A 72,089-nucleotide genomic window follows, 5' to 3' on the forward strand; every position below is an offset into this window, starting at 1 on the left:
ACTGAAAGAGGCAGGGCCAAATTCCATATGCATCTTTTAACACAAGTACACCTTAATGTTAAGAGTATCTATACAAGGCGAAATGAGCTATCAAATGAAACATTTCTCACACAATTTTTTAAAATTCATATCAAAAGTACCCATGTCACATGATATTATTAAATAAACCCCTAGCAGCTCAATTCACCTTACATATCCCAAAAAATATAGAAAAAAGTTGCAAGGAAGCAAGATTAACTTAGATAATTATATGCCAAAGAATAAATTTAGTATTTCAAACAATTGAACAAAAGATGAATATGTTCTACCAGTTTGGTTTCAACTCAAGTGAATAGTACCGATAGTGATCATTCAATCTGTCAAAGTCATCATCCAATCCGGCAAGAATACAATTGCAAGAATCTGTTACAATTTCCCATTTTCCATTACCAGGATTCTTGACCTCGATGTCTTTTCGGTCAGACATTTTCTTTGCCATCACACTTATCATGGGCTTAAACAAGTCGCAACAGTATTTATGACTAAATAACTTGCGACTATGTAGGGTCACGTATTTGGGATGGCAAATCATAATAAGTGCATCGAATAATGACACTTTCCGTTGAAAGTGTTCACGTAAATGTGTATCATATGATAAGTCTTCATCATCTGTATCATATGATAAGTCTTCATGATGTGTATCTGTATCATATGATAAGTGTTGCACGTTTTTAGATGGAATTGGGAAGCTTTTTTCACGATCCTCATTATCAGTGTTTGGCGACAGCTCACGACAAGTATATCTTATTTCGATATTAAACTTACTTGATAAATCAAATAATTCTCTCATCGTAAGGTAGAAAGAATGATCAACATGATCCGACAATTGTAGTTTAAGCTTAATATATTCAGGAGCATTACTAGATGGAAATAGGAGTCTAGGTATTGTTTGTGTTGGAAACTAAACTTGATTGTGGGCTATTTGTTTTGGATTTGGGCTTGCAAGTATACAAATATTTTGGATCAAGATTATAACCCATTATGTAGAAACTTCTTGTAATATGTAGTAGTGAAAGTGTGTAGAATGTGTGTAGAATAATCTTGTAAAATATCTAAGTCTAGAATTATCATGAGAATACTTAGGAAATATCTAGATATTAGATGATGAAGTATTCTAGACTAGTCCATGGTGTAGTATAAATAGATGGATTCACCTCTCATTTGTAATCAAGCAACAAAGCAATTCAATAAGCAAATCAAGTAATAAACAAAGCCTTCAAGATCAATCAAACTTCTAAATCATCAATCATTTCTTCCACAAATAATATACATAACCTCCTATTTCTAACAAATTGGTATCAAGAGCTTGGTTCGACAAGATGATGGCCAACAATGTCCTCACATTTCCTCACAAAGGATAATTATGATCGATGGAGCATCCAAATGAAGACCTTCCTAGGTGGACAAGACTTATGGGAGATTGTGGAGGAAGGCTATGAGGAACCTGCAGAAAAAGGTCCTCTCGGCAAGGAGAAAAAATTAATGAAGACGAACGATCAAAAGGCTCTTTCCATCATCCAACAAAGTGTAGATGATGGAGCTTTTGAGAAAATTGCAAGTGCAACCACCGCCAAGAAAGCATGGGAGATCTTGGAGAATTCTCACAAGGGAGTTGAAAAGGTGAAAAAGGTTCGACTACAAACACTACGAGGTGAGTTCGAATCCTTAAATAAGAAAGACTCATAATCAATTTCCGATTATTTTACAAGAGTCTTGGCGATTGTCAATCAATTAAAGAGGAATGGTGAAACTCTAAGTGATGTAAGAGTCATTGAGAAGATTCTTAGATCATTAGATTCAAAATTCAACTATATAGTCGTAGCCATCGAAGAATCTAAAGATCTAGAATCAATGACTATCGATGAACTCATGGGTTCACTACAAGCCCATGAAGAGAGGTTCAATAAGAATAATAATGAGCCAATAAGCTATGAAGACGCAACAAAAAGCCAAAAGTGGAAATGTGCTATGGACGAAGAGATTCAAGCAATCGAGAAGAATAATACGTGGGATCTTGCCACACTACTAAAGGGACATAAGGTTATTGGTGTAAAATGGGTGTACAAGGCCAAGAAGAATTCCAAAGGTGAAGTTGAAAGATATAAGGCAAGGTTGGTGGCGAAGGGATATAGTCAACGAGCCGGCATAGACTATGACGAGGTATTTGCTCCCGTTGCTCGTCTAGAAACTATAAGATTGATAATCTCACTTGCGGCTCAACATAATTGGAAGATTTATCAAATGGATGTCAAATCTGCGTTCCTTAATGGCCACTTAGAAGAAGAAGTCTATATAGAACAACCTTTGGGATACATCGTGAAAGGCCAAGAGAATAAGGTGCTAAAATTGAAAAAGGCCTTATACGGGTTGAAGCAAGTGCCTCGGGCATGGAATAGCAGGATAGACAAGTATTTCTAGCAGAATGACTTTACGAAATGCCCCCATGAGCATGCCCTCTACACCAAAGTTAGCAATGATGGAGATGTTATGATTGTGTGCCTATACGTGGATGACTTGATATTCACCGGTAGTAATCCCAAAATGTTTGAGGAGTTCAAGAAAGCAATGGTTCGGGAGTTCGAGATGACCGACATTGGACTTATGGCTTACTATCTTGGGATCGAGGTAAAACAAAAGAAATAAGGAATATTCATATCCCAAGAAGGTTATGCGAATGAGGTGCTCAAGAAGTTTAAGATGAATGACTGCAAGTCAATGAATACACCGGTGGATTGCAATCTCAAATTGTCAAAAGATGATGAAGGATACTTGGTGGACCCAACACAATACAAGAGTTTGGTTGGAAGTCTGAGGTACCTAACCTGCACGAGGCCAGATATTCTCTACGGAGTTGGACTAGTAAGTCGATACATGGAAGCACCTACAATAAATCACTTGAAGGCGGCCAAGAGGATACTTCGCTACATCAAAGGTACGATTGACTATGGCCTGTTTTATTCGCCTTCTGAGCACTTCAAGCTAGTTGGATACAGTGATAGTGATTGGGCTAGAGACATAGATGATCGTAAGAGTACGAGTGGTTTCGTGTTCTATATGGGAGATACGGCGTTCACATGGAGCTCGAAGAAGCAACCCATTGTGACTCTGTCAACGTGTGAAGCCGAGTTTGTAGCAGCAACATCGTGCACCTGTCATGCAATATGGCTCAGGAAGTTACTAAATGAGCTTAAGTTTTTTCAAAAGGAAGCTACGGAGATATATGTGGATAACAAGTCTGCGATTGCTCTAGCAAAGAATCCAGTCTTCCATGATCGAAGCAAGCACATCGATACGAAATACCATTTCATCAGGGAGTGTGTTACAAATAAAGAGGTGCAGATAAAGTACACGAAGTCTTTCGACCAAGTTGCTGATATTTTCACAAAGCCTCTAAAACACGAGACTTTTCAGAGATTACGGAATATGCTCGGAGTGAAGAAATCAAGTTTAAGGGGGGCTGTTGGAAACTAAACTTGATTGTGGGCTATTTGTTTTGGATTTGGGCTTGCAAGTATACAAATATTTTGGATCAAGATTATAGCCCATTATGTAGAAACTTCTTGTAATATGTAGTAGTGAAAGTGTGTAGAATGTGTGTAGAATAATCTTGTAAAATATCTAAGTCTAGAATTATCATGAGAATACTTAGGAAATATCTAGATATTAGATGATGAAGTATTCTAGACTAGTCCATGGTGTAGTATAAATAGATGGATTCACCTCTCATTTGTAATCAAGCAACAAAGCAATTCAATAAGCAAATCAAGTAATAAACAAAGCCTTCAAGATCAATCAAACTTCTAAATCATCAATCATTTCTTCCACAAATAATATACATAACCTCCTATTTCTAACAGTTTGGCCATTGTAACTAAAATTATTTAACTTTAATTTGGAGAGTAAACTTGTAAGTCAATCCGCTTGCTTTCACGAATTTCTAGGGCCAGTTTTTTCAACGAAAACCTTGTAAAATCCAACCTTTTCAGAGGCCAATCCTGTATTGTAAGCTTCAAAATCTTGAGAAAAGGAAATTTCGATTCGATCATCTCAAGAAACGCAACGTCTATGATGACACCACGTAATGATAATTCAGTCACGTTTGTTAACGATTGCATGTTGAAACTTATAAATTTATGTTGAAATCCGTTATAGTAAGTAAACAAGCGAAGACCAGGGACATCATCAACTATCAAAATATCATCATGATCTGTCGAGTATATCTCGAGTTCTTGAAGATAACGAAGATTTCTAACCTTGTAAGTCTTCAAAAAGCAATATGAAAGTGTTATTTTCTCAAGTAATAAACAAGTAGTGATTAATCTATCAAGTACCTCTTTACTTATCTTCACACAATCCAACTCGAGTATTCTTAGAGATACACAGTTGATCACAGGATTGGGACTCATTGAAGCATATGACAACCAAATAGTAGAAGAAGAAGAATGATATCTTAATAACAATGTACGTAAGTTTTCACCAGATAATATCCCATCCGGAAACATAAATAACCTACCACACAGTTGAGTTACATAGCATATTTGGAGCGAAAGCTGTTTGAGACAACTTTGGGCAGCTACAGTTCGAATCCATTTTTTAGCAAGAGAAGCCGCCTTGATATGTAGTTTCAGATCAAAACTTTCAATTGGTGTGTTGTCTTTGACATAATTAGAAATGGTGCGATTCATAAACATCATGTATTCACTTTGTTTTAGTTTATTAGAAAACTGCGAGGGTTTATGAAACCTGAGATGAGGGGTGGCAGACCAAGCGTATAACCACGACTTGGACAACACACATGTGCGAGCGGCATCTTTTACCGGCAACAACGATTGTATGAGGGGAATCAGATCGACCGGGACATCGTCCAATTGCGATATTTTCTGCAATTTCTTCTCCATACGGCAAAAATTAAAGCGAAATTATATTAGGTGTACCAAACCCTGATTTTCCCTGTTTTAAGTAATTGATCTTTTGGAGGGGTTATCGCTAATGAGGGACCATAATAAACTTTATACGTTTAATAACTGATATATGTGGGCTATCAGCCCACTTTATTTAAATTTTATTTTTTATAAGAAAAGGCCCAACTTGTTAGCTGCTTTCACTCTAATTTAGTCAAAGATTATGCATTATAGTTGTATTTTGGATTGGACGTTTGACTACTTTTTGAGCCAATATCTTAAAGTATTGCTCTCGTGGTAATGTAAGAGTTACAGTTGAATCGAGTTAGTGGTCGGGTTCTAGGGATTTTTCTAGATTCAGGTTATGTATTTGAGTTCATCTTTCTTTTGTGATCCCGTGCAAAAAGAATGGTAGGACGTTAGCGAATACAAAAGTTTTGAAACAACCTTGGGGAAATGTTAGTTGCGCTTTGTTTACCATTTTTTTCGAGAGACAAAATTTTATTAGAGGTTCGTTTTGTTGGTTTATTTTGGCTAGTAGAAGATATGTTTATCCCACATTGGTGGGAGGAAGATGTGAGGGGTGAGTGACTTGGTTATATAAGAGGGCTAAGTCTTCATTCCAAATCGCACCAATCAATACACTTTAAGTATTTGATTATTTCTTTCTTTCTTACCCTTGTTTGAGAGTTGTATTAGTTAAATATTTTGGAGAGTGTAGTTGGCTTAAGAGAGTCGTCTATATCATTGTAACAATTTGTGATATAGTGTATTTCTCTCTTTGGGGGCCGGTGGTTTTTCTCCTGTTTTGGAGTTTCCACGTTAAATCTTGTGTTGTGTATTGTTCTTATTTCTTTACTATTATTGTTGGGCTGGGTGGTGGGAATTAGTGAGACCGTAATTTCCCAACAACTGGTATCAGAGCGTCAGGTTTGACGGGGGTCTCGGTTATAGGAGTCGGAGTATGCTCTGTGGTTGCCACGGGAGTGGATCGTCCACATCAGAAACGAGTTCTATTGATCGTATAGAGTATCTGGTTAGACAATATTTTTTTTGATTCGTAGTAATAGTTGGATTTGTTAGTGGCGAGTTGTGGATTTCTGATTTAAAGGGTCCTGGCTACCTGCTACATCTTTTGGCTATTCGAAACGTGAGCAAAATCAGAGAAAGTGTTGTTTATAGGATACGGATACGATGTCGAAGTTCAGTCCAATGAGGTTTGATGTAGAAAAATTTGATGGGAGGATCAATTTTGGCTTATGGCAGGTTCAAGTCAAGGATGTGTTGATTCAATCCGGTTTACACAAGGCGTTGAAAGGTAAACCCACATTTGTTTCTGGCAGTGATTCTAGCAGTAAGTTCGATGAAGAAGAATGGGATGATATGGATTTGAGGGCAGCAAGTGCGATTCGTTTGTGTCTTGCAAAGAACGTGCTTGCAAATGTGCACGGGTTATCAACGGCAAATGAGCTTTGGGTTAAACTAGAGCAGTTGTACCAGGGCAAGTGAAATGTCCCGTTCTTATTGATTAAAAACGTTCCATATTAATTGATTTCGTTGCGAGGTTTTGACCTCTATATGAGACGTTTTTCAAAGACTGCATTCATTTTAAAACAAACCATAACCTTTATTTCATCAATAAAGGTTTTAAAAAGCTTTACGTAGATTATCAAATAATGATAATCTAAAATATCCTGTTTACACACGACCATTACATAATGGTTTACAATACAAATATGTTACAACAAAATAAGTTTCTTGAATGCAGTTTTTACACAATATCATACAAGCATGGACTCCAAATCTCGTCCTGATTTAAGTATGCGACAGCGGAAGCTCTTAATAATCACCTGAGAATAAACATGCTTAAAACGTCAACAAAAATGTTGGTGAGTTATAGGTTTAACCTATATATATCAAATCATAATAATAGACCACAAGATTTCATATTTCAATACACATCCCATACATAGAGATAAAAATCATTCATATGGTGAACACCTGGTAACCGACATTAACAAGATGCATATATATAAGAATATCCCCATCATTCCGGGACACCCTTCGGATATGATATAAATTTCGAAGTACTAAAGCATCTGGTACTTTGGATGGGGTTTGTTAGGCCCAATAGATCTATCTTTAGGATTCGCGTCAATTAGGGTGTCTGTTCCCTAATTCTTAGATTACCAGACTTAATAAAAAGGGGCATATTCGATTTCGATAATTCAACCATAGAATGTAGTTTCACGTACTTGTGTCTATTTTGTAAATCATTTATAAAACCTGCATGTATTCTCATCCCAAAAATATTAGATTTTAAAAGTGGGACTATAACTCACTTTCATAGATTTTTACTTCATCGGGAAGTAAGACCTGACCACTGGTTGATTCACGAACCTATAACAATATATACATATATATCAAAGTATGTTTAAAATATATTTACAACACTTTTAATATATTTTGATGTTTTAAGTTTATTAAGTCAGCTGTCCTCGTTAGTAACCTACAACTAGTTGTCCACAGTTAGATGTACAGAAATAAATCGATAAATATTATCTTGAATCAATCCACGACCCAGTGTATACGTATCTCAGTATTGATCACAACTCAAACTATATATATTTTGGAATCAACCTCAACCCTGTATAGCTAACTCCAACATTCACATATAGAGTGTCTATGGTTGTTCCGAAATATATATAGATGTGTCGACATGATAGGTTGAAACATTGTATACGTGTCTATGGTATCTCAAGATTACATAATATACAATACAAGTTGATTAAGTTATGGTTGGAATAGATTTGTTACCAATTTTCACGTAGCTAAAATGAGAAAAATTATTCAATCTTGTTTTACCCATAACTTCTTCATTTTAAATCCGTTTTGAGTGAATCAAATTGCTATGGTTTCATATTGAACTCTATTTTATGAATCTAAACAGAAAAAGTATAGGTTTATTGTCGGAAAAATAAGTTACAAGTCATTTTTGTAAAGGTAGTCATTTCAGTCGAAAGAACGACGTCTAGATGACCATTTTAGAAAACAAACTTCCACTTTGAGTTTAACCATAATTTTTGGATATAGTTTCATGTTCATAATAAAAATCATTTTCTCAGAATAACAACTTTTAAATCAAAGTTTATCATAGTTTTTAATTAACTAACCCAAAACAGCCCGCGGTGTTACTGCGACGGCGTAAATCCGGTTTTACGGTGTTTTTCGTGTTTCCAGGTTTTAAATCATTAAGTTAGCATATCATATAGATATAGAACATGTGTGTAGTTAATTTTAAAAGTCAAGTTAGAAGGATTAACTTTTGTTTACGAACAAGTTTAGAATTAACTAAACTATGTTCTAGTGATTACGAGTTTAAACCTTCGAATAAGATAGTTTTATATATATGAATTGAATGATGTTATGAACATCATTACTACCTCAAGTTTAGTAGGTAAACCTACTGGAAGTTACAAGAAATGATCTAGCTTCAAAGGATCTTGGATGGCTTGAAAGTTCTTGAAGTAGGATCATGACACAAAAACAAGTTCAAGTAAGATTTTTACTCGAATTAAGATAGTTTATAGTTATAGAAATTGAATCAAAGTTTGAATATGAATATTACCTTGAATAAGAAAGATAACCTACTGTATATAACAAAGGTTTCTTGATCTTAGATGATTACTTGGAATGGATTAGAAAGCTTGGAAGTAAATTAGTAAACTTGAAGGGATTTTTGAAGTGTTCTTGAAGTGTTCTTCCTATGATGATTATAGCTTGATTCTTGAAGTGATTTTTAATGAAGATGATGATTAACTACTGGAAAAATACGTTCATAATAGTGTGTGTATGTGTTGAGAGAGAATTAGAAAGAGAATTGGAAGTGAAATGGAGTGAATGATGAGTGGTAATTGGTGAGTGGTGAGTGGGGTTAAAAGGAGTTCTAGTTAGTTGACTAGCTCATGGTAGAAGTTAAAATTGATTAGTCATACATGACATAATCAAGAGTGGAATTCCATGCTAGTTCCTATTGGTATATACTCATAGTAAGTACATTTTGAAGCTGTGTATAATACGGGTAAGAATACGACTAGAATTTTTGATGAAAGAAAAGAATGGAAAAGTAATTGTAACTATTTTCGTTAAGTATGAGTGTTTTGATATATGTCTTGAAGTCTTCTAAAAGTATTTTAATACATCTAAATACACTACATGTATATACATTTTAACTGAGTCGTTAAGTCATCGTTAGTCGTTACATGTAAGTGTTGTTTTGAAACCTTTAAGTTAACGATCTCAATTAATGTTGTTAACCCATTGTTTATTATATCTAATGAGATGTTAAATTATTATATTATCATGATATTATGATATATTAATATATCTTAATATGATATATATACATTTAAATGTCGTTACAACGATAATCGTTACATATATGTCTCGTTACGAAATCCTTAAGTTAGTAGTCTTGTTTATATGTATATAACTCATTGTTAATATACTTATGGAGATACTTACTTATCATAATCTCATGTTAACTATATGTATATCCATATATATATCGTCATGTCATTTTTACAAGTTTTAACGTTCGTGAATCGCCGGTCAACTTGGGTGGTCAATTGTCTATATGAAACATATTTCAATTAATCAAGTCTTAACAAGTTTGATTGCTTAACATGTTGGAAACATTTAATCATGTAAATATCAATCTCAATTAATATATATAAACATGGAAAAGTTCGGGTCACTACAGTACCTACCCGTTAAATAAATTTCGTCCTGAAATTTTAAGCTGTTGAAGGTGTTGACGAATCTTCTGGAAATAGATGCGGGTATTTCTTCTTCATCTGATCTTCACGCTCCCAGGTGAACTCGGGTCCTCTACGAGCATTCCATCGAACCTTAACAATTGGTATCTTGTTTTGCTTAAGTCTTTTAACCTCACGATCCATTATTTCCACGGGTTCTTCGATGAATTGGAGTTTTTTGTTGATTTGGATTTCATCTAACGGAATAGTGAGATCTTCTTTAGCAAAATATTTCTTCAAATTCGAGACGTGGAAAGTGTTATGTACAGCCGCGAGTTGTTGAGGTAACTCAAGTCGGTAAGCTACTGGTCCGACACGATCAATAATCTTGAATGGTCCAATATACCTTGGATTTAATTTCCCTCGTTTACCAAATCGAACAACGCCTTTCCAAGGTGCAACTTTAAGCATGACCATCTCTCCAATTTCAAATTCTATATCTTTTCTTTTAATGTCAGCGTAGCTCTTTTGTCGACTTTGGGCGGTTTTCAACCGTTGTTGAATTTGGATGATCTTCTCGGTAGTTTCTTGTATAATCTCCGGACCCGTAATCTGTCTATCCCCTACTTCACTCCAACAAATCGGAGACCTGCACTTTCTACCATAAAGTGCTTCAAACGGCGCCATCTCAATGCTTGAATGGTAGTTGTTGTTGTAGGAAAATTCTGCTAATGGTAGATGTCTATCCCAACTGTTTCTGAAATCAATAACACATGCTCGTAGCATGTCTTCAAGCGTTTGTATCGTCCTTTCGCTCTGCCCATCAGTTTGTGGATGATAGGCAGTACTCATGTCTAGACGAGTTCCTAATACTTGCTGTAATGTCTGCCAGAATCTTGAAATAAATCTGCCATCCCTATCAGAGATAATAGAGATTGGTATTCCATGTCTGGAGACGACTTCCTTCAAATACAGTCGTGCTAACTTCTCCATCTTGTCATCTTCTCTTATTGGCAGGAAATGTGCTGATTTGGTGAGACGATCAACTATTACCCAAATAGTATCAAAACCACTTGCAGTCCTTGGCAATTTAGTGATGAAATCCATGGTAATGTTTTCCCATTTCCATTCCGGGATTTCGGGTTGTTGAAGTAGACCTGATGGTTTCTGATGCTCAGCTTTGACCTTAGAACACGTCAAACATTCTCCTACGCATTTAGCAACATCGGCTTTCATACCCGGCCACCAAAAATGTTTCTTGAGATCCTTGTACATCTTCCCCGTTCCAGGATGTATTGAGTATCTGGTTTTATGAGCTTCTCTAAGTACCATTTCTCTCATATCTCCAAATTTTGGTACCCAAATCCTTTCAGCCCTATACCGGGTTCCGTCTTCCAGAATATTAAGATGCTTCTCCGATCCTTTGGGTATTTCATCCTTTAAATTTCCCTCTTTTAAAACTCCTTGTTGCGCCTCCTTTATTTGAGTAGTAAGGTTATTATGAATCATTATATTCATAGATTTTACTCGAATGGGTTCTCTGTCCTTCCTGCTCAAGGCATCGGCTACCACATTTGCCTTCCCCGGGTGGTAACGAATCTCAAAGTCGTAATCATTCAATAATTCAATCCACCTACGCTGCCTCATATTCAGTTATTTCTGATTAAATATGTGTTGAAGACTTTTGTGGTCGGTATATATAATACTTTTGACCCCATATAAGTAGTGCCTCCAAGTCTTTAATGCAAAAAAAACCGCGCCTAATTCCAAATCATGCGTCGTATAATTTTGTTCGTGAATCTTCAATTGTCTAGACGCATAAGCAATCACCTTCGTTCGTTGCATTAATACACAACCGAGACCTTGCTTTGATGCGTCACAATAAATCACAAAATCATCATTCCCTTCAGGCAATGACAATATAGGTGCCGTAGTTAGCTTTTTCTTCAACAACTGAAACGCTTTCTCTTGTTTATCATTCCATTCAAATTTCTTCCCTTTATGCGTTAATGCAGTCAAGGGTTTTGCTATTCTGGAAAAGTCTTGGATGAACCTTCTGTAGTAACCAGCTAGTCCTAAAAACTGGGTTATGTGTTTCGGAGTTTTCGGAGTTTCCCACTTTTCAACAGTTTCTATCTTTGCCGGATCCACCTTAATACCTTCTTTGTTCACTATGTGACCGAGGAATTGAACTTCTTCCAACCAAAATGCACACTTTGAAAACTTAGCGTACAATTCTTCCTTCCTCAATACTTCTAACACCTTTCTCAAATGTTCACCGTGTTCTTGGTCATTCTTTGAGTAAATAAGTATGTCATCAATGAAAACAATGACAAACTTGTCAAGGTATGGTCCACACACTCGGTTCATAAGGTCCATGAACACAGCTGGTGCATTAGTTAAACCAAACGACATGACCATAAACTTGTAATGACTGTAACGTGTTCTGAAAGCAGTCTTTGGAATATCATCTTCTTTCACCCGCATTTGATGATACCCGGAACGTAAGTCAATCTTTGAATAAACAGACGAGCCTTGTAGTTGATCAAATAAGTCGTCGATTCTTGGTAGTGGGTAGCGGTTCTTGATGGTAAGTTTGTTCAACTCTCGGTAGTCGATACACAACCTGAATGTACCATCTTTCTTCTTGACAAACAAAACAGGAGCTCCCCACGGTGATGTGCTTGGTCGAATGAAACCACGCTCTAAAAGTTCTTGTAATTAGCTTTGCAGTTCTTTCATCTCGCTGGGTGCGAGTCTGTAAGGAGCACGAGCTATTGGTGCAGCTCCTGGTACAAGATCTATTTGAAATTCAACGGATCGCTGTGGGGGTAATCCTGGTAATTCTTTCGGAAATACATCGGGAAATTCTTTTGCAATGGGAACATCATTGATGCTCTTTTCTTCAGTTTGTACTTTCTCGACGTGTGCTAGAACAGCATAGCAACCTTTTCTTATTAGTTTTTGTGCCTTCAAATTACTAATAATATGTAGCTTCGTGTTGCCCTTTTCTCCGTACACCATTAAGGGTTTTCCTTTTTATCGTATAATGCGAATTGCATTTTTGTAACAAACAATCTCTGCTTTCACTTCTTTTAACCAGTCCATACCGATTATCACATCAAAACTCCCTAACTCTACTGGTATCAAATCAATCTTAAATGTTTTGCTAACCAGTTTAATTTCTCGATTCCGACATATATTATCTGCTGAAATTAATTTACCATTTGCTAATTCGAGTAAAAATTTACTATCCAAAGGCGTCAATGGACAACTTAATTTAGCACAAAAATCTCTACTCATATAGCTTCTATCCACACCCGAATCAAATAAAACGTAAGCAGATTTATTGTCAATAAGAAACGTACCCGTAACAAGCTCCAGGTCTTCCTGTGCCTCTGCCGCATTAATATTGAAAACTCTTCTGCGGCCTTGTCCATTCGTGTTCTCCTGGTTCGGGCAATTTCTAATAATGTGGCCCGGTTTTCCACATTTATAACAAACTACATTGGCATAACTTGCTCTGACACTACTTGCTCCGCCATTACTCGTTCTGACACCATTTGTTCCTTTCGTTCTATTAATCCCTGGTCCGTAGACCTCACACTTCGCCGCGCTATGACCATTTCTTTTACACTTGTTGCAAAATTTGGTGCAGAACCCCGAGTGATACTTTTCACACCTTTGGCATAGCTGCTTCTGATTGTTGTTGTTGTTGCGGTTATTATTGTTGTTGGGATGATTGTTGTAGTTGCTGTTGTTGTTGTTATTGTTGTTGTTGGGCCGTTTGTTGTAATTGCGATTGATTTTGCGATTGTTGGGATAATTGTTGCGATTATTGTTGTAATTGCTGTTGTTGTTGTATTGGTGATTCTTATCACCGTTTTCCTCCCACTTTCTTTTGACTTGCTTCACATTGGCCTCTTCAGCAGTCTGTTCTTTAATTCTTTCTTCAATCTGGTTCACTAGTTTGTGAGCCATTCTACATGCCTGTTGTATGGAGGCGGGCTCGTGTGAACTTATATCTTCTTGGATTCTTTCCGGTAATCCTTTCACAAACGCGTCGATCTTCTCTTCCTCATCTTCGAATGCTCCCGGACAAAATAGGCACAATTCTGTGAATCGTCTTTCGTACGTAGTAATATCAAATCCTTGGGTTCGTAACCCTCTAAGTTCTGTCATGAGCTTATTGACCTCGGTTCTGGGACGGTACTTCTCGTTCATTAAGTGCTTGAATGCTGACCACGGTAGTGCGTACGCATCATCTTGTCCCACTTGCTCTAGATAGGTATTCCACCATGTTAACGCAGAACCTGTGAAAGTATGCGTAGCGTACTTCACTTTGTCCTCTTCAGTACACTTACTTATGGCAAACACCGATTCGACCTTCTCGGTCCACCGTTTCAATCCGATCGGTCCTTCGGTTCCATCAAATTCCAAAGGTTTGCAGGCAGTGAATTCTTTGTAGGTGCATCCTACACGATTTCCTGTACTGCCAGATCCAAGGTTATTGTTGGTATGTAGCGCAGCCTGTACTGCGGCTATGTTTGAAGCTAGAAAAGTACGGAATTCCTCTTCATTCGTATTCACGGTGTGTCGAGTAGTCGGTGCCATTTCCTTCAAAATAGTCAAATGGAACAAGTTAATCATACAGAATATTAAGAGTAGTTAATAGTATTTCGTAGCATAATATGAACTCATTTATAAAAGCTTTTTCTTCATATTAGCATTTTATAAGTTTAAATTCGGGTAGTACCTACCCGTTAAGTTCATACTTAGTAGCTAATATACAATTCAACTACTACAATTCTATATGAAAAACTGATTGTAATAATATTTCGCGTTCAAACTTTTATACAATATTTTACAAACTTACAATACCGCTTATTTTACATAAAGCATGAAATATAGCACACAATAACTTTGATACAAGATAGTTGTGAAGATAATTCTAGCTAGTACACAAGTCATTCAGCAAAGGCAATAAAGACACGTAATTCATACGTCTAGAAACAAGTCATGCATTCTGGTTTTACTAGGACTACTTCCCATCCTTGGTCTTGTGGAACATAACCATTATGGCCGTTGATAAGACAGCGTGTTGTAACGTCGTCAAAGGGACGAGGGTTATGTAATGACCAACAGTCTCGTAATAACCTAAAAACCTCATTTCTTACCCCAATTATCGACTCCGTCACTTGTGGGAACGTTTTGTTTAATAGTTGTAGCCCGATGTTCTTGTTCTCACTTTGGTGAGAAGCGAACATTACTAACCCGTAAGCATAACATGCTTCTTTATGTTGCATGTTAGCCGCTTTTTCTAAATCACGAAGTCCTATATTCGGATATACTGAGTCAAAATAATTTCTTAACCCGTTGCGTAAAATAGCATTTGGGTTCCCCGCAATATATGCGTCAAAGTAAACACATCGTAACTTATGGATTTCCCAATGTGATATCCCCCATCTTTCGAACGAAAGCCTTTTATAAACCAAGGCATTCTTGGAACGTTCTTCGAATGTCTTACAAACTGATCTCGCCCTAAATAATTGTGCCGAGGAATTCTGACCGACTCTAGACAAGATTTCATCAATCATGTCTCCGGGTAGGTCTCTTAAAATATTGGGTTGTCTATCCATTTTGTGTTTTTATACTGTAAAATAGACAAGAGTTAGATTCATAAAAAAAAAATACTTATTAATACAAGCAATTTTTACATATATCATAAAGCATAAGCACACTATATTACATATATTACACCACACGAATACAACTATCTTATTCAGACTCGCTCATTTCTTCTTGTTCGGTTTTGGTTCGTTTTGCCAAGTTTCTAGGGATATATGATGTTCCCCTAATACGAGCCGTCGTTGTCCACATTGGTTTAGAAAAACCTGGTGGTTTAGAGGTTCCCGGGTCATTGTTACAACTTAAGGACTTCGGGGGTTGACGATACATATAAAGTTCATCGGGGTTGGAATTAGATTTCTCTATTTTTATGCCCTTTCCCTTATTATTTTCTTTTGCCTTTTTAAATTCAGTTGGGGTAATTTCTATAACATCATCGGAATTCTCGTCGGAATCCGATTCATCGGAGAATTGGTAATCCTCCCAATATTTTGCTTCCTTGGCGGAAACACCATTGACCATAATTAACCTTGGTCGGTTGGTTGAGGATTCTCTTTTACTTAACCGTTTTATTATTTCCCCCACCGGTTCTATTTCTTCTTCCGGTTCCGATTCTTCTTCCGGTTCCGATTCTTCTTCCGGTTCCGACTCTTCTTCCGGTTCCTCTTCGGGAACTTGTGAATCAGTCCACGAATCATTCCAATTTACATTTGACTCTTCATTATTATTAGGTGAGTCAATGGAACTTGTTCTAGAGGTAGACATCTATCACATAATATCAAACACGTTAAGAGATTAATATATCACATAATATTCATATGTTAAAAATATATAGTTTCCAACAAAAATGTTAAGCAATCATTTTTAAAGAAAACACGGTCGAAGTCCAGACTCACTAATGCATCCTAACAAACTCGACAAGACACACTAATGCAAATTTTCTGGTTCTCTAAGACCAACGCTCTGATACCAACTGAAATGTCCCGTTCTTATTGATTAAAAACGTTCCATATTAATTGATTTCGTTGCGAGGTTTTGACCTCTATATTAGACGTTTTTCAAAGACTGCATTCATTTTAAAACAAACCATAACCTTTATTTCATCAATAAAGGTTTTAAAAAGCTTTACGTAGATTATCAAATAATGATAATCTAAAATATCCTGTTTACACACGACCATTACATAATGGTTTACAATACAAATATGTTACAACAAAATAAGTTTCTTGAATGCAGTTTTTACACAATATCATACAAGCATGGACTCCAAATCTCGTCCTTATTTAAGTATGCGACAGCGGAAGCTCTTAATAATCACCTGAGAATAAACATGCTTAAAACGTCAACAAAAATGTTGGTGAGTTATAGGTTTAACCTATATATATCAAATCATAATAATAGACCACAAGATTTCATATTTCAATACACATCCCATACATAGAGATAAAAATCATTCATATGGTGAACACCTGGTAACCGACATTAACAAGATGCATATATATAAGAATATCCCCATCATTCCGGGACACCCTTCGGATATGATATAAATTTTGAAGTACTAAAGCATCCGGTACTTTGGATGGGGTTTGTTAGGCCTAATAGATCTATCTTTAGGATTCGCGTCAATTAGGGTGTCTGTTCCCTAATTCTTAGATTACCAGACTTAATAAAAAGGGGCATATTCGATTTCGATAATTCAACCATAGAATGTAGTTTCACGTACTTGTGTCTATTTTGTAAATCATTTATAAAACCTGCATGTATTCTCATCCCAAAAATATTAGATTTTAAAAGTGGGACTATAACTCACTTTCACAGATTTTTACTTCGTCGGGAAGTAAGACTTGGCCACTGGTTGATTCACGAACCTATAACAATATATACATATATATCAAAGTATGTTTAAAATATATTTACAACACTTTTAATATATTTTGATGTTTTAAGTTTATTAAGTCAGCTGTCCTCGTTAGTAACCTACAACTAGTTGTCCACAGTTAGATGTACAGAAATAAATCGATAAATATTATCTTGAATCAATCCACGACCCAGTGTATACGTATCTCAGTATTGATCACAACTCAAACTATATATATTTTGGAATCAACCTCAACCCTGTATAACTAACTCCAACATTCACATATAGAGTGTCTATGGTTGTTCCGAAATATATATAGATGTGTCGACATGATAGGTCGAAACATTGTATACGTGTCTATGGTATCTCAAGATTACATAATATACAATACAAGTTGATTAAGTTATGGTTGGAATAGATTTGTTACCAATTTTCACGTAGCTAAAATGAGAAAAATTATTCAATCTTGTTTTACCCATAACTTCTTCATTTTAAATCCGTTTTGAGTGAATCAAATTGCTATGGTTTTATATTGAACTCTATTTTATGAATCTAAACAGAAAAAGTATAGGTTTATAGTCGGAAAAATAAGTTACAAGTCATTTTTGTAAAGGTAGTCATTTCAGTCGAAAGAACGACGTCTAGATGACCATTTTAGAAAACATACTTCCACTTTGAGTTTAACCATAATTTTTGGATATAGTTTCATGTTCATAATAAAAATCATTTTCTCAGAATAACAACTTTTAAATCAAATTTTATCATAGTTTTTAATTAACTAACCCAAAACAGCCCGCGGTGTTACTACGACGGTGTAAATCCGGTTTTACGGTGTTTTTCGTGTTTCCAGGTTTTAAATCATTAAGTTAGCATATCATATAGATATAGAACATGTGTGTAGTTAATTTTAAAAGTCAATTTAGAAGGATTAACTTTTGTTTGCGAACAAGTTTAGAATTAACTAAACTATGTTCTAGTGATTACGAGTTTAAACCTTCGAATAAGATAGTTTTATATATATGAATTGAATGATGTTATGAACATCATTACTACCTCAAGTTTAGTAGGTAAACCTACTGGAAGTGACAAGAAATGATCTAGCTTCAAAGGATCTTGGATGGCTTGAAAGTTCTTGAAGTAGGATCATGACACAAAAACAAGTTCAAGTAAGATTTTTACTCGAATTAAGATAGTTTATAGTTATAGAAATTGAATCAAAGTTTGAATATGAATATTACCTTGAATAAGAAAGATAACCTACTGTATATAACAAAGGTTTCTTGATCTTAGATGATTACTTGGAATGGATTAGAAAGCTTGGAAGTAAATTAGTAAACTTGAAGGGATTTTTGAAGTGTTCTTGAAGTGTTCTTCCTATGATGATTATAGCTTGATTCTTGAAGTGATTTTTTATGAAGATGATGATTAACTACTGGAAAAATACGTTCATAATAGTGTGTGTGTGTTGAGAGAGAATTAGAAAGAGAATTGGAAGTGAAATGGAGTGAATGATGAGTGGTAATTGGTGAGTGGTGAGTGGGGTTAAAAGGAGTTCTAGTTAGTTGACTAGCTCATGGTAGAAGTTAAAATTGATTAGTCATACATGACATAATCAAGAGTGGAATCCCATGCTAGTTCCTATTGGTATATACTCATAGTAAGTACGTTTTGAAGCTGTGTATAATACGGGTAAGAATACGACTAGAATTCTTGATGAAAGAAAAGAATGGAAAAGTAACTATAACTATTTTCGTTAAGTATGAGTGTTTTGATATATGTCTTGAAGTCTTCCAAAAGTATTTTAATACATCTAAATACACTACATGTATATACATTTTAACTGAGTTGTTAAGTCATCGTTAGTCGTTACATGTAAGTGTTGTTTTGAAACCTTTAAGTTAACGATCTCAATTAATGTTGTTAACCCATTGTTTATTATATCTAATGAGATGTTAAATTATTATATTATCATGATATTATGATATATTAATATATCTTAATATGATATATTTACATTTAAATGTCGTTACAACGATAATCGTTACATATATGTCTCGTTTCGAAATCCTTAAGTTAGTAGTCTTGTTTATATGTATATAACTCATTGTTAATATACTTATGGAGATACTTACTTATCGTAATCTCATGTTAACTATATGTATATCCATATATATATCGTCATGTCATTTTTACAAGTTTTAACGTTCGTGAATCGCCGGTCAACTTGGGTGGTCAATTGTCTATATGAAACATATTTCAATTAATCAAGTCTTAACAAGTTTGATTGCTTAACATGTTGGAAACATTTAATCATGTAAATATCAATCTCAATTAATATATATAAACATGGAAAAGTTCGGGTCACTACAGCAAGGGCATCTCAAATCGGTTGTGTCTTAAAGAACAATTTCATACTCTGCGTATGGATGGGGGTTCAAAGATTTCAGATCATCTAAGTATTCTTAACGGTATTGTTTCGGAACTGGAGGCTATTGGAGTTAAAACGGATGATGAAGATAAAGATTTGAGGTTGATATTATCTTTATCATCGTCCTATGAGCACATGAAACCTATTCTAATGTACGAGAAAGAAACGTTGAAGTTTGAAGATGTTACTAGCAAGCTCCTATCCGAGGAGAAAAGATTGGAAGGTAACGGGGTCTCGTCATCAGAAGCTACGGTACTGTTGTGTTCGGATAGGTAGAAGAGAAACTCTAGAAAGAATCTGACATGCTGGAAGTGCGGGAAGACTGGGCATGTAAGGGTTAATTGTCCCGGTAGAGCTAATCCGGCAAATGGCTCCAAAGATGCTAACATTGACTCCGTTGTTACGGAGAGTGACGAATTCCTCTGAAGTCACGTCATCCTCATGGTGTGTCCGCGCCACCGTGGAAAGGGATCTTCGTTAGCGGTTCCACAATTACACATGGGCATTGGTTTGGCGTTGATGCAGGTTGTGTGGTGGAAACTGATGTTGTAGCTGATGGGACTTTCGGGAAAGCCAAACAGGGAAGTTGCACCATAAAGTTTCAGCTGGTTGTTCAACAACATGTGCCGAGGTGAAATGCTTGGAATGCGATATTCTAAGTGCTATACTCTTTATGGTGGAGTATGATAATTCTTGTTAAGAGTTATGATTGTCTGTGATGACAATGATTGTCGGTTTAGACAATGTTCGATGAAGATGCAAGTTTTGTCTCTTGGGAGATAATGTCAACGGCATGAAGATGAGGATCTTGAAGTTGTCGTCGAGGAAGCGTCTACATCGGTTATCCTTGCAATGTGGAAGCATGGTTATCTTCTTCTATCCAAAAGGTGGAGATTTGTTGGTTTATTTTGGCTAGTAGAAGATATGTTTATCCCACATTGGTGGGAGGAAGATGTGAGGGGTGAGTGACTTGGTTATATAAGAGGGGCTAAGTCTTCATTCCAAATCGCACCAATCAATACACTTTAAGTATTTGATTATTTCTTTCTTTCTTACCCTTGTTTGAGAGTTGTATTAGTTAAATATTTTGGAGAGTGTAGTTGACTTAAGAAAGTCGTCTATATCATTGTAACAATTTGTAATATAGTGTATTTCTCTCTTTGGGGGCCGGTGGTTTTTCTCCTGTTTTGGAGTTTTCACGTTAAATCTTGTGTTGTGTATTGTTCTTATTTCTTTACTATTATTGTTGGGCTGGGTGGTGGGAATTAGTGAGACCGTAATTTCCCAACACGTTTATCATTTATCTTCAATACATGAGCCGCTATGGATCACTTTTATGAAAACAAAAATGTCAATTAAGAAGCATCTCACATTGCCCAGCTAAAATAACTAAGTAACATAGCATAGCTTATATACTGTAAAAAAAGAGTCCTAAGATGTGAATAAGTATACCTTTTCTCGGCCTTTGAGAGCATGTACTTGATATAGATATGATAATAAATGATCAGTCCATGATGTTTTTTTTTTTCAAATTGTAAAATGAGATCTGTTGTCCTTAGGTTTGAGACATATGCTAAGTCGAGCACGTCCTGTAACTTAGAAAACAAAGACTAATTTTTTTTTCAACTGAACCAATTATTCTTTTTACTTTGGGCTTTCGAAGCGCATTTCCCAGCTAGAATCAAACCATTCGTTGTATCACTCATCACTGGTAGAATGAAGGCCCAGTTTTTGTTTTTGGTTCTGATCTGTTGTGGAATCTAACTAAATCCGAGAGAAACATAAAACCCCAAATCCGAGAGAAACATAAAAGCAAACAAAAGAAGTCGTCAAGGCAGATGCTAGCATGCATGTCATAGGGGTTTGTTGACTTGGAAGTCGGTAAAACCATACATCCCACGCAGGGCGGAAGCAAGTGGGGGCTTATGGGGTCAGGTCAGATGCGCGCCCTCTATGGGCTACAAAATATTAGTTAAAAAATTGATGTACACCTGACCTTAAGAGTCTGCACACTAACATTACACTCAACAACTTCGACATTCACTTTGACTTTCAAGGTAGAAGTCAACAACTGTAGAAATAATTTTAATGGAAAACTTCCTAAACTATCAAGGTCATTAGTTTACTTTCAAAAGTCAACCCTTTCAACTATCAAGATCATTAGTTCACTTCCAAAACTCAAACTTCCTTGACTATATAATAATGGAAACAGAGGCCTTATTTAGGTATACTTTGTAAGTGTATGCAAAAGAACACAACACTTTGGCACAAACTGCTTGTCATTTTCTGGTTTATTATTGCTCATTAAATAAGGATTACAAAAAACCAATTAGAAGAAAAACAGGACCACTAACGTGTAAACAAGAGTGAGTGGCAAACAAAAAGCAAACACTAAGTTTAAAAAGCAAACAATAAAGGAAAAGCAACTTCACCAACAAATCCATCAAACACGGATGTTTTAAAGACTTGATTTTTATATTCCAAAAAATCCCTCCCTTGAACCAATTGATTCTACGAACAATTAGTTCAAACTAGAAGCTGCACAAATACCCATGGCCAAACGAAGCTTCTGAAAACTTTCCACCTTGATCTGCTTTGTCATGATGTCAGCTAATTGATCATGTGTGCCACAAAACTCCAGATAAATCACACCTTCCTTGGTAAGATCACGTAGCCAATGATAACGTACCCTAATATGTTTTGTACGTCCATTAAAGACAGGGTTTCTGGACAGCTGTATGGTTGAGTTGTTGTCACACATTATGATTACCCCATCACTTTGTTCATGACCAATTTCCTTCAAAATCTTTTGCATCCAAATTGCTTGAGTGGCAAATGAAACCGCTGCTACAAATTCAGCTTTTGTAGTCGACAATGTGACAATAGGTTGCTTCCTAGAAGACCAAGCAACGGCTCCTCCGCACATCATGAATACATAACCCGATGTGCTTTTACTATCTTCAACATCTCCGGCATAGTCACTATCAGTGTAACCAATCAACTTACTAGAACATCCTCTTTTATAAAAAATGCCATAATCTTGTGTAGCTCGAATGTACCTCAATATTCTTTTTGCTATTGTAAGATGAAATTGAGTAGGTTTAGACATAAACCGGCTTATCAAACTTACAGCGAACATAATGTCAGGTCTTGAAGCTGTGAGATACATGAGACTTCCTATAATCTGTTTATAATACGTATCATTTATCTTTATGCCATCTTCATCTTTGTCCACCTTCATCCCAGTTGCGATGGGACTGTTTACACCATTACACTCACTCAAGTCAAATCATTCCAAGATTTCTCCAGTATACTTCCTTTGAGTGATGAAAATACCATCTTCTCTTTGAACCACCTCTATTCCAAGAAAAAACTTCATTTCTCCTAAGTCATTCATATCAAATTCCTTTTTCATAGCACACTTTAAATCAGTTACCATGGCTTCATCATTGCTAACAAGCAACAAGTCATCAACATATATGCTAACAATCAAAATTTTACCTTCAACCTCTTTGATGAACAATGTTTGCTCGCTAGGACTTGATTTAAATCCCTCCTTCACAAAATAGGATTCAATACGACTGAACCAAGCTCTAGGAGCTTGTTTTAGCCCGTACAAAGCTTTATTTAACTTGCACACCATGTGTTCACTGCCCTTTCTTTTGTAGCCTTTTGGCTGCTCTACATACACATCTTGTAATTCACCATTAAGGAATGCTGACTTTACATCCAACTGATGTAATTTCCACCCGTTTGCTGCTGCACAAGCAATGATTACACGAACAGTATCAAGTCTAGCAACAGGGGCGAACAATTCAGTATAATCTATACCCTGTTGTTGTGCATAACCTTTAACGACTAGTCGTGCTTTATACTTACTGATGTTCCCAGCTTCATCAAGTTTTGTCTTGAAAATCCATTTCACCCCAATACATTTTGCCCCATTTGGCAATTCTACAAGCTTCCAAGTTTGATTCTTTTTTATTGAATTCATTTCTTCATCCATAGCTTTTCTCCACTTCACATTTTTTACTGCCTCTTCAAAGCTTACTGGATCAGATTCAACCATGAGCATCACATTCGTTTCATCTTCATCTTCAGACAAGCCATCTCCAAAAACATAGTCGTGTGACCACATTGGAGGTCGCCTCTCTCTTCTGCTAATACTCTCCCTTAATGTTGTCACATTGCTTGGATCACCTTCATTATGTTCAATATTTCCTGGTTCAATAATCTGATGCCCAGATTCATCGTATTCTTCATCTTGATCTTCCCACTCAAGTTCCACAGTTTGACTAGTTTTGTAACTTGAGTCCCAATCCCAACTTTCTTCTTCTTCAAATATTACATCTCGACTTGTAATTATTTTCTTGGTTATAGGATTAAACATCCTATATGCTTTTGACTCTTCACTGAATCCCAACATAACACATTTGATGCTTTTGTCATCAAGCTTGGTTCTTTTGGCATCTGGGACGTGTACATGCCCTACACATCCAAACACACGAATATAATCCACCTTCGGTTTAACACCACTCCATGCCTCTTCAGGAGTAATGTTCTTTACGGCTAACGTGGGTGATCTGTTTAGTACATGGTTTATCCATGTAACAGCCTCTGGCCAAAAACATTTTGGCACCATCTTTTCAGACAATACAGATCGCACCAAGTTCATAATAGTGCGATTTTTGCGTTCGGCCACACCATTTTGCTGTGGTGTGTAGGCTGTGGTCAAATGACGTTTTACACCATGTAAAATGCAAAAATCATTAAACTCAGCCGAGTTAAATTCACCCCCTCTATCAGTTCGAAAACATTTGATTGTTTTCCCACTTTCATTTTCAACTCTTGCCTTAAATATCTTGAAATAGTGTAATGCCTCAGACTTCTCCTTTAAAAAATACACCCATGATTTTCTTGAAAAATCATCTATGATACAAAACACATACCTCTTTTCACCATTCGACATAGGGGTGATTGGCCCACAAAGATCAGCATGTAGAAGTTGAAGACACTCACTTGCTCTCCATGAAGTGTTCTTTGGTATTGGATTATGATGTTGTTTTCCTTTCATGCAAGCATCACATACTATATCTTCAGCATTAACAGTGGGTAACCCTTCAACCATTTGTTTTTGATGAAGTGTTTTCAAGCCCTTGTAACTTAGATGTCCGTATCTATGATGCCACAACTTTGATTCATCCATGTTACTTGCCTGTAAACATGCATCTTCTTTGCCATCAAATGGTTCCGTATTCAGCTTATACATCCTATTTGTGGACATCTTTAAACTAGCAATATTACCCTTTTGAGGGTGGTAAACTGTACATACACCATCTTTGAACAGAATGATTAGACCTTTCTCCTGCAATTGTCCAACACTCAACAAGTTGTTGTTGAGGTCAGGAATGTAGTAGACATCACCAATGGCATAACGCGTTCCATTCACAATTAATTTTACCACACCTTTACCACAAACATTTAATTTTGTGTTGTTCCCAAGTTTTACTGTATGCTTGAATGATTCATTCAATTCAGCAAATAAACTTTTATTTTCACTCATGTGGTTCGAGCAACCCGAATCTAGAAACCACATATTACTTGACTGACTTACCTTTACATCTTCGTAAGCCATCAACAGCAAATCATCTTCATCATTCACTTCAGCATAGTTTGCCTCTTTGGTCCATTGAGGGCATTCGGATTGAAAATGTCCTAGAGAATGACATTTATAACATTCAATCGTAGCTTTATCAAAGCTACCTCTACCTCGTCTACGACCTCTACCTCGATAGGATGATCTACCACGACCCCTACCTTTGTACCCTGAGTATTCTTCTACCTTTAGAGTGTGATCTTCACCATCATTGTTAACACGCTTAAACTTTTGTTCGTGAACTACAAGTGAACTCTGCAGTTCATCTATTGACATGGTGTCAGTATCTTGTGATTCTTCAATCGACACAACTATATAGGTAAACTTATCAGACAATGTACAGAGAATTTTCTCTACAATCTTAGATTCTGACATACTTTCACCATTACTTCTCATCTTGTTTGTGATTGACATTACCCTTGCGAAGTAATCAGTCACACATTCATCATTCTTCATCACCAACACTTCAAATTCTCTGCGCAGGGAATTAAGAAGTGACTTCTTGACACGAGCATTACCTCCAAATTTCAACTTCATTGACTCCCATACTACCTTGGATGTTCGTCTGTCCAGGATTTGCTCAAAGATGGAACGATCCAATGCTTGAAAAATGTAATGCTTGACCTGATGGTCCTTCATTTTATCAGCATCCAATTGCTTCTACTGCACTTCTGTTAGAACTGTATCTTCTTTTGGTTCAGCAAAACCATTTTCAACTATGTTCCATAACCCTTTTGCACGTAGGAGATTTTCCATAAGTTCACTCCAATGGTCGTAATGACCATCAAAGTGAGGAATTTGGGTTAACGTTTTATCTTCACTCATCTTACTCTTAACGAAAGCACACAGAATGTGAGGTCTGTTGCTTTTCTATAACGTAGCTCTTGATACCAAATGTAAGTGTATGCAAAAGAACACAACACTTTGGCACAAACTGCTTGCCATTTTCTGGTTTATTATTGCTCATTAAATAAGGATTACAAAAAACCAATTAGAAGAAAAACAGGACCACTAACGTGTAAACAAGAGTGAGTGGCAAACAAAAAGCAAACACTAAGTCTAAAAAGCAAACAATAAAGGAAAAGCAACTTCACCAACAAATCCATCAAACACGGATGTTTTAAAGACTTGATTTTTATATTCCAAACATACTTTGTTTTTAATGGCAATCTTCTTTTGTTTGGTTTTATGTTTCTCTCGGATTTGGGGTTTTATGTTTTTCTCAAATTTAGTCAGATTCCACAACGGACAGGTTATTACTTAAAATTCAAATGCTAATCAAGATACATCTCACATTTCTCAACTAAAAAACCAAGTAACAGGAAAGTTTATTAAAAACAGAGGCCTAATATCACAAAAGGCACGCCTTTTTGTGCCTTTTAGGCTTTAGCTAAGATCAAGTGTGGTATCTCTTCTTACCAGTCAAATATATGATATATATATATAGTAATATGGGAAGCATCAGTTCACTCGATATTAATCGTAATTCAACCGGAAGATATTGATTACGATTTTAAGAGCAAGAAAGGTTCTTTCCGAATCCTAATCCTTATCCATCCAACATTACTTAACGAAAGGAAGAAAAAAAATCAAGATGAAGAGTAGTATGTCTGTTGTTGTTCACATTTTGCAATACTGACGGAGCTTGAAGATTAATACGAAGGGGGCCGAGTTAAATTAAACAAAATATGTAATGTTAAGTACGATGTAATTGGCTAATCTCTATTTTACGAAAAAGAAGTCTACGTTATGTTTATCAATATTAACTCTATATATGCTAAGAAGTCAAAAATTGGCGATATATATATTTGAAATAATATATAAAGAAACTCCCATTCTAAAATGCAGACTGAGTTGGTTATGGGATGGCCAAAGTATGTAATTTTCATATATAAATCTTGAAAATAGAAAATTTGCTATAAAGGATAAAATTTAGTGGGGTAGCCAGGGCCCACCCCTGCCCCCAATATCCTCCGTCCTTGGCAATACATATACAAATAGCTCTCACATATAAAAATTCAGCCCATGATTTTCATTTCAACAATTTAAAGAGCACAATAGCAAATTCTAAATTGTGATCTATCAGTCTTTAGGTTGGAGAAAGATGCTGAATCTGAGAAAACAAAGACACATTTATGTTCATCTCAACTATGCCTGGCAAACGAGTCAGGTTGGATCGGTTTGGGTAACGGGTCAAAATGGTTTTGGGTTGAAATGGGTCATAGGTCAAACGAGTCAATTTTTTAAACGGGTCAAAATGGGTCAGGTTGGGTCGGTTTTGAAAGGACCCGTTCATATACATTATAAACGATTCACAATAGTTGATTACATTACGAGGTATTTGACCTGTATATGATATATTTTACAAACATTGCATTCGTTTTTAAAAGACAATCTTTCTTTACATCAAAAATTGACAGGCATGCATACCATTTCATAATATCCACTATCCAACTATAAATTGATTTAATAATAATCTTTGATGAACTCAATGACTCGAATGCAACGTTCTTCGAAATATGCTATGAAAGACTCCAAGTAATATCTTTAAAATGAGCAAATGCACAGCGGAAGATTTCTTTAACACCTGAGAATAAACATGCTTTAAAGTGTCAACCAAAAGGTTGGTGAGTTCATTAGTTTATCATAATCATTTATTTCCATCATTTTAATAGACCACAAGAATTTCATTTCTAGTTCTCATAAATATACGTCCCATGCATAGAGACAAAAAAATAATCATTCATATGGTGAACACCTGGTAACCGACATTAACTAGATACATATAAGAACATCCCCTATCATTCCGGGATCCTCCTTCGGACATGATATAATTTCGAAGTACTAAAGCATCCGGTACTTTGGATGGGGTTTGTTAGGCCCAATAGATCTATCTTTAGGATTCGCGTCAATTAGGGTGTCTGTTCCCTAATTCTTAGATTACCAGACTTAATAAAAAGGGGCATATTCGATTTCGATAATTCAACCATATAATGTAGTTTCGATTACTTGTGTCTATTTCGAAAAACATTTATAAAAATTGCGCATGTATTCTCAGCCCAAAAATATAAAGGGTAAAAAGGCAAATGAAACTCACCATACTGTATTTCGTAGTAAAAATACATATAATGTCATTGAACAAGTGCAAGGTTGGCCTCGGATTCACGAACCTAAATTAATTATATATATTTATGTGTTGGTCAATATTTGTCTAACAAATTAGGTCAAGTCATAGTGTACCACAATCCTAATGCTCGAGACTAATATGCAAAAGTCAACAAAAGTAAATTTGACTCAAAATAATTTCCAAAAATTTATACATGATTAATATATAGTTTAAATATCGTCGTTTTATATTTTTAAATATTTTTAAAAGATTTATTAGAGTAAATAATATAATTTATTTATTAATAAATAAAATTTTATATTATATTTATATAATAAAATATACTTTTATATATATTAAGTAATAAAATTTATAGGGTTCATTTAATATTATAAAGATAATATGATACGTATTATTAAAGTAAGTTATTACACATAGTAAAATATGTTTGTATCAAATATTTATTTGATAAAATAATATCTATAATGATAGTAAGTAAAAGTTGTATTATTTTGTAATAATAATTATTATTATAAAAATATCAATATTTATAATTACTAAGATGACATTATGATAAAACGATAATTCTAATTATGATAACTTTAATATTTACGATAATTTTTAATATTATCTTTAAAATAATAATTCTATTTAAAATAATAATAATAATGATATTTTATAGTAACAATGACATTTCTATTAAAATGATAATTTTTGTTAAAATGATAGTTTTAATACTAACGATAATTTTAATAATAATAGTAATGATAAAAATAATAAGAACGATAATTTTATCTAAATCAATATCTTATAATATTTTAATTTCATTATGATACTCTTACCCATTATTTCCTAATCGTTTCGTTTAATAGCTTTTAATCGTCTTTTATATCGTGTTCGTAATAATGATAATAATAGTAATCAAAATAATTAGGTGTTACAAATATTTGTTTTAATTACACTAATATTAATAATGATAGTTACTATAACATTATTAACGATAATACTAATAATTATCTTAATGATAATATAGTAATAATAATAATAACAATAACAATAACCATTTTTAAATAATGATATATATATTAATAATGATATAATGATAATAATAATAATAATACCAATAATAATAATAATAATAATAATAATAATAATAATAATAATAATAATAATAATAATAATAATAATAATAATAATAATAATAATAATAATAATAATAATAATAATAATAATTGGATAATAATAATAATACTAATTATAACTTTGACGATAATAACGATAGTAATAATAAAAAAAATAACAATTTTTAATGATAAATCATTTTATTAATAAAGATAATAAGAAAAATAATAAGAAAAAACTAGAACGACGATAATAACGACGATAATAATAATCATTTTTAATAATAATACAAAAATTCGATGGACTATAACTTCAAATCCGTTCATCGAAATCATTCGATATCTAAATGAAAAGTTCTTAATTTTTCGCTAGCTTTCTAACAACATGCATATCTTATACCTTATCTCAGTCGCATATATAACTAATTCAGGATTCAACATAACCTAACTAAAGGCAATATCAAAAGTACAAACATGCATAATCCTATATACTCGAGCACTAGTCAGGGATACACTATTAGTATGTAAAAGTTAAATTATGAGTACTCACGTATCAATATTGAGATTCAATATTGCAGGAAAGGTACGTAGACGCAACGGAGATGATAAACACTATATTGACCTCACGAGCATACCCATGAACCATACCAATCACCTCCATAGCTATAACCCATAATTTCCTTAATCCAATCCCACTCGAAAAACAATTTCAAAATCACTCGGACAGCACTCTGACGTAATATTTTATGTATACTAATAATATCTTGAAATAATACGGAGTAAATATATATATGTAAATCGATTGAGAGAGTTTAGAGAAAAATATTTTCAAGTTTCTATGAAATAATGAAACCTATTGAATTCTATTTATAATAGATTTTTGAATTATTAAAGTGAATTTTTAAAGTATGAATTATTAAAGTGAATTATTAAAGTATGAATTATTAAAGTGAATTATTAAAGTATGAATTATTAAAGTGAATTATTAAAGTATGAATTATTAAAGTGAATTATTAAAGTATGAATTATTAAAGTGAATTATTAAAGTTAAAGTAAAGTAAAAATAAAGTAAAGGTAAAGTTTAAGTATAGTAAAAGTATAAAACTATGTACGTATAATACGCGTATAAATATATATAATATTAATTTAAACTGTTATATATATTTAATAAAATAAAATATAAATATCGTTATCTTTATCATACTGGTTAAGTAATGAGTTGTCAAAAGTGGTTCTAGATATTTATAAAAGTTATATACGTTTTAATAATAAAGTTCTTTTTAAACTGAAAACGTTTTTGTACGTTTGAAACTAAATGAAATAAATATAAAAATTTTGTTTTTCAAAACCAAATATATTTTTAAGAATCATTTTGTTTAAAGGTTAAAATAATGGAAATCGTTATATCATAAAATGTTTTTAAAAAGTAGAATCATATATATTCATAATAGGTTTCAAGTTTTTAAATTACAGTTTGTTGATGAAGCATGGGATAAAGTTCAAAGGTTAAATAAACGTATGAAATCATCTTAATGAAAAATGTCGAGTTACTTAACTTGTCGATATCCAACATCTAAGTTATTTACACTTCACGTTCTTACTTATAAATCACTTTACCATTTTCCGAATGTTGTCAAAAAGAATAGATTTCTTAAATCACAGTGGACCTCATAACATAGACCCGTAATCATATCATAATGTATCTGATAAATCAACAATTTGATATTATCTTCTAATTCCATCGATAAACATATTGAAACAAATACGATCATGTAAAGTATTATACGTTTAATACTTTATTAATATTCTCAAGTTATAATATATATATATACATATATATACATATTTATTTATATATAACGGTTCGTGAATCGTCTGAATTTGGTCGAGGTTATAATGAATGTATGAACACAATTTAAAATTCTTGAGATTTAACTTAACAAACTTTGCTTATATTGTCGGAATAATATAAAGATAAAGTTTAAATTTGATTGGAAATTTCCGGGTTGTCACAGTACCTACCCGTTAAAGAAATTTCGTCCCGAAATTTGAGTGGAAAGGTCGTGAATGATAATAAGTATGTTTTCATGATGCATACAGGCTGAAAATTAGAGTTTTATCATCAGCGAATAATTTGGATAAACAATCCATTTATATGAAGAGTACGAATGAAGCTAACATAGAAGAGTGAAATGAGTAAGTGTAGATTCATCTTATCATTTGACGTAGATATGATTGATTTCCAGATTTCAAGGGATTTGAAGAAAATCTTTGTAATAAGATTTGATTCTCCGGTAACAAAAGGAATTAGGATCCGCTTTAAATGCGATCGTCCATTTTAATTGTTCTGTCGGAGATTTTCTTATAAATTCACCTCCTTCCTTTTCTTACAACTCACACCTTTTGTTGATGCATTTTATGCAAGTCCCTAGACATCTACCCATGTCCATTGCAGGTACAACAGTTTACAGGCCACCATGATCGTTCGTTATTATCCTATTTGTGTTTGTATGTGGTTACAGCAACTGCAGGAACGAGATGTGGATGTTTGACTATGTTAGACTTAGTCAGACGTCCGAGTGAAGCCTCACTCGTACGGCTGACAGGCTCATATGCACGGTTGATGCTGAGCTAAGTCACAATTACAATCTAAATGAGAAGACACGAGTGAGTGATCACCCGTACGGCTGATGAAGCCAACTCGTATGTGTGATGGATGAATCGTACGGGTGAGTCAACAGCAGGGGTATATAAAGTCTTATGTTCTTCATTTTTAGGTTAAGCCTCTCATTTGTTACACACACTCAGATCTGGTGAGCTCCTCCGATTCTCTCTCAACCCAAATCACCCAGGTGGTGAATAATAGCTCTAGGTGTTGATCTAATCACACTTGATTTAGTTGTGGTATGACTAAATTAATCACAAAAAGCTTAACCTATTCACTAGAGGGTTTGATTCACTTATTCCATCATTGTGTGAGTTAAATCTGTTGATTTCTAAGTTCCTAGTCATATTTCATCACCTTCTATTCTTTTCCCCTCAACTCATATTTTAAAGTATTCATCAATATGCTCCATCCAGTTCTGATTCTCGATATACTTATAACTTTCATATCAGTCATTCTTCTTTTTCATCTACCGCTGGAAGAATCTATTTACTTCTACTATACTCTTGGGTTTATAGTGTTTCTAGTTCTCCCGTGTCTTTATATTGCTATATGCATCGATATATATGGTTTATAATTTTTGGTTTGTCGTTGGGCTTTATATCTTCCCTTATATTTCAAAGTCTCTGTTTCTATCTTCTATAATCATTGTCATCCACAGTTAATGCTCTCTTTTATTTGCTGCAATTTATACCCCAATTTCTATTTCGGAGTTTTGTCCTTTCGTTTCTTCTTCTTGCGATTAAGCACCGCTTGTAATGGTCCATAATTCACAAATATGATTTTCGGAATGAACATTGTTAATGTTCTAGGAAGGAAATTGTGATGGCATGATCTTGACTTGTCAAATTACTAGAATACCTTGGAAAAGACCGAATCATCAAGAAATATTTTCTTGATATTTTAGAGGTTAAATAGAATACAAGAGTCGTATAACATGGCACATGATGATGTTATGATCTGTGAATCATCACATTCCATTTATAAACTCAGCATGAATTACTGTAATATAATCACGTTGATCAAGTGTCATTATATTATACTAACTCATGCTTCAGTTTCCAACACTACTTCAAAAACATTCATATTTTAAACTCAAAGGTTTACAGAGTATAGGAACTAAACAGTTTCCTTTTTGATGTAATACAGATAGCGCAAAGAGATAAATGATTCCAGATAAGAATAGTTATGGAAATATCTTCAGAAATATGGAGGATATTTATAATGAAAGATACGATGATATCTTAGAATTTCTAATATCAGAGGATGATGAAGAATATTGTCTGTAAGGGTTTAGTGTCAGGAGCAAGGTATTCGTTAATGACTTCAGCAGACACTGAATCATTTGGATTCTTTGAAGGCAGGTTCAGTCTTTGTGATTTGTCCACAGCCTCCTTCATACTTTGCTCAATCCGTTTTCCAGTTCCAAAACTTCTCTATTTCTGAGCTTTATTAATACACTAATCTTTATCATCAAACTTTTTACTGCTAAGGTCGTTTACAGTTTTTGTTGCTTCATCAGCATTTCGAGAACTAGTTCGTGGTTCAGAGTGTTTTTCAGAAACTTCACATTCGAAGTATGTAAGCCTTGGAAATAGACGTTATGTATAACTGTTAGCGTCAACATGCTGTGAGATTTCAAAATACTGATGGCTAACTCCCAATGATTCGTATGACAATTCTCGTTACAAGATGCAGATGAGTAAATGATGAGGTTTCGATAAATATAAAGATTCTTCGGAATGCCCAAGATCAGTGAAGTTGTTGGTAAGTTTATTGCTAATGTGGTGGAATATGAAAGGTTCTCCGGTAACAAAAGGGTAATCACATATATCAAAATTATGATAAGGCTACTCCGAATGAAAAAATCGAAGTTGTCTTGCTGGAGCTGTGATATAATTTGCTACTTTGCAAAGGAATTGCAAGGTTATTTTTGCTAATAAATGCCAAAAGATCTGACACAGATATGTGTTGAATTATGACTTTGGTTTTGAGAGCTTTTTAAGTACATAACTGTGGGTAATATGTGGTTGGATCATCATCTCGATTGCTCATTATTTGAAGTGTCTTCAGAGATTTTCGAAGGGTTTGAACATAGATTGTAATCGTTTGTATACATTTGATGTTCTAACACACTTTTGAAGTCAAAGTATAGTTTTGAAAGATGCAGGAATCTAAAAGTAATGGTACCGGTTATATCTCGAATTGAATTCTGAGATTTTAAAATCGGAATACGTAATTGGGTTTGAATGAGTATGGTTGTTTTGATTTCTATGAAAGAATGTATATTATTGTGAAAGTAGGAAGTATAATTGATAATTTGCTTAATCTGATTCGAAGAATGTAACATATTAATTGTGAATTTATATATATCTCTCGGGTATTACCTACCCGTTAAAAAATTTTCACAATTAATATTTTGTACATAAGAATTTTATTACAGTCTTTATGAAAATATATATGTATATATTCTCCTCAGATGTAACATAGATTTTAATGAGTTAATACTAAATTAAACTCATTCGATTTACGGTTGGAACTAGAATTGAATAATTCCTTGAAGGTTTAGAGGTTACATAAGTATTTCTTCAATAATATTGAAATTATGAATCAATACTTCGTTATTTGTTGAGAAGTGATGTTGGTTTTCGTTAAATTCTTGTGAACTTCGCAAAGTACGAATGATGTTATCTGAAAAGTTTCGGTTACATCAATGATGAAGTGTAAAATCAAATATATACTTGATTTATTAGGAATTGGAATTTGTTGAATTGAGACGGAGATTGTAGTTAACGATGGTTAAGTCGCGGGTGAGGGACGTACATTATTGCATATTTGTAATATGAATTAACTGAGTAGTTAAGATTCACACACAATAGCTTAGCATGGAAAGATTTGTTTTTTTTTTTATTTCAAAAAATATATATATATATATATATAATTTCTTCAGAGGGAATGAGTTAATTCTTCATAACTTGTTGATACAATATACACGTTATTGATTCGTAATGATGTCCACAGTGATTCTTGAACTGACGGAGTTTGTGATGTTATAGGTGTTGTTGATTCTGATGTTGACTGTACTGACGATGCTGGTGACGTTGACGGTACTGTTGATGTTGTTGGTAAAACAAGTTTAACTTGTTAATCACACACCATTTTTGTCAGGGTTTTACTCTTCTTTCTATCATTTTGGTTCGCTTAACTGATTTATGGTTAGGGCTAGATTAGATAATCTCTAAGACTTTAGAGATTATATAATCGCCGCGGAATGTTTCTCCAATGAAGTTATGAATTAATACTTCGTCAGTTATTGTTGTTGGTACTCCTTGGTATCTATGGTGCGTATGACGTTGATGCTCGTGGGACAGATTATGAAGTTGAGGTTTACAACGCGGTTGTGGTTGGAGGTGGTAATGGTACTGTTGGCGTTGATGATGATGGTACTGGTTATGCTGCTGGTGCTGCTGCTGGTGTTTGTAATCTCTGCACCATATTCTCCAAAGCCACTACCCGAGCGCGAAGTTCGTTGACTTCTTCTATTATTCCAGGATGATTGTCGGTCGGAACGAGCGGATAAATAAAATCTAGAATTTGATGTAGTATATAATCGTGACGAGATACCCTGGAAATGAGAGAGAAAATGGTGTCTCGAACAGGTTCGCCGGTAAGTGCTTCAGGTTCTTCGCCAAGAGGGCAATGTGGTGGATGGAAAGGATCGCCTTCTTCTTGTTTCCAATGATTGAGGAGGCTACGAACCAATCCCCAATTCATCCAGAATAGGTGATGACTGATTGGTTGATCCATTCCGGTCACACTGCTTTCGGAGCTTGAGTGAGATTCCATTTCGGAATCCGAGTGACTTGAACTGATGACAAATTCCATTTCGTACGATTGGATAAAGGATTTTCGATATAAAAATGATTTTTCGGCTATCGGGTGGTATTCTATTTACATAGGATATCTATATATAGAGATCAAAATATTTCATAGATTACGGAGGAATTTGCGGGGTATGTCAGGTAAAGTTTAAAGTAACAGATACGATAAGATATGATTTAGCAGATACGCTAAGATATGAAGTTTGTCTATACACTACTCATGCAATTAATGTAGCAAGACGTGTCTAGACTAATAATGATAAGCAGGTAATTTCCTATGGATGATAAGCAGATGATTTCCGACTAGAAATGATAAGCAAAACTTTTGACATGCAGACACGGTCGAAGTCCAGACTCACTAATGCATCCTAACGACTTATCAGTTAGACACACTAATGCAGACCTGGTTCGCTAAGACCACCGCTCTGATACCAACTGAAAGGACCCGTTCATATACATTATAAACGATTCACAATAGTTGATTACATTACGAGGTATTTGACCTGTATATGATATATTTTACAAACATTGCATTCGTTTTTAAAAGACAATCTTTCTTTACATCAAAAATTGACAGGCATGCATACCATTTCATAATATCCACTATCCAACTATAAATTGATTTAATAATAATCTTTGATGAACTCAATAACTCGAATGCAACGTTCTTCGAAATATGCTATGAAAGACTCCAAGTAATATCTTTAAAATGAGCAAATGCACAGCGAAAGATTTCTTTAACACCTGAGAATAAACATGCTTTAAAGTGTCAACCAAAAGGTTGGTGAGTTCATTAGTTTATCATAATCATTTATTTCCATCATTTTAATAGACCACAAAAATTTCATTTCTAGTTCTCATAAATATACGTCCCATGCATAGAGACAAAAAAATAATCATTCATATGGTGAACACCTGGTAACCGACATTAACTAGATACATATAAGAACATCCCCTATCATTCCGGGATCCTCCTTCGGACATGATATAATTTCGAAGTACTAAAGCATCCGGTACTTTGGATGGGGTTTGTTAGGCCCAATAGATCTATCTTTAGGATTCGCGTCAATTAGGGTGTCTGTTCCCTAATTCTTAGATTACCAGACTTAATAAAAAGGGGCATATTCGATTTCGATAATTCAACCATATAATGTAGTTTCGATTACTTGTGTCTATTTCGAAAAACATTTATAAAAATTGCGCATGTATTCTCAGCCCAAAAATATAAAGGGTAAAAAGGCAAATGAAACTCACCATACTGTATTTCGTAGTAAAAATACATATAACGTCATTGAACAAGTGCAAGGTTGGCCTCGGATTCACGAACCTAAATTAATTATATATATTTATGTGTTGGTCAATATTTGTCTAACAAATTAGGTCAAGTCATAGTGTACCACAATCCTAATGCTCGAGACTAATATGCAAAAGTCAACAAAAGTAAATTTGACTCAAAATAATTTCCAAAAATTTATACATGATTAATATATAGTTTAAATATCGTCGTTTTATATTTTTAAATATTTTTAAAAGATTTATTAGAGTAAATAATATAATTTATTTATTAATAAATAAAATTTTATATTATATTTATATAATAAAATATACTTTTATATATATTAAGTAATAAAATTTATAGGGTTCATTTAATATTATAAAGATAATATGATACGTATTATTAAAGTAAGTTATTACACGTAGTAAAATATGTTTGTATCAAATATTTATTTGATAAAATAATATCTATAATGATAGTAAGTAAAAGTTGTATTATTTTGTAATAATAATTATTATTATAAAAATATCAATATTTATAATTACTAAGATGACATTATGATAAAACGATAATTCTAATTATGATAACTTTAATATTTACGATAATTTTTAATATTATCTTTAAAATAATAATTCTATTTAAAATAATAATAATAATGATATTTTATAGTAACAATGACATTTCTATTAAAATAATAATTTTTGTTAAAATGATAGTTTTAATACTAACGATAATTTTAATAATAATAGTAATGATAAAAATAATAAGAACGATAATTTTATCTAAATCAATATCTTATAATATTTTAATTTCATTATGATACTCTTACCCATTATTTCCTAATCGTTTCGTTTAATAGCTTTTAATCGTCTTTTATATCGTGTTCGTAATAATGATAATAATAGTAATCAAAATAATTAGGTGTTACAAATATTTGTTTTAATTACACTAGTATTAATAATGATAGTTACTATAACATTATTAACGATAATACTAATAATTATCTTAATGATAATATAGTAATAATAATAATAACAATAACAATAACCATTTTTAAATAATAATATATATATTAATAATGATAATAATAATAATAATACCAATAATAATAATAATAATAATAATAATAATAATAATAATAATAATAATAATAATAATAATAATAATAATAATAATAATAATAATAATAATAATAATAATAATAATAATAATAATAATAATAATAATAATAATTGGATAATAATAATAATACTAATTATAACTTTAACGATAATAACGATAGTAATAATAAAAAAATAACAATTTTTAATGATAAATCCTTTTATTAATAAAGATAATAATAAAAATAATAAGAAAAAACTAGAACGACGATAATAACGACGATAATAATAATCATTTTTAATAATAATACAAAAATTCGATGGACTATAACTTCAAATCCGTTCATCGAAATCATTCGATATCTAAATGAAAAGTTCTTAATTTTTCGCTAGCTTTCCAACGACATGCATATCTTATACCTTATCTCAGTCGCATATATAACTAATTCAGGATTCATCATAACCTAACTAAAGGCAATATCAAAAGTACAAACATGCATAATCCTATATACTCGAGCACTAGTCAGGGATACACTATTAGTATGTAAAAGTTAAATTATGAGTACTCACGTATCAATATTGAGATTCAATATTGCAGGAAAGGTACGTAGACGCAACGGAGATGATAAACACTATATTGACCTCACGAGCATACCCATGAACCATACCAATCACCTCCATAGCTATAACCCATAATTTCCTTAATCCAATCCCACTCGAAAAACAATTTCAAAATCACTCGGACAGCACTCTGACGTAATATTTTATGTATACTAATAATATCTTGAAATAATACGGAGTAAATATATATATGTAAATCGATTGAGAGAGTTTAGAGAAAAATATTTTCAAGTTTCTATGAAATAATGAAACCTATTGAATTCTATTTATAATAGATTTTTGAATTATTAAAGTGAATTATTAAAGTATGAATTATTAAAGTGAATTATTAAAGTATGAATTATTAAAGTGAATTATTAAAGTATGAATTATTAAAGTGAATTATTAAAGTATGAATTATTAAAGTGAATTATTAAAGTTAAAGTAAAGTAAAAATAAAGTAAAGGTAAAGTTTAAGTATAGTAAATGAAATGTCCCGTTCTTATTGATTAAAAACGTTCCATATTAATTGATTTCGTTGCGAGGTTTTGACCTCTATATGAGACGTTTTTCAAAGACTGCATTCATTTTAAAACAAACCATAACCTTTATTTCATCAATAAAGGTTTAAAAGTTTTACGTAGATTATCAAATAATGATAATCTAAAATATCCTGTTTACACACGACCATTACATAATGGTTTACAATACAAATATGTTACAACAAAATAAGTTTCTTGAATGCAGTTTTTACACAATATCATACAAGCATGGACTCCAAATCTCGTCCTTATTTAAGTATGCGACAGCGGAAGCTCTTAATAATCACCTGAGAATAAACATGCTTTAAAACGTCAACAAAAATGTTGGTGAGTTATAGGTTTAACCTATATATATCAAATCATAATAATAGACCACAAGATTTCATATTTCAATACATATCCCATACATAGAGATAAAAATCATTCATATGGTGAACACCTGGTAACCGACATTAACAAGATGCATATATAAGAATATCCCCATCATTCCGGGACACCCTTCGGATATGATATAAATTTCGAAGTACTAAAGCATCCGGTACTTTGGATGGGGTTTGTTAAGCCCAATAGATCTATCTTTAGGATTCGCGTCAATTAGGGTGTCTGTTCCCTAATTCTTAGATTACCAGACTTAATAAAAAGGGGCATATTCGATTTCGATAATTCAACCATAGAATGTAGTTTCACGTACTTGTGTCTATTTTGTAAATCATTTATAAAACCTGCATGTATTCTCATCCCAAAAATATTAGATTTTAAAAGTGGGACTATAACTCACTTTCACAGATTTTTATTTCGTCGAGAAGTAAGACTTGGCCACTGTTGATTCACGAACCTATAACAATATATACATATATATTAAAGTATGTTCAAAATATATTTACAACACTTTTAATATATTTTGATGTTTTAAGTTTATTAAGTCAGCTGTCCTCGTTAGTAACCTACAACTAGTTGTCCACAGTTAGATGTACAGAAATAAATCAATAAATATTATCTTGAATCAATCCACGACCCAGTGTATACGTATCTCAGTATTGATCACAACTCAAACTATATATATTTTGGAATCAACCTCAACCCTGTATAGCTAACTCCAACATTCACATATAGAGTGTCTATGGTTGTTCCGAAATATATATAGATGTGTCGACATGATAGGTCGAAACATTGTATACGTGTCTATGGTATCTCAAGATTACATAATATACAATACAAGTTGATTAAGTTATGGTTGGAATAGATTTGTTACCAATTTTCACGTAGCTAAAATGAGAAAAATTATCCAATCTTGTTTTACCCATAACTTCTTCATTTTAAATCCGTTTTGAATGAATCAAATTGCTATGGTTTCATATTGAACTGTATTTTATGAATCTAAACAGAAAAAGTATAGGTTTATAGTCGGAAAAATAAGTTACAAGTCGTTTTTGTAAAGGTAGTCATTTCAGTCGAAAGAACGACGTCTAGATGACCATTTTAGAAAATATACTTCCACTTTGAGTTTAACTATAATTTTTGGATATAGTTTCATGTTCATAATAAAAATCATTTTCTCAGAATAACAACTTTTAAATCAAAGTTTATCATAGTTTTTAATTAACTAACCCAAAACAGCCCGCGGTGTTACTACGACGGCGTAAATCCGGTTTTACGGTGTTTTTCGTGTTTCCAGGTTTTAAATCATTAAGTTAGCATATCATATAGATATAGAACATGTGTTTAGTTAATTTTAAAAGTCAAGTTAGAAGGATTAACTTTTGTTTGCGAACAAGTTTAGAATTAACTAAACTATGTTCTAGTGATTACGAGTTTAAACCTTCGAATAAGATAGTTTTATATATATGAATCGAATGATGTTATGAACATCATTACTACCTCAAGTTTAGTAGGTAAACCTACTGGAAGTGACAAGAAATGATCTAGCTTCAAAGGATCTTGGATGGCTTGAAAGTTCTTGAAGTAGGATCATGACACAAAAACAAGTTCAAGTAAGATTTTTGCTCGAATTAAGATAGTTTATAGTTATAGAAATTGAATCAAAGTTTGAATATGAATATTACCTTGAATAAGAAAGATAACCTACTGTATATAACAAAGGTTTCTTGATCTTAGATGATTACTTGGAATGGATTAGAAAGCTTGGAAGTAAATTAGTAAACTTGAAGGGATTTTTGAAGTATTCTTGAAGTGTTCTTCCTATGATGATTATAGCTTGATTCTTGAAGTGATTTTTGATGAAGATGATGATTAACTACTGGAAAAATACGTTCATAATAGTGTGGGTGTGTTGAGAGAGAATTAGAAAGAGATTTGGAAGTGAAATGGAGTGAATGATGAGTGTTAATTGGTGAGTGGTGAGTGGGGTTAAAAGGAGTTCTAGTTAGTTGACTAGCTCATGGTAGAAGTTAAAATTGATTAGTCATACATGACATAATCAAGAGTGGAATCCCATGCTAGTTCCTATTGGTATATACCCATAGTAAGTACGTTTTGAAGCTGTGTATAATACGGGTAAGAATACGACTAGAATTCTTGATGAAAGAAAAGAATGGGAAAGTAACTGTAACCATTTTCGTTAAGTATGAGTGTTTTGATATATGTCTTGAAGTCTTCCAAAAGTATTTTAATACATCTAAATACACTACATGTATATACATTTTAACGGAGTCGTTAAGTCATCGTTAGTCGTTACATGTAAGTGTTGTTTTGAAACCTTTAAGTTAACGATCTCAATTAATGTTGTTAACCCATTGTTTATTATATCTAATGAGATGTTAAATTATTATATTATCATGATATTATGATATATTAATATATCTTAATATGATATATATACATTTAAATGTCGTTACAACGATAATCGTTACATATATGTCTCGTTTCGAAATCCTTAAGTTAGTAGTCTTGTTTATATGTATATAACTCATTGTTAATATACTTATGGAGATACTTACTTATCATAATCTCATGTTAACCATATGTATATCCATATATATATCGTCAAGTCGTTTTTACAAGTTTTAACGTTCGTGAATCGCCGGTCAACTTGGGTGGTCAATTGTCTATATGAAACATATTTCAATTAATCAAGTCTTAACAAGTTTGATTGCTTAACATGTTGGAAATATTTAATCATGTAAATATCAATCTCAATTAATATATATAAACATGGAAAAGTTCGGGTCACTACAGTACCTACCCGTTAAATAAATTTCGTCCCGAAATTTTAAGCTGTTGAAGGTGTTGACGAATCTTCTGGAAATAGATGCGGGTATTTCTTCTTCATCTGATCTTCACGCTCCCAGGTGAACTCGGGTCCTCTACGAGCATTCCATTGAACCTTAACAATTGGTATCTTGTTTTGCTTAAGTCTTTTAACCTCCCGATCCATTATTTCGACGGGTTCTTCGATGAATTGAAGTTTTTCGTTGATTTGGATTTCATCTAACGGAATAGTGAGATCTTCTTTAGCAAAACATTTCTTTAAATTCGAGACGTGGAAAGTGTTATGTACAGCTGCGAGTTGTTGAGGTAACTCTAGTCGGTAAGCTACTGGTCCGATACGATCAATAATCTTGAATGGTCCAATATACCTTGGATTTAATTGAAATGTCCCGTTCTTATTGATTAAAAACGTTCCATATTAATTGATTTCGTTGCGAGGTTTTGACCTCTATATGAGACGTTTTTCAAAGACTGCATTCATTTTTAAAACAAACCATAACCTTTATTTCATAAATAAAGGTTTAAAAAGCTTTACGTAGATTATCAAATAATGATAATCTAAAATATCCTGTTTACACACGACCATTACATAATGGTTTACAATACAAATATGTTACATCGAAATCAGTTTCTTGAATGCAGTTTTTACACAATATCATACAAACATGGACTCCAAATCTTGTCCTTATTTTAGTATGCAACAGCGGAAGCTCTTAATATTCACCTGAGAATAAACATGCTTTAAACGTCAACAAAAATGTTGGTGAGTTATAGGTTTAACCTATATATATCAAATCGTAACAATAGACCACAAGATTTCATATTTCAATACACATCCCATACATAGAGATAAAAATCATTCATATGGTGAACACCTGGTAACCGACAATAACAAGATGCATATATAAGAATATCCCCATCATTCCGGGACACCCTTCGGATATGATATAAATTTCGAAGTACTAAAGCATCCGGTACTTTGGATGGGGTTTGTTAGGCCCAATAGATCTATCTTTAGGATTCGCGTCAATTAGGGTGTCTGTTCCCTAATTCTTAGATTACCAGACTTAATAAAAAGGGGCATATTCGATTTCGATAATTCAACCATAGAATGTAGTTTCACGTACTTGTGTCTATTTTGTAAATCATTTATAAAACCTGCATGTATTCTCATCCCAAAAATATTAGATTTTAAAAGTGGGACTATAACTCACTTTCACAGATTTTTACTTCGTCGGGAAGTAAGACTTGGCCACTGGTTGATTCACGAACCTATAACAATATATACATATATATCAAAGTATGCTCAAAATATATTTACAACACTTTTAATATATTTTGATGTTTTAAGTTTATTAAGTCAGCTGTCCTCGTTAGTAACCTACAACTAGTTGTCCACAGTTAGATGTACAGAAATAAATCGATAAATATTATCTTGAATCAATCCACGACCCAGTGTATACGTATCTCAGTATTGATCACAACTCAAACTATATATATTTTGGAATCAACCTCAACCCTGTATAGCTAACTCCAACATTCACATATAGAGTGTCTATGGTTGTTCCGAAATATATATAGATGTGTCGACATGATAGGTCGAAACATTGTATACGTGTCTATGGTATCTCAAGATTACATAATATATAATACAAGTTGATTAAGTTATGGTTGGAATAGATTTGTTACCAATTTTCACGTAGCTAAAATGAGAAAAATTATCCAATCTTGTTTTACCCATAACTTCTTCATTTTAAATCCGTTTTGAGTGAATCAAATTGCTATGGTTTCATATTGAACTCTATTTTATGAATCTAAACAGAAAAAGTATAGGTTTATAGTCGGAAAAATAAGTTACAAGTCGTTTTTGTAAAGGTAGTCATTTCAGTCGAAAGAACGACGTCTAGATGACCATTTTAGAAAACATACTTCCACTTTGAGTTTAACCATAATTTTTGGATATAGTTTCATGTTCATAATAAAAATCATTTTCTCAGAATAACAACTTTTAAATCAAAGGTTATCATAGTTTTTAATTAACTAACCCAAAACAGCCCGCGGTGTTACTACGACGGCGTAAATCCGGTTTTACGGTGTTTTTCGTGTTTCCAGGTTTTAAATCATTAAGTTAGCATATCATATAGATATAGAACATGTGTTTAGTTGATTTTAAAAGTCAAGTTAGAAGGATTAACTTTTGTTTGCGAACAAGTTTAGAATTAACTAAACTATGTTCTAGTGATTACAAGTTTAAACCTTCGAATAAGATAGCTTTATATGTATGAATCGAATGATGTTATGAACATCATTACTACCTTAATTTCCTTGGATAAACCTACTGGAAAAGAGAAAAATGGATCTAGCTTCAATGGATCCTTGGATGGCTCGAAGTTCTTGAAGCAGAATCATGACACGAAAACAAGTTCAAGTAAGATCATCACTTGAAATAAGATTGTTATAGTTATAGAAATTGAACCAAAGTTTGAATATGATTATTACCTTGTATTAGAATGATAACCTACTGTAAGAAACAAAGATTTCTTGAGGTTGGATGATCACCTTACAAGATTGGAAGTGAGCTAGCAAACTTGAAAGTATTCTTGATTTTATGAAACTAGAACTTTTGGAATTTATGAAGAACACTTAGAACTTGAAGATAGAACTTGAGAGAGATCAATTAGATGAAGAAAATTGAAGAATGAAAGTGTTTGTAGGTGTTTTTGGTCGTTGGTGTATGGATTAGATATAAAGGATATGTAATTTTGTTTTCATGTAAATAAGTCATGAATGATTACTCATATTTTTGTAATTTTATGAGATATTTCATGCTAGTTGCCAAATGATGGTTCCCACATGTGTTAGGTGACTCACATGGGCTGCTAAGAGCTGATCATTGGAGTGTATATACCAATAGTACATACATCTAAAAGCTGTGTATTGTACGAGTACGAATACGGGTGCATACGAGTAGAATTGTTGATGAAACTGAACGAGGATGTAATTGTAAGCATTTTTGTTAAGTAGAAGTATTTTGATAAGTGTATTGAAGTCTTTCAAAAGTGTATAAATACATATTAAAACACTACATGTATATACATTTTAACTGAGTCGTTAAGTCATCGTTAGTCGTTACATGTAAGTGTTGTTTTGAAACCTTTAGGTTAACGATCTTGTTAAATGTTGTTAACCCAATGTTTATAATATCAAATGAGATTTTAAATTATTATATTATCATGATATTATCATGTATGAATATCTCTTAATATGATATATATACATTAAATGTCTTTACAACGATAATCGTTACATATATGTCTCGTTTAAAAATCATTAAGTTAGTAGTCTTGTTTTTACATATGTAGTTCATTGTTAATATACTTTATGATATGTTTTCTTATCATATTATCATGTTAACTATATATATATATCCATATATATGTCATCATATAGTTTTTACAAGTTTTAACGTTCGTGAATCACCGATCAACTTGGGTGGTCAATTGTCTATATGAAACATATTTCAATTAATCAAGTCTTAACAAGTTTGATTGCTTAACATGTTGGAAACATTTAATCATGTAAATATCAATCTCAATTAATATATATAAACATGGAAAAGTTCGGGTCACTACAGTACCTACCCGTTAAATAAATTTCGTCCCGAAATTTTAAGCTGTTGAAGGTGTTGACGAATCTTCTGGAAATAGATGCGGGTATTTCTTCTTCATCTGATCTTCACGCTCCCAGGTGAACTCGGGTCCTCTACGAGCATTCCATCGAACCTTAACAATTGGTATCTTGTTTTGCTTAAGTCTTTTAACCTCACGATCCATTATTTCGACGGGTTCTTCGATGAATTGAAGTTTTTCGTTGATTTGGATTTCATCTAACGGAATAGTGAGATCTTCTTTAGCAAAACATTTCTTTAAATTCGAGACGTGGAAAGTGTTATGTACAGCCGCGAGTTGTTGAGGTAACTCTAGTCGGTAAGCTACTGGTCCGACACGATCAATAATCTTGAATGGTCCAATATACCTTGGATTTAATTTCCCTCGTTTACCAAATCGAACAACGCCTTTCCAAGGTGCAACTTTAAGCATGACCATCTCTCCAATTTCAAATTCTATATCTTTTCTTTTAATGTCAGCGTAGCTCTTTTGTCGACTTTGGGCGGTTTTCAACCGTTGTTGAATTTGGATGATCTTCTCGGTAGTTTCTTGTATAATCTCCGGACCCGTAATCTGTCTATCCCCCACTTCACTCCAACAAATTGGAGACCTGCACTTTCTACCATAAAGTGCTTCAAACGGCGCCATCTCAATGCTTGAATGGTAGCTGTTGTTGTAGGAAAATTCTGCTAACGGTAGATGTCGATCCCAACTGTTTCCGAAATCAATAACACATGCTCGTAGCGTGTCTTCAAGCGTTTGTATCGTCCTTTCGCTCTGCCCATCAGTTTGTGGATGATAGGCAGTACTCATGTCTAGACGAGTTCCTAATGCTTGCTGTAATGTCTGCCAGAATCTTGAAATAAATCTGCCATCCCTATCAGAGATAATAGAGATTGGTATTCCATGTCTGGAGACGACTTCCTTCAAATACAGTCGTGCTAACTTCTCCATCTTGTCATCTTCTCTTATTGGTAGGAAGTGTGCTGATTTGGTGAGACGATCAACTATTACCCAAATAGTATCAAAACCACTTGCAGTCCTTGGCAATTTAGTGATAAAATCCATGGTAATGTTTTCCCATTTCCATTCCGGGATTTCGGGTTGTTGAAGTAGACCTGATGGTTTCTGATGCTCAGCTTTGACCTTAGAACACGTCAAACATTCTCCTACGTATTTAGCAACATCGGCTTTCATACCCGGCCACCAAAAATGTTTCTTGAGATCCTTGTACATCTTCCCCGTTCCAGGATGTATTGAGTATCTGGTTTTATGAGCTTCTCTAAGTACCATTTCTCTCATATCTCCAAATTTTGGTACCCAAATCCTTTCAGCCCTATACCGGGTTCCGTCTTCCCGAATATTAAGATGCTTCTCCGATCCTTTGGGTATTTCATCCTTTAAATTTCCCTCTTTTAAAACTCCTTGTTGCGCCTCCTTTATTTGAGTAGTAATGTTATTATGAATCATTATATTCATAGATTTTACTCGAATGGGTTCTCTATCCTTCCTGCTCAAGGCATCGGCTACCACATTTGCCTTCCCCGGGTGGTAACGAATCTCAAAATCGTAATCATTCAATAATTCAATCCACCTACGCTGCCTCATATTCAGTTGTTTCTGATTAAATATGTGTTGAAGACTTTTATGGTCGGTATATATAATACTTTTGACCCCATATAAGTAGTGCCTCCAAGTCTTTAATGCAAAAACAACCGCGCCTAATTCCAAATCATGCGTCGTATAATTTTGTTCGTGAATCTTCAATTGTCTAGACGCATAAGCAATCACCTTCGTTCGTTGCATTAATACACAACCGAGACCTTGCTTTGATGCGTCACAATAAATCACAAAATCATCATTCCCTTCAGGCAATGACAATATAGGTGCCGTAGTTAGCTTTTTCTTCAATAACTGAAACGCTTTCTCTTGTTCATCATTCCATTCAAATTTCTTCCCTTTATGCGTTAATGCAGTCAAGGGTTTTGCTATTCTGGAAAAGTCTTGGATGAACCTTCTGTAGTAACCAGCTAGTCCTAAAAACTGGCGTATGTGTTTAGGAGTTTTTGGGGTTTCCCACTTTTCAACAGTTTCTATCTTTGCCGGATCCACCTTAATACCTTCTTTGTTCACTATGTGACCGAGGAATTGAACTTCTTCCAACCAAAATGCACACTTTGAAAACTTAGCGTACAATTCTTCCTTCCTCAATACTTCTAACACCTTTCTCAAATGTTCACCGTGTTCTTGGTCATTCTTTGAGTAAATAAGTATGTCATCAATGAAAACAATGACAAACTTGTCAAGGTATGGTCCACACACTCGGTTCATAAGGTCCATGAACACAGCTGGTGCATTAGTTAAACCAAATGGCATGACCATAAACTCGTAATGACCGTAACGTGTTCTGAAAGCAGTCTTTGGAATATCATCTTCTTTCACCCGCATTTGATGATACCCGGAACGTAAGTCAATCTTTGAATAAACAGACGAGCCTTGTAGTTGATCAAATAAGTCGTCGATTCTCGGTAGTGGGTAGCGGTTCTTGATGGTAAGTTTGTTCAACTCTCGGTAGTCGATACACAACCTGAATGTACCATCTTTCTTCTTGACAAACAAAACAGGAGCTCCCCACGGTGATGTGCTTGGTCGAATGAAACCACGCTCTAAAAGTTCTTGTAATTGGCTTTGCAGTTCTTTCATCTCGCTGGGTGCGAGTCTGTAAGGAGCACGAGCTATTGGTGCAGCTCCTGGTACAAGATCTATTTGAAATTCAACGGATCGATGTGGGGGTAATCCCGGTAATTCTTTCGGAAATACATCGGGAAATTCTTTTGCAATGGGAACATCATTGATGCTCTTTTCTTCAGTTTGTACTTTCTCGACGTGTGCTAGAACAGCATAGCAACCTTTTCTTATTAGTTTTTGTGCCTTCAAATTACTAATAAGATGTAGCTTCGTGTTGCCCTTTTCTCCGTACACCATTAAGGGTTTTCCTTTTTCTCGTATAATGCGAATTGCATTTTTGTAACAAACGATCTCCGCTTTCACTTCTTTCAACCAGTCCATACCGATTATCACATCAAAACTCCCTAACTCTACTGGTATCAAATCAATCTTAAATGTTTCGCTAACCAGTTTAATTTCTCGATTCCGACATATATTATCTGCTGAAATTAATTTACCATTTGCTAATTCGAGTAAAAATTTACTATCCAAAGGCGTCAATGGACAACTTAATTTAGCACAAAAATCTCTACTCATATAGCTTCTATCCGCACCCGAATCAAATAAAACGTAAGCAGATTTATTGTCAATAAGAAACGTACCCGTAACAAGCTCCGGGTCTTCCTGTGCCTCTACCGCATTAATATTGAAAACTCTTCCACGGCCTTGTCCATTCGTGTTCTCCTGGTTCGGGCAATTTCTAATAATGTGGCCTGGTTTTCCACATTTATAACAAACTACATTGGCATAACTTGCTCCGACACTACTTGCTCCGCCATTACTCGTTCCGACACCATTTGTTCCTTTCGTTCTATTAACCCCTGGTCCGTAGACCTCACACTTCGCCGCGCTATGACCATTTCTTTTACACTTGTTGCAAAATTTGGTGCAGAACCCCGAGTGATTCTTTTCACACCTTTGGCATAGCTGCTTCTGATTGTTGTTGTTGTTGCGGTTATTATTGTTGTTGGGATGATTGTTGTAGTTGCTGTTGTTGTTGTTGTTGTTGTTGTTGTTGTTGTTGTTGTTGTTGTTGGGCCGTTTGTTGTAGTTGCGATTGATGTTGCGATTGTTGGGATAATTGTTGCGATTATTGTTGTAATTGCTGTTGTTGTTGTATTGGTGATTCTTATCACCGTTTTCCTCCCACTTTCTTTTGACTTGCTTCACATTGGCCTCTTCAGCAGTCTGTTCTTTAATTCTTTCTTCAATCTGGTTCACTAGTTTGTGAGCCATTCTACATGCCTGTTGTATGGAGGCGGGCTCGTGTGAACTTATATCTTCTTGGATTCTTTCCGGTAATCCTTTCACAAACGCGTCGATCTTCTCTTCCTCATCTTCGAATGCTCCCGGACACAATAGGCACAATTCTGTGAATCGTCTTTCGTACGTGGTAATATCAAATCCTTGGGTTCGTAACCCTCTAAGTTCTGTCTTGAGCTTATTGACCTCGGTTCTGGGACGGTACTTCTCGTTCATCAAGTGCTTGAATGCTGACCACGGTAGTGCGTACGCATCATTTTGTCCCACTTGCTCTAGATAGGTATTCCACCATGTTAACGCAGAACCTGTGAAGGTATGCGTAGCGTACTTCACTTTGTCCTCTTCAGTACACTTACTTATGGCAAACACCGATTCAACCTTCTCGGTCCACCGTTTCAATCCGATCGGTCCTTCGGTTCCATCAAATTCCAAAGGTTTGCAGGCAGTGAATTCTTTGTAGGTGCATCCTACACGATTTCCTGTACTGCTAGATCCAAGGTTATTGTTGGTATGTAGCGCAGCCTGTACTGCGGCTATGTTTGAAGCTAGAAAAGTACGGAATTCCTCTTCATTCATATTCACGGTGTGTCGAGTAGTCGGTGCCATTTCCTTCAAAATAGTTAAATGGAACAAGTTAATCATACAGAATATTAAGAGTAGTTAATAGTATTTCGTAGCATAATATGAACTCATTTATAAAAGCTTTTTCTTCATATTAACATTTTATAAGTTTAAATTCGGGTAGTACCTACCCGTTAAGTTCATACTTAGTAGCTAATATACAATTCAACTACTACAATTCTATATGAAAAACTGATTATAATAATATTTCGCGTTCAAACTTTTATACAATATTTTACAAACTTACAATACCGCTTATTTTACATAAAGCATGAAATATAGCACATAATAACTTTGATACAAGATAGTTGTGAAGACAATTCTAGCTAGTACACAAGTCGTTCTGCAAAGGCAATAAAGACACGTAATTCATACGTCCAGAAACAAGTCATGCATTCTGGTTTTACTAGGACTACTTCCCATCCTTGGTCTTGTGCAACATAACCGTTATGGCCGTTGATAAGACAGCGTGTTGTAACGTCATCAAAGGGACGAGGGTTACGTAATGTCCAACAGTCCCGTAATAATCTAAAAACCTCATTTCTTACCCCAATTACCGACTCCGTCACTTGTGGAAACGTTTTGTTTAATAGTTGTAGCCCGATGTTCTTGTTCTCACTTTGGTGAGAAGCGAACATTACTAATCCGTAAGCATAACATGCTTCTTTATGTTGCATGTTAGCCGCTTTTTCTAAATCACGAAGTCCAATATTCGGATATATTGAGTCAAAATAATTTCTTAACCCGTTGCGTAAAATAGCATTTGGGTTCCCCGCAATATATGCGTCAAAGTAAACACATCGTAACTTATGGGTTTCCCAATGTGATATCCCCCATCTTTCAAACGAAAGTCTCTTATAAACCAAGACATTCTTGGAACGTTCTTCGAATGTCTTACAAACTGATCTCGCCTTAAATAGTTGTGCCGAAGAATTCTGGCCGACTCTAGACAAGATTTCATCAATCATGTCCCCGGGTAGGTCTCTTAAAATATTGGGTTGTCTATCCATTTTGTGTTTTTAAACTGTAAAATAGACAAGAGTTAGTTTCATAAAAAAAATACTTATTAATACAAGCAATTTTTACATATATCATAAAGCATAAGAACACTATATTACATATATTACACCACACGAATACAACTATCTTATTCCGACTCGCTCGTTTCTTCTTCTTCGGTTTTGGTTCGTTTTGCCAAGTTTCTAGGGATATATGATGTTCCCCTAATACGAGCCGTCGTTGTCCACATTGGTTTAGAAAAACCTGGTGGTTTAGAGGTTCCCGGGTCATTGTTACAACTTAAGGACTTCGGGCGTTGACGATACATATAAAGTTCATCGGGGTTGGAATTAGATTTCTCTATTTTTATGCCCTTTCCCTTATTATTTTCTTTTGCCTTTTTAAATTCAGTTGGGGTAATTTCTATAACATCATCGGAATTCTCGTCGAAATCCGATTCATCGGAGAATTGGTAATCCTCCCAATATTTTGCTTCCTTGGTGGAAACACCATTGACCATAATTAACTTTGGTCGGTTGGTTGAGGATTTTCTTTTACTTAACCGTTTTATTATTTCCCCCACCGGTTCTATTTCTTCATCCGGTTCCGATTCTTCTTCCGGTTCCGATTCTTCTTCCGGTTCCGACTCTTCTTCCGGTTCCTCTTCGGGAACTTGTGAATCAGTCCACAAATCATTCCAATTTACATTTGACTCTTCATTATTATTAGGTGAGTCAATGGGACTTGTTCTAGAGGTAGACATCTATCACATAATATCAAACACGTTAAGAGATTAATATATCACATAATATTCATATGTTAAAAATATATAGTTTCCAACAAAAATGTTAAGCAATCATTTTTAAAGAAAACACGGTCGAAGTCCAGACTCACTAATGCATCCTAACAAACTCGATAAGACACACTAATGCAAATTTTCTGGTTCTCTAAGACCAACGCTCGGATACCAACTGAAATGTCCCGTTCTTATTGATTAAAAACGTTCCATATTAATTGATTTCGTTGCGAGGTTTTGACCTCTATATGAGACGTTTTTCAAAGACTGCATTCATTTTTAAAACAAACCATAACCTTTATTTCATAAATAAAGGTTTAAAAAGCTTTACGTAGATTATCAAATAATGATAATCTAAAATATCCTGTTTACACACGACCATTACATAATGGTTTACAATACAAATATGTTACATCGAAATCAGTTTCTTGAATGCAGTTTTTACACAATATCATACAAACATGGACTCCAAATCTTGTCCTTATTTTAGTATGCAACAGCGGAAGCTCTTAATATTCACCTGAGAATAAACATGCTTTAAACGTCAACAAAAATGTTGGTGAGTTATAGGTTTAACCTATATATATCAAATCGTAACAATAGACCACAAGATTTCATATTTCAATACACATCCCATACATAGAGATAAAAATCATTCATATGGTGAACACCTGGTAACCGACAATAACAAGATGCATATATAAGAATATCCCCATCATTCCGGGACACCCTTCGGATATGATATAAATTTCGAAGTACTAAAGCATCCGGTACTTTGGATGGGGTTTGTTAGGCCCAATAGATCTATCTTTAGGATTCGCGTCAATTAGGGTGTCTGTTCCCTAATTCTTAGATTACCAGACTTAATAAAAAGGGGCATATTCGATTTCGATAATTCAACCATAGAATGTAGTTTCACGTACTTGTGTCTATTTTGTAAATCATTTATAAAACCTGCATGTATTCTCATCCCAAAAATATTAGATTTTAAAAGTGGGACTATAACTCACTTTCACAGATTTTTACTTCGTCGGGAAGTAAGACTTGGCCACTGGTTGATTCACGAACCTATAACAATATATACATATATATCAAAGTATGCTCAAAATATATTTACAACACTTTTAATATATTTTGATGTTTTAAGTTTATTAAGTCAGCTGTCCTCGTTAGTAACCTACAACTAGTTGTCCACAGTTAGATGTACAGAAATAAATCGATAAATATTATCTTGAATCAATCCACGACCCAGTGTATACGTATCTCAGTATTGATCACAACTCAAACTATATATATTTTGGAATCAACCTCAACCCTGTATAGCTAACTCCAACATTCACATATAGAGTGTCTATGGTTGTTCCGAAATATATATAGATGTGTCGACATGATAGGTCGAAACATTGTATACGTGTCTATGGTATCTCAAGATTACATAATATATAATACAAGTTGATTAAGTTATGGTTGGAATAGATTTGTTACCAATTTTCACGTAGCTAAAATGAGAAAAATTATCCAATCTTGTTTTACCCATAACTTCTTCATTTTAAATCCGTTTTGAGTGAATCAAATTGCTATGGTTTCATATTGAACTCTATTTTATGAATCTAAACAGAAAAAGTATAGGTTTATAGTCGGAAAAATAAGTTACAAGTCGTTTTTGTAAAGGTAGTCATTTCAGTCGAAAGAACGACGTCTAGATGACCATTTTAGAAAACATACTTCCACTTTGAGTTTAACCATAATTTTTGGATATAGTTTCATGTTCATAATAAAAATCATTTTCTCAGAATAACAACTTTTAAATCAAAGTTTATCATAGTTTTTAATTAACTAACCCAAAACAGCCCGCGGTGTTACTACGACGGCGTAAATCCGGTTTTACGGTGTTTTTCGTGTTTCCAGGTTTTAAATCATTAAGTTAGCATATCATATAGATATAGAACATGTGTTTAGTTGATTTTAAAAGTCAAGTTAGAAGGATTAACTTTTGTTTGCGAACAAGTTTAGAATTAACTAAACTATGTTCTAGTGATTACAAGTTTAAACCTTCGAATAAGATAGCTTTATATGTATGAATCGAATGATGTTATGAACATCATTACTACCTTAATTTCCTTGGATAAACCTACTGGAAAAGAGAAAAATGGATCTAGCTTCAATGGATCCTTGGATGGCTCGAAGTTCTTGAAGCAGAATCATGACACGAAAACAAGTTCAAGTAAGATCATCACTTGAAATAAGATTGTTATAGTTATAGAAATTGAACCAAAGTTTGAATATGATTATTACCTTGTATTAGAATGATAACCTACTGTAAGAAACAAAGATTTCTTGAGGTTGGATGATCACCTTACAAGATTGGAAGTGAGCTAGCAAACTTGAAAGTATTCTTGATTTTATGAAACTAGAACTTTTGGAATTTATGAAGAACACTTAGAACTTGAAGATAGAACTTGAGAGAGATCAATTAGATGAAGAAAATTGAAGAATGAAAGTGTTTGTAGGTGTTTTTGGTCGTTGGTGTATGGATTAGATATAAAGGATATGTAATTTTGTTTTCATGTAAATAAGTCATGAATGATTACTCATATTTTTGTAATTTTATGAGATATTTCATGCTAGTTGCCAAATGATGGTTCCCACATGTGTTAGGTGACTCACATGGGCTGCTAAGAGCTGATCATTGGAGTGTATATACCAATAGTACATACATCTAAAAGCTGTGTATTGTACGAGTACGAATACGGGTGCATACGAGTAGAATTGTTGATGAAACTGAACGAGGATGTAATTGTAAGCATTTTTGTTAAGTAGAAGTATTTTGATAAGTGTATTGAAGTCTTTCAAAAGTGTATAAATACATATTAAAACACTACATGTATATACATTTTAACTGAGTCGTTAAGTCATCGTTAGTCGTTACATGTAAGTGTTGTTTTGAAACCTTTAGGTTAACGATCTTGTTAAATGTTGTTAACCCAATGTTTATAATATCAAATGAGATTTTAAATTATTATATTATCATGATATTATCATGTATGAATATCTCTTAATATGATATATATACATTAAATGTCTTTACAACGATAATCGTTACATATATGTCTCGTTTAAAAATCATTAAGTTAGTAGTCTTGTTTTTACATATGTAGTTCATTGTTAATATACTTTATGATATGTTTTCTTATCATATTATCATGTTAACTATATATATATATCCATATATATGTCATCATATAGTTTTTACAAGTTTTAACGTTCGTGAATCACCGATCAACTTGGGTGGTCAATTGTCTATATGAAACATATTTCAATTAATCAAGTCTTAACAAGTTTGATTGCTTAACATGTTGGAAACATTTAATCATGTAAATATCAATCTCAATTAATATATATAAACATGGAAAAGTTCGGGTCACTACATTAATTTCCCTCGTTTACCAAATCGAACAACGCCTTTCCAAGGTGCAACTTTAAGCATGACCATCTCTCCAATTTCAAATTCTATATCTTTTCTTTTAATGTCAGCGTAGCTCTTTTGTCGACTTTGGGCGGTTTTCAACCGTTGTTGAATTTGGATGATCTTCTCGGTAGTTTCTTGTATAATCTCCGGACCCGTAATCTGTCTATCCCCCACTTCACTCCAACAAATCGGAGACCTGCACTTTCTACCATAAAGTGCTTCAAACGGCGCCATCTCAATGCTTGAATGGTAGATGTTGTTGTAGGAAAATTCTGCTAACGGTAGATGTCGATCCCAACTGTTTCCGAAATCAATAACACATGCTCGTAGCATGTCTTCAAGCGTTTGTATCGTCCTTTCGCTCTGCCCATCAGTTTGTGGATGATAGGCAGTACTCATGTCTAGACGAGTTCCTAATGCTTGCTGTAATGTCTGCCAGAATCTTGAAATAAATCTGCCATCCCTATCAGAGATAATAGAGATTGGTATTCCATGTCTGGAGACGACTTCCTTCAAATACAGTCGTGATAACTTCTCCATCTTGTCATCTTCTCTTATTGGCAGAAAGTGTGCTGATTTGGTGAGACGATCAACTATTACCCAAATAGTATCAAAACCACTTGCAGTCCTTGGCAATTTAGTGATGAAATCCATGGTAATGTTTTCCCATTTCCATTCTGGGATTTCGGGTTGTTGAAGTAGACCTGATGGTTTCTGATGCTCAGCTTTGACCTTAGAACACGTCAAACATTCTCCTACATATTTAGCAACATCGGCTTTCATACCCGGCCACCAAAAATGTTTCTTGAGATCCTTGTACATCTTCCCCGTTCCAGGATGTATTGAGTATCTGGTTTTATGAGCTTCTCTAAGTACCATTTCTCTCATATCTCCAAATTTTGGTACCCAAATCCTTTCAGCCCTATACCGGGTTCCGTCTTCCCGAATATTAAGATGCTTCTCCGATCCTTTGGGTATTTCATCCTTTAAATTTCCCTCTTTTAAAACTCCTTGTTGCGCCTCCTTTATTTGAGTAGTAATGTTATTATGAATCATTATATTCATAGATTTTACTCGAATGGGTTCTCTGTCCTTCCTGCTCAAGGCATCGGCTACCACATTTGCCTTCCCCGGGTGGTAACGAATCTCAAAGTCGTAATCATTCAATAATTCAATCCACCTACGCTGCCTCATATTCAGTTGTTTCTGATTAAATATGTGTTGAAGACTTTTGTGGTCGGTATATACAATACTTTTGACCCCATATAAGTAGTGCCTCCAAGTCTTTAATGCAAAAACAACCGCGCCTAATTCCAAATCATGCGTCGTATAATTTTGTTCGTGAATCTTTAATTGTCTAGACGCATAAGCAATCACCTTCGTTCGTTGCATTAATACACAACCGAGACCTTGCTTTGATGCATCACAATAAATCACAAAATCATCATTCCCTTCAGGCAATGACAATATAGGTGCCGTAGTTAGCTTTTTCTTCAATAACTGAAACGCTTTCTCTTGTTCATCATTCCATTCAAATTTCTTCCCTTTATGCGTTAATGCAGTCAAGGGTTTTGCTATTCTGGAAAAGTCTTGGATGAACCTTCTGTAGTAACCAGCTAGTCCTAAAAACTGGCGTATGTGTTTCGGAGTTTTCGGGGTTTCCCACTTTTCAACAGTTTCTATCTTTGCCGGATCCACCTTAATACCTTCTTTGTTCACTATGTGACCGAGGAATTGAACTTCTTCCAACCAAAATGCACACTTTGAAAACTTAGCGTACAATTCTTCCTTCCTCAATACTTCTAACACCTTTCTCAAATGTTCACCGTGTTCTTGGTCATTCTTTGAGTAAATAAGTATGTCATCAATGAAAACAATGACAAACTTGTCAAGGTATGGTCCACACACTCGGTTCATAAGGTCCATGAACACAGCTGGTGCATTAGTTAAACCAAACGGCATGACCATAAACTCGTAATGATCGTAACGTGTTCTGAAAGCAGTCTTTGGAATATCATCTTCTTTCACCCGCATTTGATGATACCCGGAACGTAAGTCAATCTTTGAATAAACAGACGAGCCTTGTAGTTGATCAAATAAGTCATCGATTCTCGGTAGTGGGTAGCGGTTCTTGATGGTAAGTTTGTTCAACTCTCGGTAGTCGATACACAACCTGAATGTACCATCTTTCTTCTTGACAAACAAAACAGGAGCTCCCCACGGTGATGTGCTTGGTCGAATGAAACTACGCTCTAAAAGTTCTTGTAATTGGCTTTGTAGTTCTTTCATCTCGCTGGGTGCGAGTCTGTAAGGAGCACGAGCTATTGGTGCAGCTCCTGGTACAAGATCTATTTGAAATTCAACGGATCGATGTGGGGGTAATCCCGGTAATTCTTTCGGAAATACATCAGGAAATTCTTTTGCGACGGGAACATCATTGATGCTCTTTTCTTCAGTTTGTACTTTCTCGACGTGTGCTAGAACAGCATAGCAACCTTTTCTTATTAGTTTTTGTGCCTTCAAATTACTAATAAGATGTAGCTTCGTGTTGCCCTTTTCTCCGTACACCATTAAGGGTTTTCCTTTTTCTCGTATAATGCGAATTGCATTTTTGTAACAAACGATCTCCGCTTTCACTTCTTTCAACCAGTCCATACCGATTATCACATCAAAACTCCCTAACTCTACTGGTATCAAATCAATCTTAAATGTTTCGCTAACCAGTTTAATTTCTCGATTCTGACATATATTATCTGCTGAAATTAATTTACCATTTGCTAATTCGAGTAAAAATTTACTATCCAAAGGCGTCAATGGACAACTTAATTTAGCACAAAAATTTCTACTCATATAGCTTCTATCCGCACCCGAATCAAATAAAACGTAAGCAGATTTATTGTCAATAAGAAACGTACCCGTAACAAGCTCCGGGTCTTCCTGTGCCTCTGCCGCATTAATATTGAAAACTCTTCCACGGCCTTGTCCATTCGTGTTCTCCTGGTTCGGGCAATTTCTAATAATGTGGCCCGGTTTTCCACATTTATAACAAACTACATTGGCATAACTTGCTCCGACACTACTTGCTCCGCCATTACTCGTTCCGACACCATTTGTTCCTTTCGTTCTATTAACCCCTGGTCCGTAGACCTCACACTTCGCCGCGCTATGACCATTTCTTTTACACTTGTTGCAAAATTTGGTGCAGAACCCCGAGTGATTCTTTTCACACCTTTGGCATAGCTGCTTCTGATTGTTGTTGTTGTTGCGGTTATTATTGTTGTTGGGATGATTGTTGTAGTTGCTGTTGTTGTTGTTGTTGTTGTTGTTGGGCCGTTTGTTGTAGTTGCGATTGATGTTGCGATTGTTGGGATAATTGTTGCGATTATTGTTGTAATTGCTGTTGTTGTTGTATTGGTGATTCTTATCACCGTTTTCCTCCCACTTTCTTTTGACTTGCTTCACATTGGCCTCTTCAGCAGTCTGTTCTTTAATTCTTTCTTCAATTTGGTTCACGAGTTTGTGAGCCATTCTACATGCCTGTTGTATGGAGGCGGGCTCGTGTGAACTTATATCTTCTTGGATTCTTTCCGGTAATCCTTTCACAAATGCGTCGATCTTCTCTTCCTCATCTTCGAATGCTCCCGGACACAATAGGCACAATTCTGTGAATCGTCTTTCGTACGTGGTAATATCAAATCCTTGGGTTCGTAACCCTCTAAGTTCTGTCTTGAGCTTATTGACCTCGGTTCTGGGACGGTACTTCTCGTTCATCAAGTGCTTGAATGCTGACCACGGTAGTGCGTACGCATCGTCTTGTCCCACTTGCTCTAGATAGGTATTCCACCATGTTAACGCAGAACCTGTGAAGGTATGCGTAGCGTACTTTACTTTGTCCTCTTCAGTACACTTACTTATGGCAAACACCGATTCGACCTTCTCGGTCCACCGTTTCAATCCGATCGGTCCTTCGGTTCCATCAATTTCCAAAGGTTTGCAGGCAGTGAATTCTTTGTAGGTGCATCCTACACGATTTCCTGTACTGCTAGATCCAAGGTTATTGTTGGTATGTAGCGCAGCCTGTACTGCGGCTATGTTTGAAGCTAGAAAAGTACGGAATTCCTCTTCATTCATATTCACGGTGTGTCGAGTAGTCGGTGCCATTTCCTTCAAAATAGTTAAATGGAACAAGTTAATCATACAGAATATTAAGAGTAGTTAATAGTATTTCGTAGCATAATATGAACTCATTTATAAAAGCTTTTTCTTCATATTAGCGTTTTATAAGTTTAAATTCGGGTAGTACCTACCCGTTAAGTTCATACTTAGTAGCTAATATACAATTCAACTACTACAATTCTATATGAAAAACTGATTGTAATAATATTTCGCGTTCAAACTTTTATATAATATTTTACAAACTTACAATACCGCTTATTTTACATAAAGCATGAAATATAGCACACAATAACTTTGATACAAGATAGTTGTGAAGACAATTCTAGCTAGTACACAAGTCGTTCGGCAAAGGCAATAAAGACACGTAATTCATACGTCCAGAAACAAGTCATGCATTCTGGTTTTACTAGGACTACTTCCCATCCTTGGTCTTGTGCAACATAACCGTTATGGCCGTTGATAAGACAGCGTGTTGTAACGTCGTCAAAGGGACGAGGGTTACGTAATGTCCAACAGTCCCGTAATAATCTAAAAACCTCATTTCTTACCCCAATTACCGACTCCGTCACTTGTGGAAACGTTTTGTTTAATAGTTGTAGCCCGATGTTCTTGTTCTCACTTTGGTGAGAAGCGAACATTACTAATCCGTAAGCATAACATGCTTCTTTATGTTGCATGTTAGCCGCTTTTTCTAAATCACGAAGTCCAATATTCGGATATATTGAGTCAAAATAATTTCTTAACCCGTTGCGTAAAATAGCATTTGGGTTCCCCGCAATATATGCGTCAAAGTAAACACATAGTAACTTATGGGTTTCCCAATGTGATATCCCCCATCTTTCAAACGAAAGTCTCTTATAAACCAAGACATTCTTGGAACGTTCTTCGAATGTCTTACAAACTGATCTCGCCTTAAATAGTTGTGCCGAGGAATTCTGGCCGACTCTAGACAAGATTTCATCAATCATGTCTCCGGGTAGGTCTCTTAAAATATTGGGTTGTCTATCCATTTTGTGTTTTTAAACTGTAAAATAGACAAGAGTTAGTTTCATAAAAAAATACTTATTAATACAAGCAATTTTTACATATATCATAAAGCATAAGAACACTATATTACATATATTACACCACACGAATACAACTATCTTATTCCGACTCGCTCATTTCTTCTTCTTCGGTTTTGGTTCGTTTTGCCAAGTTTCTAGGGATATATGATGTTCCCCTAATACGAGCCGTCGTTGTCCACATTGGTTTAGAAAAACCTGGTGGTTTAGAGGTTCCCGGGTCATTGTTACAACTTAAGGACTTCGGGGGTTGACGATACATATAAAGTTCATCGGGGTTGGAATTAGATTTCTCTATTTTTATGCCCTTTCCCTTATTATTTTCTTTTGCCTTTTTAAATTCAGTTGGGGTAATTTCTATAACATCATCTGAATTCTCGTCGGAATCCGATTCATCGGAGAATTGGTAATCCTCCCAATATTTTGCTTCCTTGGCGGAAACACCATTGACCATAATTAACCTTGGTCGGTTGGTTGAGGATTTTCTTTTACTTAACCGTTTTATTATTTCCCCCACCGGTTCTATTTCTTCATCCGGTTCCGATTCTTCTTCCGGTTCCGACTCTTCTTCCGGTTCCTCTTCGGGAACTTGTGAATCAGTCCACGAATCATTCCAATTTACATTTGACTCTTCATTATTATTAGGTGAGTCAATGGGACTTGTTCTAGAGGTAGACATCTATCACATAATATCAAACACGTTAAGAGATTAATATATCACATAATATTCATATGTTAAAAATATATAGTTTCCAACAAAAATGTTAAGCAATCATTTTTAAAGAAAACACGGTCGAAGTCCAGACTCACTAATGCATCCTAACAAACTCGATAAGACACACTAATGCAAATTTTCTGGTTCTTTAAGACCAACGCTCGGATACCAACTGAAATGTCCCGTTCTTATTGATTAAAAACGTTCCATATTAATTGATTTCGTTGCGAGGTTTTGACCTCTATATGAGACGTTTTTCAAAGACTGCATTCATTTTAAAACAAACCATAACCTTTATTTCATCAATAAAGGTTTAAAAGTTTTACGTAGATTATCAAATAATGATAATCTAAAATATCCTGTTTACACACGACCATTACATAATGGTTTACAATACAAATATGTTACAACAAAATAAGTTTCTTGAATGCAGTTTTTACACAATATCATACAAGCATGGACTCCAAATCTCGTCCTTATTTAAGTATGCGACAGCGGAAGCTCTTAATAATCACCTGAGAATAAACATGCTTTAAAACGTCAACAAAAATGTTGGTGAGTTATAGGTTTAACCTATATATATCAAATCATAATAATAGACCACAAGATTTCATATTTCAATACATATCCCATACATAGAGATAAAAATCATTCATATGGTGAACACCTGGTAACCGACATTAACAAGATGCATATATAAGAATATCCCCATCATTCCGGGACACCCTTCGGATATGATATAAATTTCGAAGTACTAAAGCATCCGGTACTTTGGATGGGGTTTGTTAAGCCCAATAGATCTATCTTTAGGATTCGCGTCAATTAGGGTGTCTGTTCCCTAATTCTTAGATTACCAGACTTAATAAAAAGGGGCATATTCGATTTCGATAATTCAACCATAGAATGTAGTTTCACGTACTTGTGTCTATTTTGTAAATCATTTATAAAACCTGCATGTATTCTCATCCCAAAAATATTAGATTTTAAAAGTGGGACTATAACTCACTTTCACAGATTTTTACTTCGTCGAGAAGTAAGACTTGGCCACTGTTGATTCACGAACCTATAACAATATATACATATATATTAAAGTATGTTCAAAATATATTTACAACACTTTTAATATATTTTGATGTTTTAAGTTTATTAAGTCAGCTGTCCTCGTTAGTAACCTACAACTAGTTGTCCACAGTTAGATGTACAGAAATAAATCAATAAATATTATCTTGAATCAATCCACGACCCAGTGTATACGTATCTCAGTATTGATCACAACTCAAACTATATATATTTTGGAATCAACCTCAACCCTGTATAGCTAACTCCAACATTCACATATAGAGTGTCTATGGTTGTTCCGAAATATATATAGATGTGTCGACATGATAGGTCGAAACATTGTATACGTGTCTATGGTATCTCAAGATTACATAATATACAATACAAGTTGATTAAGTTATGGTTGGAATAGATTTGTTACCAATTTTCACGTAGCTAAAATGAGAAAAATTATCCAATCTTGTTTTACCCATAACTTCTTCATTTTAAATCCGTTTTGAATGAATCAAATTGCTATGGTTTCATATTGAACTGTATTTTATGAATCTAAACAGAAAAAGTATAGGTTTATAGTCGGAAAAATAAGTTACAAGTCGTTTTTGTAAAGGTAGTCATTTCAGTCGAAAGAACGACGTCTAGATGACCATTTTAGAAAATATACTTCCACTTTGAGTTTAACTATAATTTTTGGATATAGTTTCATGTTCATAATAAAAATCATTTTCTCAGAATAACAACTTTTAAATCAAAGTTTATCATAGTTTTTAATTAACTAACCCAAAACAGCCCGCGGTGTTACTACGACGGCGTAAATCCGGTTTTACGGTGTTTTTCGTGTTTCCAGGTTTTAAATCATTAAGTTAGCATATCATATAGATATAGAACATGTGTTTAGTTAATTTTAAAAGTCAAGTTAGAAGGATTAACTTTTGTTTGCGAACAAGTTTAGAATTAACTAAACTATGTTCTAGTGATTACGAGTTTAAACCTTCGAATAAGATAGTTTTATATATATGAATCGAATGATGTTATGAACATCATTACTACCTCAAGTTTAGTAGGTAAACCTACTGGAAGTGACAAGAAATGATCTAGCTTCAAAGAATCTTGGATGGCTTGAAAGTTCTTGAAGTAGGATCATGACACAAAAACAAGTTCAAGTAAGATTTTTGCTCGAATTAAGATAGTTTATAGTTATAGAAATTGAATCAAAGTTTGAATATGAATATTACCTTGAATAAGAAAGATAACCTACTGTATATAACAAAGGTTTCTTGATCTTAGATGATTACTTGGAATGGATTAGAAAGCTTGGAAGTAAATTAGTAAACTTGAAGGGATTTTTGAAGTATTCTTGAAGTGTTCTTCCTATGATGATTATAGCTTGATTCTTGAAGTGATTTTTGATGAAGATGATGATTAACTACTGGAAAAATACGTTCATAATAGTGTGGGTGTGTTGAGAGAGAATTAGAAAGAGATTTGGAAGTGAAATGGAGTGAATGATGAGTGTTAATTGGTGAGTGGTGAGTGGGGTTAAAAGGAGTTCTAGTTAGTTGACTAGCTCATGGTAGAAGTTAAAATTGATTAGTCATACATGACATAATCAAGAGTGGAATCCCATGCTAGTTCCTATTGGTATATACCCATAGTAAGTACGTTTTGAAGCTGTGTATAATACGGGTAAGAATACGACTAGAATTCTTGATGAAAGAAAAGAATGGGAAAGTAACTGTAACCATTTTCGTTAAGTATGAGTGTTTTGATATATGTCTTGAAGTCTTCCAAAAGTATTTTAATACATCTAAATACACTACATGTATATACATTTTAACGGAGTCGTTAAGTCATCGTTAGTCGTTACATGTAAGTGTTGTTTTGAAACCTTTAAGTTAACGATCTCAATTAATGTTGTTAACCCATTGTTTATTATATCTAATGAGATGTTAAATTATTATATTATCATGATATTATGATATATTAATATATCTTAATATGATATATATACATTTAAATGTCGTTACAACGATAATCGTTACATATATGTCTCGTTTCGAAATCCTTAAGTTAGTAGTCTTGTTTATATGTATATAACTCATTGTTAATATACTTATGGAGATACTTACTTATCATAATCTCATGTTAACCATATGTATATCCATATATATATCGTCAAGTCGTTTTTACAAGTTTTAACGTTCGTGAATCGCCGGTCAACTTGGGTGGTCAATTGTCTATATGAAACATATTTCAATTAATCAAGTCTTAACAAGTTTGATTGCTTAACATGTTGGAAATATTTAATCATGTAAATATCAATCTCAATTAATATATATAAACATGGAAAAGTTCGGGTCACTACAGTAAAAGTATAAAACTATGTACGTATAATACGCGTATAAATATATATAATATTAATTTAAATCGTTATATATATTTAATAAAATAAAATATAAATATCGTTATCTTTATCATACTGGTTAAGTAATGAGTTATCAAAAGTGGTTCTAGATATTTATAAAAGTTATATACGTTTTAATAATAAAGTTCTTTTTAAACTGAAAACGTTTTTGTACGTTTGAAACTAAATGAAATAAATATAAAAATTTTGTTTTTCAAAACCAAATATATTTTTAAGAATCATTTTGTTTAAAGGTTAAAATAATGGAAATCGTTATATCATAAAATGTTTTAAAAAAGTAGAATCATATATATTCATAATAGGTTTCAAGTTTTTAAATTACAGTTTGTTGATGAAGCATGGGATAAAGTTCAAAGGTTAAATAAACGTATGAAATCATCTTAATGAAAAATGTCGAGTTACTTAACTTGTCGATATCCAACATCTAAGTTATTTACACTTCACGTTCTTACTTATAAATCACTTTACCATTTTCCGAATGTTGTCAAAAAGAATAGATTTCTTAAATCACAGTGGACCTCATAACATAGACCCGTAATCATATCATAATGTATCTGATAAATCAACAATTTGATATTATCTTCTAATTCCATCGATAAACATATTGAAACAAATACGATCATGTAAAGTATTATACGTTTAATACTTTATTAATATTCTCAAGTTATAATATATATATATACATATATATACATATTTATTTATATATAACGGTTCGTGAATCGTCTGAATTTGGTCGAGGTTATAATGAATGTATGAACACAATTTAAAATTTTTGAGATTTAACTTAACAAACTTTGCTTATCGTGTCGGAATAATATAAAGATAAAGTTTAAATTTGATTGGAAATTTCCGGGTTGTCACAGGTTTGGGTAACGGGTCAAAACGGGTCACAGGTCAATTGGGTCAAATGGGTCAAACGGGTTACATCACTTTTTTTACATTTATTACATTATTTTAGTTATTATTATTAATTAAATATACATAAGAAACATTAATATACATAATAAATGATATAAACATGAATGCTTTATAAATTTTTGACGGATGAAACTTTTTATGCTTGACCCATTTGACCCATTCACAAAACCCATTAGACCTATTTCTATTTATTGATCTTGTTGGGATTTAACAAGTTTGAAAGTCTTAAAACCATTTAAGAAACATAATCAAAGCGGAAGCATGTTAGTAACATTTTTATCTTGTTAATCTTTAAACCAATTAAAGCTAAACCCCATGGATCAAGTTGTGAATATATATGCTTACTAATTAACAAGAAAAGATAGAGTTTAATACCTCCTTAAAACAAGTTTAAGGGCTGCTATAAGTCATGAATGATGATGAAGAAGATGACCAAACAAGACACCAAAACACCCTTGAGTCTTACTTAACCTTATTCACCTTAAAACTAACTTGAAACCCCTTTTTGTTTGCTTGTTAAAACCGACCAGCAGCTGCAGTGAATTAGTGATGATGTTTGATGACTTAAAAGCTTCTAACTTGAAGCCTCAAGTGTAGTATACCCCAAGCTTTGATTACTAACACCATGCAATTTGGTTAGGATTTATTTGACACTACATATGAGCTTGCAATACTACATGAAGAACCCTTTCTTCCTACCTAAAACTCACGGCCAGATTCAGCAGAAAAGAGCTGAAAAATGAGCTGATTACAAGTGGTTTCATATGTATTAAAATGCATATCTTTCAACCTCACAAGTCTTGGTTCATATACATATTGTACATTGAAGTGACCAAGCTTGAAACCACCTTTTGTTCACCCATAATTTTCGGCCAGAATCTCAGCAAAAAAGGCTGATTAAAATCGGCCAGCACCCTCCCCAAAAGAATAATATTGTGTCCTCCACTTGCATTCTTGAAAGGAGTCAAAAGGCTTGGTTAAAGTGAGCATGCATACACTTGAGAATTATGCCATATTAAAAGTAACAACACAAGCACATGTTGGTCTTCCTTGGGCTATGCAAACCCCACCACCACTTTGTTTTATAAAAGATTAGTATTTTTATAAAACTTGTAACATTTGTGCTAGTATTTATTTGTTACTTGTATATTTATAAACCCTTTTATAAATATTACACAATGTAAATTGTTTACTCCTATAAACAATTTAAATCCATAGGATATAAGTTATCCAAATAACTTAACTCAAGTGATTATATTTAGAAAACCCATTTTTCTAAAATTCAAGTGTCACGTATTTATTTAACGATCCAATCGCTAAGATTAAATACATATAAGGTGTCGGTAAGCTTGTTATTGGGTATGACCCGACTTGGATCATAACACGTTAGCCACGTTAATTTAATATGTCTCTCGGGCATACGAAATACCTTCAATCTCCCACTTGCACGAGAAACATAAGAAATTAATGCAAGTGATGGATACAGCCTAACACACCGTCCATCACCCCTAATATGTTATGACTTTGTGCCATTCAATAACATCATCCCTTTCAAGTTCCCATCTCGATATGATTAGGTGAATCTTTCATTATATCCTTTTATCCTAGATGTCATGTTAAATCCAAGAGATACAGAGTGACCACTCTCTTATAGATTTAACTTTATCAGGCCTTAGACATCTGACTCTCAACGAATAAGAGGGACAAATTCCATCTTGACTACATACGTCCTAGACACTACACCTTGTACCATACCTGAAGCCTCCCTTATGAGCTACCTTTTCAGAATAGCGAAGGAAAGAATCAAGGTACAATATTCAGTGAATATCTGAACCCAATATGTATCTCAGGTCAGAGGATACAATGATATTCTCCTTTACTCAAGATTACATGTGATCAACCACAAAGGCTCCATACAGTAAATCTTGAGAGCGAGTCTTCCAATATTTGTGTCCCACAAATATCTATGAACCTTGGTTGCAACCTTGCTCCACATTCACCATTTGAATGTTAACCAATCCAAGTTCATAATAGTCTAGACCTCACATTCATTCCCACAAATGTGATCGACTACGGAATTTAGAATAATTACTTATTCATGGATAAAATATGCAAAATAGGAACATAACTCAAATAAATAAACACCATAGTTATATTAATGAGTTTGAACCACTTCGTTCCGTTACAATACTTAAAACAGATCATAACCAATCACTAGAATGTCGAAGCTCTAATGCACAAACATGTCCTTCATGTTTTGCTCCATATAAGAGTTTCGTGAGTGGATCCGCTATGTTATGATCTGTGTGAACTTTGCGAATACATATCTTTCCCTTTTCAACTTCATCCCTAATGTAGTTGAATCTCCGCTCAATGTGACGGGTCTTTTGGTGAGCACGAGGTTCCTTGATTTGAGCAATCGCACCTTCGTTGTCACAAAAGATCTCAAGAGGGTCTTGAATGGTAGGGACCACTCCTAAGTCGTCGATGAATTTCTTCATCCATGCAGCTTCCTTAGCTGCCAATGAGACGGCGATGTATTCTGATTCTGTAGTGGATAAAGCAACAACATTCTATTTTTAACTCTTCCAAGAGACCGCACCTTCAGTTTGGAAGCTCGCGTCCACGTAACCTTTTACAGCGAGTTCCTCCTCACCAGACCCGTATATTTGAAACATACCCTTAGTCCTTCCAAGGTATTTCAATATACTTTTAACCACAGTCCCATGACTATTTTCTGGGTTATTCTGGTATCTACTTGTCATGCTAAGAGCGCATGACACATCCGGTGTAGTGCATATCATCGCATACATGATTGACCCAATAGCAGACGCATATGGGACATTCTTTTGCTTTCTTGTTCATCTTTCGTGGTGGGGCACTGAGATAAACTGAGAATCGCTCCTCTTTGAAAAGGTACTAAACTTTTCTTAGAGTTTTCCTTCTTGAACCTTTTCAAGCCTTTTATTGTATGCACTTTGATTCAAACCTATCAATTTCTTAGATCTATCTCTGTAGATCCCAATCCCCAAAATGTATTGTGCTTCTCCAAGATCCTAAATGGAGAAGCAACTACTTAGCCAAGTTTTTAACTCCTTGGATTTGCGGAATATTATTTCCAAATAATAATATATCATCCACATATAGTACAAGGAACATGATAGTGCTCCCACTAGCTTTCTTGTATACATAACTTTCATCACCGTTATTAATGAAGTCAAAATTCTTGACTTCCTCATTAAAACGATGATTCCACATTCTTGATGCTTGTTTCAATCCGTAGATTGATTTCTTTAACTTGCATACTTTATATATGTATCCAAGTTTCCATGTATCTTGATTTTCTCCTTGAAAGGCCATTTACAATCAACTAACTTGGAGTTAGTAGGTTGTGCAACCAATTCCCAAACTTGGTTGTCATACATGGATTGCATCTCAACGTTCATGGCTTCCTGCCATTTATCTTTATCAATCCGTGATAAAGCATCTTGGTAGTTTGTCGGTTCATCCAAATCAACCGTATAGTAACCATCTATGAGATACCCATATCTCTCAGGAGGGTTACTAATTCTACCAGATCTACGAATGTTTTGTATACCTTGATCACCCATGTGATCATTCTCAACATTTTCATGTTGAGTGCTAGTGTCAACCAATTGTGTATTATCTACTTGATCTTGAACCTCTTCAAGATCTATCTTCCTTTCACTATTTCCTTCCAGGAGGAACTTAGTTTCAAGGAATTCAGCCTTCCGAGCAACCAATACATTCTGCTCGGATGGATCATAGAAATAGTATCCCATATCATCCTTGGGATATCCTATGAAGATACACTTTGTGGATCGAGCATTCAACTTATTAGGGACGTAACGCTTAGGATAAGCTTCACATCCCCATACCTTTAAGTATGATAGAGATGGAGGTTTTCCAAACTACATCTCATGAGGTGTTCGCTCCACTTTCTTGGTTGGGGCCATGTTTAAAATACGAGCCGCGGAGCATAGACAATAACCCCAAAATGATAGAGGTAACGAGCTTCTTGCCATCATAGATCGAACCATATCCATTAGGGTTCGGTTCCTCCTTTCGGACACTCCATTAGGTTGGGGTGTTCCTGGTGGAGTAAGTTGTGAGATAATCCCACAACTCCTAAGATGATCTTGGAAGGCATCGCTTAGGTATTCACCTCCTCTATCGGTACGAAGTACCTTAATTGTCTTATTGAGTTGATTTTTGTACTTCGTTTTGATATTCCTTGAATGCTTCAAAAATTTCGTCCTTGTGTCTTAATAAGTAGACATATTCAAAACGACTGAAGTCATCAATGAAAGTAATGAAGTATCTTTCACCATTCCTAGCTATGGGCTTAAAGGGTCCACATACATCCGAATGTATTAATTCCAATAAGTCCTTAGCCCTTTCATAGGTCCCTTTGAAAGGTGCTTTAGTCATTTTGCCTTGCAAACAAGATTCACATACATCAAACGAGTCAAGTTCATTTGATTTCAAAAGTCCATTCTTTTGAAGTGTATGTATTCGATTCTTGTTTATGTGACCAAGGCGACAATGCGATAAGTAGGAATCACTCAAATCCATTTTGAGCTTCTTGGTGCTTGCTTGGTATATTGAGCTATCGAATGATGTGTTATCATGAACCAATTCATAAATACCATTCAAAGGCGAAGCCTTAAAATAGAACATATCATTCAAGAAAACATGGATATCATCATTAATAAAATTAAGATTAAAACCACATTGTCTTAAATGGGAAACAGAAATAATGTTTCGCGTTAAATCAGGTGCATACAAAACATTTTTCAATATAAGCTCCAAACTACTTGGTAGCTTTAAAACAAAGTCTCCTTGAGCTTTTACGTGCACCTTTGCACCATTTCCCATGTAGAGACTTGTTGTTCCCGCATTTAGTTTACCTCTTATGAACCCTTGCAATGAATTGCAAATATGAGTTCCACATCCTGTGTCTAATACCCATGTATTAGAAGAAGTAATACTAAGCTCAACGTATTCCATATATACATTACTTGAGGTTTTCCCTGCATCCCTCTTTGTTTTCAACTCCTTTAGGTAGACCGGGCAGTTGCGTTTCTAGTGACCCATCACACGGCAACCAAAGCACGGATCTTCCTTGGGGTTTGCTTGCCTTGCAACCTTTTGCGATATAGTGTTGTTGGTTGGGGCAACCATCTTCTCCTTTCCTTTGCCCTTATAGGTGGGTCCTTTCTTCTTAGCCACCTTTGGCTTAGAAGAGGATTCATCCTTGGATCCACCTTCTTTGATCGTGAGCATGGGTGAAGCCTTTTTACCCATGCTTGATTCATCCGTCCTTAGCATGGCATGTAATTCGCCAATGCTCTTATCCCAATCATTCATGCTGTAATTCAA

The 72,089-nt window shown here is 34.2% G+C and overlaps 2 protein-coding genes and 1 pseudogene across 2 annotated transcripts; 1 reads left to right on the plus strand and 2 right to left on the minus strand.

Annotated features, from left to right (window-relative positions):
- The first annotated feature begins 588 nt into the window (after positions 1 to 588).
- LOC139867881 (uncharacterized mitochondrial protein AtMg00810-like) lies at positions 589 to 3,910 on the plus strand (annotated as a pseudogene).
- A 16-nt stretch (positions 3,911 to 3,926) lies between these two features.
- LOC139867882 (F-box/LRR-repeat protein 25-like) lies at positions 3,927 to 4,937 on the minus strand. The gene has a single exon (XM_071856231.1). The coding sequence runs from the start codon at positions 4,935 to 4,937 to the stop codon at positions 3,927 to 3,929; it is 1,011 nt and encodes a 336-aa protein (XP_071712332.1).
- A 17,195-nt stretch (positions 4,938 to 22,132) lies between these two features.
- LOC139867883 (secreted RxLR effector protein 161-like) lies at positions 22,133 to 22,852 on the minus strand. Its single transcript, XM_071856232.1, has one exon. The coding sequence runs from the start codon at positions 22,850 to 22,852 to the stop codon at positions 22,133 to 22,135; it is 720 nt and encodes a 239-aa protein (XP_071712333.1).
- Positions 22,853 to 72,089: the final 49,237 nt, after the last annotated feature.

Source organism: Rutidosis leptorrhynchoides, chromosome 9, assembly GCF_046630445.1.
Source record: "Rutidosis leptorrhynchoides isolate AG116_Rl617_1_P2 chromosome 9, CSIRO_AGI_Rlap_v1, whole genome shotgun sequence".
NCBI lineage: Eukaryota > Viridiplantae > Streptophyta > Magnoliopsida > Asterales > Asteraceae > Rutidosis > Rutidosis leptorrhynchoides.

Coding starts and splice junctions, on each gene's coding strand:
- LOC139867883 (XM_071856232.1), bottom strand. CDS start 22,852: ATGAAGGTGGACAAAGATGAAGATGGCATAAAGATAAATGATACGTAT.
- LOC139867882 (XM_071856231.1), bottom strand. CDS start 4,937: ATGGAGAAGAAATTGCAGAAAATATCGCAATTGGACGATGTCCCGGTC.